We start from the raw sequence: 72,089 nt of genomic DNA, 5'->3' as shown, positions 1-72,089 counted from the left end.
AACAAATGCGAGATCACAAATAAACAAATCTTGTTTGAAGAGTAGTTAAGCAAATAAGAAACAGCACCAAATTTAATATTATAAATAAATCAAAAAGGTAAGAATTGGGGCTCAGAATGTGGCTCAGTGATAAGAGTGTTTGCCTAGTATGCATGAGGCCTTGGGTTCCATCTTTAGCACCACCTCCTAAAGAAAGGTAAGAATTAATAAACAACTCTTTGTAATAACATTGAATGTAAATGTTATCAAATCTCCAATTAAAAGATTTAGTCTGGCAGAATAGATGAAAAAACAGGACTCAACTACATGTTTTTTGCAAGAGAAACTACTTACAGGCAAAGAGTCACAGACTGAAAGTGAAAGGATGGAAATTAATATACAAAGTGAATGAAACTCAAAAACAAGCAGGAGTAGCTCCTCTCACATTTGACAATGCAGACCTCAGATCAAAATTAATCAGAAGAGACAAAGACTATCACTTTATACTGGTAAAAGGAACAATCCCAGAAGCAGACATAACAATAATAATTATTTATATCCCAAAAGTGTATGCAACTACTTACATAAAAAAGACACTACTCAAATTCAAATCTCAGATAGATCCCAGTACTATCAGTAATTCTGGATGATTTCAACACACCTCTGTCACTATTAGAGAGGTCATTCAGACATAATTTGGTAGAATCTTTGAAACTGAAAAAATAATATAAATGAAATGAACTTAATAAACATCTGTAGAATATTTCATCCAGCAACAGCTGGATACTCTTCTGAGCAACTCATAGAATCTTCTCCAAAATAGAGCATATTTTAGATCATAAAACAACTTATCAAATAGAAAAAAATTGATAAAACTTTTTGCATCTTATCAGATCGTAATGATATGAAATTAGAAATCAATATGATGAAACTCTACAGAAATTATATAAACACATGGAAGTTACAAAATCCACTTTTGAATTACAAATGGGTGATAGAAGAAATAAAGGGAGAATTTTTAAAAATTCTTAGACTCAAATGAGTCTAAGAACTTTTGGGACACTATGAAGGCAGTTCTAAGATTGAAGTTTATAGCTATGAGTGCCTACATAAGAAAATCAGAAAAATTCTAAATCAACAAACTAATGATGCATCTCAAAGTCCCTGAAAAACAATAAAAACATTGCAAAACTAGTAGAAGGAAGGAAATACATGAGATCAAAGATGAAATTGAGAATTAAAAAAAGTAAAAGATGTATAAAATAAAGAGTTGGTTCTTTGAAAAGCTAAACAAGATTGAGAAGCCCTTAGCCAAACTAGCTAAAAGAAAAAGAGAGAAAATTCATATTATAAAAATTAGAGATTGGAAAGGAGAAGTCACCACAGACATTATAGAAATCTAGTTGATCATTAAGGACTATTATAAAAATTTATATTCCAATAAATTGGGAAACCTAGAAGAAATGGATACTTTTCTACAAATAGGATCTGCCAAAACTGAATCAAGAGCACACAGAAAACTTAAATAGGCCAATAACTACCAATGAGAAGGAAGCAATAATCAAAAGCCTTCCAACAAAGAAAAGCCCAGTAGCAGTTGGATTCTCAGCTGAATCCTACCAATCCTTTAAAGAAGAACTAAGAGCAATAATCCACAAATTATTCCATGAAATAAAAAGGGATGGAACACTTCCAAACTCATTCTATGAAGCCAGTATCACACTCATACCAAAACCGGATAAGGACGCATCAAGGAAAGAAAACTACAGACCAATATCCTTGATGAACTTAGATACAAAAAAATACCTAATAAAATATTAGAAAATAATGCTTAACAACCTATTAAGAAGATTTTACACCATGACCAATTTTGTTTTATTCCAGAGATAAAGAATGTTAAGGATAGTTTGATATATACAAATCAATACATGTAATTCACCATGTTAATAGAATTAAGGGAAAAAAATCACATAATCATTTCAATAAATGCATAGAAGGCCTTCAACAAAATTCAGCACCAATTCATGATAAAAAAGAACACTGAAGAAAGTAAGGATAGAAGAAAATACCTCAACATCATAAAGTCCAAATATGCAAAACCCAAAGCCAACATCATAATAAGTGTGGAAAACTGAAAGCATTCCCTTTAAAATCTGGGGCAAGGATATCTTCTCACACCACTCCTACTTAGTATCATGCTAGAATTTCTAGCCAGAGCAATTAGGCAAGAGAAGGAAATAAAAAGTGCTGAAAGTAGTAAAGAAAGAAGTCAAAATATCACTGCTTAAAAATGATATGATTCTATACCTAAAAGATCCAAAAAACTCCACCAAAGACTTCAAGAGCTAATAAACAAATTTTGCATTTCTTTCCTCTTTCTCCCTTTCTTTTTTTTCTCTCTCTCAATCTTAGCTAGTGGTTTCTGAAAGACAATTTTTACATTTAAAGAATCACCTTTTGTTTTCACTCTTTTTCTAAAGTTTGTTCATTTTCTGTTTAATTGCCTGCTGACTGACCTATTTATTGTTCCTTTTCTTTGATTAAGTAAAGTTAGCAACTTCATTGAATTGTATGTTTGGAAAGAAAGGGCTTTAATTTGTACTTCTTTTTCTATATTCTTAAAAGATGAAAGCTTAAGTGATTGATTAGAGAAATTTGTTGCTTCCTATATAACCACTTGGATAAAAAACAAAAACAAAAACTAAAACCAACAACTATGGTTCCAGTCTTAAGCAAGCATGCCCCCTCTCTCCCCCTCTCTCTCTTTCACTCTCACTCAGACTACTTATGCTGGGTGGTGGGGTGGGTAAGGTGCTATGTGTGAGAATCTTATTATGAGGCCCAAATAATGTGAAAATCTGAATCCCTCTGTTTAAAAACTTTAATGAACTGGAGCCCTAATTCAATAGTCTCCAAGAACAGAGGCTGCCAAAAACTACATGGGACAGCTTAAGAGCAAAGCTTCCAGTTCAGTTGAATCTGGAGATGACTGCAACCCAGGTTACCTACTTGAATGAAAATTTCATCTGAGACCACAAGATAGGAGAACCACATTAAACTGCTTCTGGAATCTTTCTGCATAGTATTTATGCTATTGTAAAGGTCTGCACCTATTAGTTGTGAGTAATTTGTTAGTAGATATGGATAACTAATGCAATATCTTAGTCTTTATTCTCTTATATGGGATGTACACAATATTTATAATAATTGAAAATTTCTTTGGTATTGAAATGATCATGTGGTTGTTTTTCAGCTTTCCTCTTATTTATTTTCTACTTATTTTCTTTGCTTTCATTCCCCTTTCCTCTTTTTCCTGTCTATGAATTATTTTGTGACAGCAGTTTCTCAACTAACCAGCTATATATACAGTTGTTGTTTCATGGTTTATGAGTCTTTAGCTTTCACATGTAATATAGGAATCTTAAAACCCTTTACCTATATTTCCCCCATCTAATTCTTTGAGCCGATTGTCTCTCATACCTTCTGCAGTGCTACAAACCACATGACATGTTATTTAATTTTGCTTCAAGTAACCAATTAACAAATTTAAGAAAAGACTCTCTTTTCAAATTCACCAATTCCAGTTCAATTCATTTATCCGTGTGAATCCAAATTTCCTTTTTTGGTGGGGTGGTGATACCAGGGATTGAACTCAGGGATACTCGACTACTGAGTCACATCCCCAGCCCTATTTTGTATATTATTTAGAGATAGGGTCTCACTGTGTTGCTTAGTACCTCGCTTTTGAACTTGCTATCCTCCTGCCTCAGCCTCCTGAGTTGTTGGGATTACAGGCATGAACCACTGCACCCAGCCCAAATTTCTATCTTATGAATTTTTCCTGGACTAGTTTTGTTTAATATTTCTTTAAGAAATGATGATCAGAAATGTGTTTTTTCAGGTTTTTTGTTTGTTTGTTTGTTTGTTGGATATTTTGCTTGAGCATGTCTTTATTTCATACTTTTTTGACACTTTTTATTTCGATGCATATAATTATAGGCAGAATTTTCCAGAATTTAAAATCTGTTAATATACTGCTTTTTTGGCATGCGTAATTTCTGACATGAAATTTTCTTTTTTTATAAAATTATTGATGTATAACTCATTTATTAATTAATTTGTCTATTAAATGCATAAAATTCAATAGTAATTAGTATATTCATGGAGTTATATAGTCATGGACTTAAATAATTTTAAAGTATTTTTGTTAACCTTTTGAGAAGGAAGAATTGTTTATTTTTATCCATCACTAAGTTCATGGTTGAGTCCTGTATAACAATTGAAAGGTTACCAAGAAAAAAGCATAAACACATATTTTGTATAAATTGTGCATTAGAGAACATCAGAAATGAAGAGTTAAAGGAACAGGCAAATTTTTGCATTTTTATGCTTAGTTTTCATGAAGAGTGGCTAGTTGTTAAAGGGCATGATCGGACAGAGGGGCTCCTGTGTTAATAATCTTTGGTGATCTTAGTCACGTCTGTTTATTCAGATTCTTATTGGTGCCTAGATGCTTTCAGAAAGGATGTTTCTTTCATTTGGTGTATAGTGAGGGCACTTTCTTTTTTTGCTTATTTGTTTATTTTTGAAGTTAGACTCACTAAGCTGCTCTTAGTCCTGGGTTCAAATTATCCTCTTGCTTCAACCTGCCAAGTAGCTGGGGTTACAGTTGTGCACCACCACATGGACTCTATGAACTACTTTAGAAAAGTGTCATCTAATATTTGTAGGATGCTTCAGGGGAGATGAGACAAGGGGAAGATGAGATTGTACTTCCTTCTGCTTTTTTTCTCAGATGCTATTTGAGGATAGCACCTCATCAACCCCCAAAGAAACTATATTCTTTAACCATTACCTTTCAAATTTCCTTTACTCTCTTTGCCAACCAGGTTTGTGTTACTACAAGGCAGCTAACTTACAAAACAAAAAAGTTTATTTTTCTTATTCAGAGGTTTGAGGTCATGGCCCCTTCATCAACTCAGTTCTGGAGAACGCCCACCCAACTGCAGTCAAATTATGGCAGAGGTGTGTTTATGTGAGGAAGAGTTTACATCACCAAACGGGAGTCAGAGAGAGAGACTGAGTTCCTCCATCCCTTGGAAGGGCTTGCTCCCAATAATCTAAGGCCCTCCCTCCAGGTCCCACCTCCTAAAGGTTTGACCACGTCCCAGTGCTGTCATTCCATCCTGGAGACAAAACCTTCATCTCAATGGCCCTTTGAATGATGTAATGAAACAATTAAACTACATGCAAACCATGTCACCCATTAACACCTAGGAAAAGTGGTATTCTACTTTCTATCTCTATAATTTTCCCTATTCTGGATATTTCACGTAAATAGCATGTGACAATTTGTGAGTGGCTACTTTCGATTAGCATTTTTTTCAAGGTTTATCTATGTTGTAGCATAAACCAATACGCAATTCCATTTAGTGGTCAAATTATGTTCCATAGTACAGATAAATCCACATAATGTTTATTCACCCATAAATTTATATACTTGATTATTGCCAAACTTTGATTACCATGAATACTATTGTTATGAACATTTGTGTATACAAGTGTTTTTGATGATATATTTTTATTTCATTTGTATATGTGCTTAGGAATGAAACTATGGAATCAAATGGAAAACTCCAGGTTCAACTCTTCCAGGAATTTTCACATTGTTTTTCAACATTTTTTCCCGCCATCAGTGTTATGAGAGTTCCAATTCCTTCTCCATATCCTAGCCAACTTTTGGCATTACCTGTTGTTTTGATTATGACCCTCTTAGTGAGTGGGAAGAGACATCTCTTTGAAGTGTTGATATGCATTTCTTTGATGACTATCCAAGTTAAACATCTTTTCACATGATTGATAGACAATTTTATGTTTTCCTTAGAGAAATGTCTTCTCAAATCTTTTTCTCATTTTTAGTTGGGTTAGTTGTCCTTTTGCTATCAAGTTATAGTATCCCTTATATAGTCACAGTTAACATGATTTCAAGGCTGCTGGATTTCAAGGCTACCCTGGAACTGAAGAGAGAAGAATAGAAAGAAGGAGATTAAAATATCACAAACCTCACCTTGCTGTTCTTACTGGGTTTCAGCATTTTTTCTTGAATAAAGGTTCATTATTTGTTTTGAAAGTCTGGCTAATCTGAAAAGCTATTAGAAAGTTGGACTTAACAACTTTGTGCCAATATTTTTATGGCTTTTGTCAAAGAGCAGATTTTCAGAGTTCTTACTCTATCATTCCTGAGGTCTTACCAAGGATTCGTTTATTGTTACATTTTTTATTTTTTAACTTTTGCAGTCTGAAAGTTAGAATCTGTTCTGAAGAATATTTCTATGTATTAAGCTACTCTTATAGTTGATGACTTAAAAAGCATTTTACAATATTCATGAGTTATACTGGACAAAAATCCACACAGAATGTGGTAGGGATGGGGTTCTTGTCTTGTAATTGTGGGACCTCAAGTGAGAAGTTATAACCTGAGAGTGAATTATCATTGCTTAGCTTCTCCTTACTCTTCTTTAGATTTCCATTTTTTTTTTTTTTACATTAGTTAAATGTTATTCCTTGGGATTGCAGACATTTCCTTTTTCTTCTCAAACTTAACCTTTCTTTGGGTTATTTAATCTCACTGCTTCAGTTAATGGCTCCACAGATCTGTCCGAAATTCATTTTTCTTTCCTGTGTCTTACACGCATACGTAGCAGAACTGTCTACACTTAACATGTCACAAATGTTCCTTTCCAAATCTGTTCTTTTCACTGTATTTCCTAATGAATGATCAACTTGTTAGCAAATTGTCCAAGTAATAAAATTAAAAATTATATATACCTGCTAAACCTGAAATTCCTGAATTTCTTTGTTTTCTGTGTGTCGGAATTCTGTTCCAATTTTTTATACTATTCATACAAATGCTATAGGTCTAAATAAAGAATACTGTAAGCAGGTAATTTAAATTGTGCATGTCAAGTTTTACTGATGCTTTATAATTCATAAGGAAATTCTTGTTAAAATTAATTCAATATTATGACATAAATTAATGAGGAATGTGGAAACCTGGAAACACAATGAGTTCATTTATGACAAGGATAAAGACAGAAGCATTAAATATTGAATTCAAAGATTCAGAAAATCAGATGAAACCCACTTGAAAATAAATGGATAGAAAGTAAAAATTAATTTTATTAATAATATTGTTACAATTAGTACTGAGAACATATTAGAATCATAAGGTACCTTTGCATGAGTTGCTGCACTCATTATTCTAAGGCAGTCTGTATTCCCGAATTACACAGCAGGGTTCAGCTTCACAGTAATTAAAGATATATTCCCAGCTGTTGCATTCAGGCTTGCAAACACCCAGGACGAGGTCACATTTATTTTTTCTTTCTATATCATCTCTAATTTTTTGTTCTGGAACTAGGAAAAAGAAGCTATGATTACAAATTTGGGTTTGATGCTGATAGATAAACAGATAAATTTCTTTACTGCATACAGTTTAACCATTTTGTTTCTAAAATCATGGCCTAGACATCACTATTGAAGATCTTTTCCCATATACTTTGGTATAAGATAAATTCTTATTTATCTAACAGTATTTCTGTTGTTACTATTTCTGTTGTAACTAGAACATCCTTAAATATATAATTTGTGGATGAGCCCTCAAGAGTAAAGATTCTTAGGAGCCAGGTGCTGTGGTGCACACCTGTAATTCCAGCTAATGTAGGAGGCTGAGGCAGGAGCATAAGTTCAAAGCCAGCCTCAGCAACTTAGTGAGACCCTAAGCAACTTGGGGAGATCCTTTATCAAAAATATTAAATTAAATTAAATTAATAACGACTGAATATGTGCCTCAGTGTTTGAGTGCCCCTTCATTCAATCCCCGGTTCAAAAAACAATTAAATAAAAGAGTAGGAGAAGGGAAGGGGGCATGGAAGAAATAGTCTATTTATAGAAAAACAATTTTGTTAACAGCTACAATATCAGTTAATGAAATTACATTTTTAAAAAAAAAGGCTGTAGAAAGCAGTTAAAGAATCAGTTTCATCACCTAAATCAACAGAGGACATAGATCTAATGCTACATCTTGGGAAAACATTTTCCTAATACATTTCCTAATGTTTCCTAAACATTTTCCTCAATGATTAGTTTTCATTTCTTCCATGAAAAAAATAGAATGGATTTCCTTTGAAGAAGTTCATATGGAGTCCCCTAACAATTTATTTATTTGTATTTGAATTAGATTAAGGCATTTATAAAAACATTTTGTTCTTTACATCTTTTCCTTATTACAAATATTACCTGATTTTTTATGACCAAGCACAGTGAAGACAAAGACCAGAAAAATGAAAAATATCTTCATTGCTGATGCAGCTACTTGAGTGATGTGGGGCAGCTCAAAATGTCTTTGGTAAGACAGAGGGACTCTTGGTTTTATATCCTTCGAATGATCACAATATGATTAATGCTAGCTTGCCAAATTGAGCAAGTATTGTGAAATAGGAAGTGAGCAGAAGATTTGGTTCCATTAGGACTTCAATGGACCAAATGTGAACTCATGTTCAATTGAACAAGGGAATTACAGGTTCAAGTACTCTTGGTTACTAATTAACTGGAAACACATAATCCCAATCATTTACTTTTTCATTCAAATGCTTTTTGAGCATTTGTTACATGCTAGGCACTGTTCTATGAATTTCCTATGGATAAAAACTAGTTTAATCTTCATGACAATAATAGGAACTTTTCATTTTTCTAATTGAGGAACTGTGGTACAGAAAGTTTATTTAATTGCCTCCAAATTATAGATGTCATCATTGGTAGAGTTGAGGCTTAATCTGAATTAACACAGAGACAACAGCCATATTCTCAGTCTCTACCCTCTTCACCCTCACAACTAAGCAACAGGTTTCTAGAATGTGAATTTGTTCTCTGTAGACATGACCTAAGCCACATACTCATTCTACAAACAGAAAAACTTCATATAACACAGTTCTAATAATGTTACATTAAAAGTAGTCATTGTTATACTATAAGAAAAATCAGTATCGGGTCTGGGATTGTGGCTCAGTGGTAGAGTGCTTGCCTACCATGTGTGAGGTGCTGGGTTTGATTCTCAGGACCACACATAAATACATGAATAAAATAAAGGTCTAGCAACATCTAAGAAATATTTTTAAAAAAATCCTAACCCTATATATTTATAGTCAAACCATGGCAAATCCATTTTCTCAGTATCTCTCTCTATAAAATACCAAAAAGCAATTTTTAAATTGTTGTGGATTTAATAGGACTAACTGTATATAAGCACAGCATTATAGTAATCATGTAAAATACAAATAAAATTGGAAAAGTCTGGCATTTTCATAATGATGAAATGAATAAGATGACCTGGGAAAACCAGGACTATTTTCACTATGGTGTAGCTATATTCACTTCATCTAAGATAAGCTACTCTTATCAAGTGATAAAGTGGGTATATCAGCTAAATACTTACAAATTTTTAGTCCTTTCATTATATAATTAAAGGTAACTAGTAGCCTCTGTATTACACAGAACAAAGATAAGGATCTCTATTATCCAGGAAGAAATATAAGTAGAATCAAACTTGCTGCACAAATGATTTTGTTTATTTATTGCTTGTAATGGGTATACTAAGGCCTATTTTATGAGGATCTATAATTTATGTGTATGTATGTATATTTATAATAAATATATATTAGAGAAAGGACACATACATCTATATAATGTATATAATGTCAAATGTATATACATATTAGAGAATGAAAGTATGGAAAATGAGTTGAGAATAAGCCTGGTGGTCTTGATTAAGGAAATGAAGAGATGGTATAGAGAAAAAATTTTAAAATAGAGAATTCACTGAAGTACATGGACCAAATGTTAAGGTAGATGAGCCTTTATATTTCTATTTACTTTCATCATGATTTTGGAGCTTGTGATTAGAAACAGAATGCTGTAATGTTATTCTTACAAAATGATAAGATCATAGCAAATAATCGTATAGTTGGGAACTACAGGAAAAGATTCATACAGAGTCAAGCTCTCAGTAGAAAAGAGGGTGTTCGGCATAATGGTGGGTTTGAAGAGAAATGCCCACCAAGGGAGATTTCTAGGCCAAGACATGAACGTTTAGAACACCAATAAAGAACATGTGCCATTTACTTGTCACTTGCCCATCCATAGCCTGCCTTTCACCTACCTATCACCCTCCATCCAAGGTTCACCTCCCGATAGTCTGACAGCAGTCAGCAGACTGACCACAGATTGCCAGTGGAGCACCAGCTGCCTGCTGTTGCCTGGAAGTTCACTGTCACAGTACCTGCAGGTTTGGTTACATGTGGCTGCTGCCATTTTTAGACAACAGCCAGGACTTGGTCAGACTGACTGAGCCCCGTCTCCAGGATCCCTCAGCCTGACAGATCACTCCCTGGGGCACTCATATCGACTGATTGTTTCCCACCACCAGGACCCCAGACTGACTGTACTCTGCCTCCAGGATCCTGCAACCAGACCAACTGCACCACCCCCCCTCCAGGAACTCCAACCGACCACGCCCACATCCCGAGCTGCAGCTCCCCATTTGCCAACACATTTGGAAACCAGAGCAGCAGTCTTGGATAATCCTGGAAGCTGTATCTCCCATCTTTATGTGGGGCAAATCCCATCCTGAGATGCCTGCTGGAGACTGGAAGCTCATTGTCAGGTACCTCTCATACATCAGGCTACTGAAGACTGGGAGGTTTGAATACTATATGACTGTTATAGTGCAGATTTTCTTTGTTCTACTTATTGAAAAATTTTGTTTTTATTTCTTTACTTTCTTGCTCTTTTTTCCTTTTGTTTACCCGTTCCCTCAGAGTCTCTTTCTCCCTTTACCCATGCTAACAACAGACTTCTTTTGATTACACTCTCATACTTTCTATGATCTAGAACTTCTATTATTCTTTTCTTAGCCTATTAAAAGCTACATCTTACACCCCTCCACATCCTCTTTGTCCTCCGTTAGAAACTGTAGACCTTATTGTAAATATATTTGTTACACTGAAGATAATATTTGAACTCGTTCTGTTTATTATGACAATATTGTTAATGTCCTCATAGAGGCTGTTTGGTTTTGGGTTGCATACTGTCTGAACTGGGCACTGCTAATATTGATCTCCCCTTTAAAGAAAAGATTTTGGAAACCTGTAGGGTCACTATAAGCCTATAGGGGGGAAACTGCAATACCCCAGATCTGCACTGCTACAGGGGAAGATACATAAACAACATGAAAAAACAAGGGGAGAAAATGATCCAAACAAATCTGGATTCTAAATTAATATAACCAGAAAAGAACTTCAGATTATACATGATTAAAATGGTTCGTGAAGCAAAGGATGAGATAAGAGAGCAAATGCAGGCAATAAATGATCATACCAATAAGCAGTTGAAAGAGCAACTGCGTGAAGCTAAAGATCATTTCAACAAAGAGAGATTCTCAAAAACAACAACAACAACAACAACAAAAAAAAAAACGGAAATCCTTGAAATGAAGGAAACAATAAACCAAATAAAAAACTCAATGGAAAGCATCACCAACAGACTAAACCACTTGGAAGATAGAACCTCAGACAATGAAGACAAAATATTTAATCTTGAAATTAAAGTTGCCCAAACAGAAAAGATGGTAAGAAATCATGAACAGTCTCCAAGAACTATGGGACATCATGAAAAGATCAAATTTAAGAATTATTGGAATTGAGAAAGGCACAGAGATACAAACCAAAGGAATGAACAACTTATTCAATGAAATAATACCAGAAAATTTCCCAAACCTGAAGAATGAAATGGAAAATCACATACGAGAGGCTTACAGAATACCAAATGCACAAAATCACAACAGATCCACACCAAGGCACATTATAATGAACATACATAACATACAAAGTAAAGATAGGATTTTGAAGGTTTCAAGAGAAAAGCATCAGATTATGTATAGGGGGAAACCAATATGGATACCAGCAGATTTCTCAGCCCAGACTAAAAGCTAGAGGGCCTGGAACAACATATTTCAAGCTCTGAAAGAACATGGTTGCCAACCAAGAATTCTATACCCAGCAAAACTAACCTTCAGATTTGAAGATGAAATAAAATCCTTCCATGATAAACAAAAGTTAAAAGAATTTACAAACAGAAAGCCTGTGCTATAGAATATTCTCAGCAAAATATTCCATGAGGAGGAAATGAAAAACAACAATGAAGGTCAGCAAAGGGAGGAACTACCTTAAAGGGAAATTCATTCAAAGGAGAAACCAAGTCAAGTTAAAAACCAAAAATAAGCCCAAATGACTGGGAATATAAATCATATCTCAATAATAACCCTGAATGTTAATGTCCTAAATTCATCAATCAAAAGACAGACTGGCAGATTGGATTAAAAAGAAAGACCCAATGATAAGCTGCCTTCCAGAGACTCATCTCATAGAAAAAGACATTCACAGACTAAAGGTGAAAGGATGGGAAGAAACCTAACACACACAGAGACTCAGTAAAAAAGTGGGGTTTTCCATCCTTATTTCAGAAAAATGTAGACTTCAAGCCAAAGTTAGTCAGAAGGGATAAAGGAGGACATTTCACACTGCTTAAGGGAATCATAAATCAGGAAGACATAATGATTGTAAATATTTGTGCCCCAAACCATGGTGCATCCATGTACATCAAACAAATCCTTCTAAATTCCAGGAATCAAACAGACCACAACACAATAATTCTGGGTGACATTAACACACCACTGTCACCACTGGATAGATCTTCCAAACAAAAACTAAACAAAGAAATCATAAAACTCAATAACACAATCAATAACTTAGAATTAACAGACATATATAGAATATTCCATCCATCAACGAGTGAATTCACTTTCTTCTCAGCAGCAGATGGAAACTTCTCGAAAATAGACCGTATGTTATGCCACAAAGCAGCCCTTAGTAAATGCAAAAAAATAGAGATACTGCCTTGTGTTCTATCAGATCATAATGGAATAAAATTAGAAATCAATGACAAAATAAAAAACAGAAATTACTCCGACACATGGACATTAAATATTATGCAATTGAATGAAGCATGGATAACAGAATACATCAGGGAGGAGATAACAAAATTCTTAGAGGTAAATGAGAATGACAACACAACATATCAAAATCTCTGGGACACTATGAAAGCAGTACCTAGAGGAAAATTAATTGCATGGAGTGCATTCAAGAAAAGAATAAAAAGTCAACAAGTAAATGACCTAACATTACAGCTCAAAGTCCTAGAAAAAGAAAAACATAAGAACACCAAAAGAAGTAGAAGACAGGAAATAATTAAAATCAGAGCTGAAATCAATGAAATGGGAACAAAAGAAACAATTCAAGAATTGACAAAACAAAAAGTTGGTTCTATGAAAAAGTAAACAAAATTGATAAACCCTTAGTCACACTGACAAAGAGAAGGAGAGAGAAAACTCAAATTACAAGAATTCATGATAAAAAAAGAAAGATCATGACAGACACCATTGAAATACATAACATAATTAGAAACTACTTTGAAAATCTATATAGTCCAACAAAATAGAAAATATCAAAGACATTGACAAATTTCTAGAGACATATGATCCTCCCAAACTGAATCAGGAAGACACAAACAATTTACAAAGATCAATTTCAATCACTGAAATAGAAGAACCCATCAAAAGCCTACCACCCAAGAAACCCCAGAACTAGATGGATTCTCAGCTGAGTTCTACAAGACCTTTAAAGAAGAACTAAAACCAATATTCATCAAAGTATTCCAGGAAATAGAAAAGAAGGGAACTCTTCCAAACTCATTCTATGAAGCTAGTATCACTCTGATACCAAAACCAGACAAAGACACATCGAGGAAAGAAAATTTTAGACCAATATCATTGATGAATATAGACGCAAAGATCCTTAACAAAATATTGGCAAACCATATCCAAAAACATATTAAGAAGATAGTGCACCACAATCAAGTGGGGTTCTTCCTGGAAATGTAAGGTTCATTCAACATTCATAAATCAATAAATGTAATCCATCATGTCAATTGACTTAAGGATAAGAATAATCATATGGTTATTTCAATTGATGCAGAAAAAGTGTTTGACAAAATACAACATTCCTTCATGCTCAAAACACTAGAAAAAATAGGGATAGGTTATTTACTGTAAAGGCTATTTATGCTAAGCCCACGGCCAACATCATTCTTAATGGAGAAAAGCTGAAAGCATTTCCTTTAAAAATGGGAACAAGACAGGGATGCCCTCTTTCACCACTTCTATTCAACATCTTACTTGAAATACTAGCTAGAGCAATTAGACAGACAAATACATTAAAGGGATATGAATAGGAAAAGAAGAACTCAAGTTATCACTGTTTGCTGATGACATGATTCTCTATTTAGAGGATCCAAAAAACTCCTCCAGAAAACTTCTAGACCTCATAAATTTATTCAGCAAAATAGCAGGATATAAAATCAACACATAAATCTAAAGCATTTATATGCATAAGCAATGAAACATCTGAAACAGAAATGAGGAAAACAACTCCATTTGCAATAGCCTCAAATAAAATAAAATACTTGGGAATCAATGTAGCCAAAGAGGTGAAAGATCTCTACAATGAAAACTATGAAACATTGAAGAAAGAAATTGAAGAAGACCTTAGAATATGGAAAGATCTCCCATGTTCTTGGATAGGCAGAATTAATATTATCAAAATGGCCATACTACCAAAAGTGTTATACAGATTCAATGCAATTCCAATTAAAATCCCTATGACATTTCTCATAGAAACAGAAAAAGCAATCATGAAATTCATCTGGAAGAACAAAAGACCCAGAATCAAGCATCATTACTCTATGTAAATATATGAATATGCAAATGGTATGCTGTTACTCCATGTACAAACAGAAACAACATGTATCCCATTTGTTTAAAATAAAAATAAATTAAAAAAAAAAAAAAGACCCAGAATAGCCAAAGCAATCCTGGGCAGGAGGAGGGATGCAGGAGGTTATCACTATACCAGACCTTAAACTGCTACGGAGCAATAGCAACAAAAATGGCATGGTATTGGCACCAAAATAGGCAGGTAGATCAATGGTACAGGATAAAAAACACAGAGACATACTCACATAAGTACAGTAACCTCATACTAGACAAAGTTGTCAAAAACATACAATGGAGAAAAGATAGCCTGTTCAACAAATGGTCCTGGGCAAACTGGAAATCCATATGCAGTAAAATGAAATTAAACCACTATCTCTCACTCTATATAAAACTCAACTCGAAATGGATCAAGGATCTAGGAATTAGCCCTGAGACCCTTCACCAAATAGAAGAAAAAGTAGGCCCGAATCTCTATCATGTTGGCTTAGGATCAGACTTCCTTAACAAGAGCCCCATAGTGCAAGAAATAAAAGCAAGAATCAATAAATGGGATAGATTCTAACTAAAAGTTTTTCTCAGCACAGGAAACAATTAATAATGTGAAAAGAGAGTCTACAGAGTGGGAGAAAATCTTTTCCACACACACTTCAGACAGAGCACTAATCTCCAAAGTTTATAAAGAACTTAAAAAACTTTACATCCAAAATGCAAAGAACCCAATCAATAAATGAGCTAAGGAAATGGGCAGACACTTTACAGAAGAAGATATACAGGTGATAAACAAGTATATGAAAAACTGCTCATCATCCCTAGTAATTAGAGAAATGCAAATTAAAACCACCCTAAGATTTTACCTAACTCCAATTAGAATGGCTATTATAAAGAACACAAGCAATAGTAAGTGTTGGCGTGGATGTGGGGAAAAAGGCACACTCGTACATTGCTTGTGGAGTTGAAAATTGGTGCAGTCACTTTGGAAAGCAGTATGGAGATTCCTCAAAAAACTTGGAATGGATCACCATTTGACCTAGCTATCCCACTCCTCGGTTTATACCTGAAGGACTTAAAATCAGCATACTACAGTGATGCAGCCACATCAATGTTCATAGCAGCTCAATTCACAATAGCTGGATTGTGGAACCAACTGAGATGTCCTTCACTTGACGAATGGATAAAGAAATTATGATATGTATACACAATGGAATATTACTAGGCCATAAAGAAGAATAAAATTATGGCATTTGCTGGTAAATGGATGAAGTTGGAAAATATCATGCTAAGTGAAATAGGCCAAGCCCAAAAAACCAAAGGCTGAATGTTTCTCTGATAAATGCCTGACAATATAAATGAGGGGGTTGACGGGGATAAGAGAAGAATGAAGGAACTTTGGATGGTGTAGAGGAAAAAGGGTGGGAGGGAGTGGGGATGGAAAAATTGTAGAATGAAACAGATAGTATTACTTTATATGTATGTATGATTACATGAATGGTATGAATCGACATTGTGTACAACCATAGAAATGAAATGTTGTACCCATTTGTGTATAATGAATCAAAATGTGTCTGTAAAAATAAAAAAAAATATTTTAATAAAAAAAGAAAAAAGAGAACATCATGCTGTGAAGAGAAAGTGAAGGATGATATTGTAAATGCATTGTATGTCATTTGAGGGTTTAAAATTCATTCTAGCTTCTTAGTGGAGAACTCTTTGAAAGGCATGGCTAGAATTAAATTATTCTGGAAACTACTGCAGTATTCTATGAGGGAAAAGCATGACAGCTTGGGCAAGATATGTTTCTGAATCTACTCTCCATTTTCTTCCATTTTCTTTCTTTCTTTTTTTTTTTTTTTGCGGTGCTGGGGATCGAACCCAGGGCCTTGTGCTTTTCTCTCCATTTTCATGGGGTCTTTACATTCCCCATGGCTTCACTTGGCTCTTCATGTTTTGAACCTACCTAAGTCTCACATCTGAACACAGTCAAGGAGAGCCTGTCCCTTTTATTCTAATCCATGATCATCCCCTGGATCATTGACATGTATCTGACATCCTCTTTCACTTTCCAGTTAGCCTGAGCTGGGGTTCTCTGTGCCTTCTGATGGAACAGTTCTGTAATATGACATACTCATCCATGTGGGAGTTAGGAAGTGGGTTTTCCATAATACATGTACACTTTAAAGGACAACTATGCCCTAACTATGTTGAAATTTACCTCAGACAAACAAACATAAGAACAAAACACACAAGGGGAAGTTCAGATTTGGTGAGGGACGAGTAAACTCAAAACAGAAAAAAATAAAAATGGTGAGAATAAATGTGAGAGAAAGCAAAGATGGGAAAGAGAAAAGACAGGGAAAAAATGAAGGAAGAAAGAAGGAGTAAAGAAAAGTAATTGATTAGTGGATGACTGTATCTCTGAATGTCACCAAAACAGTATTTCCTGAACTTTGATATGCAGGTGAATCACCTGGTTCCTGTGAAGATGCAGACTCTAGTTCAGCAGATATGAGACAGGACAGAGATTCTTGATCTCATACAAGCTCCCTGTGGTATACATGATCCTGGTCTATGAAGTACAGTTTGAGTAGTCAGACCCTGGAGCTCATAGGCCATCTAAGCTCAAGTACTGATTCTATCACAGTTGAGCTACTGATCCTCTCATTAGTGTCACCATACACAGAGAACATCCCAATGGGGTGGTGATACAAACAAATTGGTGCTTTGTTACAATGACAATTATTCTTTTGTCAATCTTCAATATTTATTTTTGTGATAGTGAAAGTTGGAAAAAGGGGCAGAAATACAAACATGAATTTCAGTTTGAAGGAGAATGAGATTATGCAGCTAGATTCTCTTCTAGTCAGTGATGTAGTGATATTTCAGAGGGAAAAAAATATGGCTCCTTTTAAAGATATAGCATCTTTCCAACTTCCGTGGGTAGCTTTGGGAATATAATCAAAAAATGTGAGTGAAAGCTACTGAACAATTTGTTTCTGAAATTCTACTTTTCAACACCCAAGCTCACAGGTCTCTTCATCTCCATCAGGGTCCTGCTGTGACTCCTGTGTTCTGCTTGAAGTACAATATGTTCTCCTTTGAAGTAGCTACTCAGTCTTCACCATCTTGTGACTTAATTGCACCTTTGATGTTTGTTTATGGCTTTGAATTTCACTGCTGTTATTAGGGACTTGATGTGCCCACCTTCCCAGGATAAGGGTCATTCCTGTTCTAGGCTTCTATTGCTGCCCTTGATGTCTCAGCTAAAGTCTAGGTTCTCTCTTGACCTATTTAATGACTCATTTTGCAAAATTTCCAAATGGTATATCCATGTGCTCTTATTTTCTTACATTTCCATAGTATAGTGGTCATAATTTTATGTGTTATATTTTATGTTATTTATCCTAAATAACACCCTTCTGCTGCTGCTTCTTCTTCTTCTTCTTCTTCTTCTTCTTCTTCTTCTTCTTCTTCTTCTTCTTCTTCTTCTTCTTCCTCTCCTTCTCCTTCTCCTTCTCCTTCTCCTCCTCCTCCTCCACCTCCTCCTCCTTCTTCTTCTTCTTCCTCTCCTTCTCCTTCTCCTTCTCCTCCTTCTCCCTCTCTTTCTCCTTCTCCTCCTCCTCTTCCTCCTCCTCCTCCTCCTCCTCCTCCTCCTCCTCCTTCTTCTTCTTCTTCTTCTTTAATTTTGCAGTGCTGGAGATGTAACCCAGAGACTCACAAATGCTAGGCAGGTGCTCTACCAGTAGGCTTAATTTCCATTCCCTAAATGATGTTTTGTTTTTGTTGGGTTTTATTTTATTTTATTTTTTTAACTTTCCAATTCTCTGTTTTGAGTGGAACTATGTCCCTAATGTCCGGGGGTAAGACCTCAAGACTCTTGCTGGTTTTGGTTGTACTTTTCCTTTTGCCCACAATGTACTACTTCATTTCTAACCCTTATCACTATAATTTTTTATTTCTTCTTTCATTTGGTATGCAGACTCTCATTCTGGTGAACACAACTGTATAGTTAACTATTTTTAAGTTGTTTTATATCTAACACTTTTGGTAGTTCATTGCAGAAAAGGTAATTACTTATCTCTGTCATATTACCAGGACCAGAAGTTTCTGAGATTTTGTTTGACATGTGTTTTTGTCCAGTGATAAGAAGTCTCAAGCATGAACATAGGAAGGGAATTTATTTTAAAACGAGCATATACAAAATAGTTCTCAAAAAACAAAAGTGATGGTCTTAATTTTTTATTATCTAATATATCAAACAGAAGCCAAAGCAAAAATATCAATGTTATTTTCTGAGTTCTGGCTTATTTAATAACTAAATGTCACTATCCTTACAATTTGCAAAAAAATTTGAAATATTTTATGGTTTGGCTTTTGAAGTGGTGTCTTTTACCTCTGAGTATATAATTCATGTTATTGATTGGTCTTTCTGCTAAAGTGGCATTTATAAACAAGCAAGACAATGTTAATCAAAATATTTAGGTTTATAAGCTAACATACAGAAGCAAAGCTCTATAAGACAAAATTTAATTACTGTCAAATAACATTTGGGGAAAATCAGCCTCCTAATTATGTTTATTCATGTGAAATTTGGGCCAGCCATAGAATAAACTTACTTTGGATATGAAGGTATCAGGTCATAATTTTGATGCCATTTAGCATTTGAACTCTACCCCTAATTCCAACTATTCTTACTCTATATTCATTAGAAAAATTTCATATAACCTGGCAGCGTTGCAACTCTAAATGGCAGACTATATTCTCCAGTGTTGCAACAGACCCCAGCATCTTACTGCCAGCTCCATTCCAAGTTCTTGAATCGAAAATCTGAAGGATGAAATTCACAAGGGAACAGAAGGCAAGAGTGAAAGGGAATAGAATTTCTTCAAGTGTGAAAATACAACCAGAACTCTAGGCAGGGGCAAGAGGGAACTCCAATAGGGTTTGCTGCTTGAGTATGCTAGTCTATGGGTTTATATAACACTTGGATCAACACTATTGGTTCAAATTTATGCTCATCCATGTTAGGAGAAGTACTAACACTATTGGTTAGCCCTGCAATCCCTTATAGGTCTGCCCCACTTCCATTTATCTACCTTGGTGGGGAAGCAGGAGATTAAGTTCATTTCATCCCAGATGCTCAGGGTTCCAGGCTGTGGTGCTGTGTGGAGTGTCCATTAGCACCAGGCCCAGACCAGGTGCCACAGTGCTATAGGTCAGCCGACCTCAGCTCACCTTGGCCCTGACTTGCTGGGCCTAGGCCTGTGCTGACATGCATGCTCCCTGAGGTCACAGTTCTGCCTGCCTGGTCTATCGTTCTAGAGCTCAGGACAAGGACTTGGCTTTATTATGAGACTGATTTATGAGGATACTCTGATGTGATATGATATTTTGTTACAAGACAGAAATTCAGAGAGCTATGGAGCTGTGGTGAAACTGTACAAGGTAATGGTTGAAAATCTCCATGGAATCAACATGTAGGCCTTCCTGAGAATAGCTGTAGCTTGGCAGGCAGAGACAAACCATTACTAAGGTATTTGGCATGGGCCTAGCTAGGTATTGCCTTCTGTGGCAGTGGAGCATTCTGATCACTCACCTGTCAGGGGCGGGCTCTGAGAGCCCCAGAGCCGCACCCTGGCCTGATCTCTAAGATGGCACCTGGCAGCTTGCCAGACATAGCTGCACTCATAAACAAGTTTTAGGAAGTAACTCTGGTTGGCTGTTGTACATGTGGCGATCCTGGTATCTGCCTGGAGACTGTTCCTTGATAGGCTGACTTTCCTGGTAGTCTACTCTCTGATAGGCTTATGTTCTCGATATAAGTCTGAGATTTGCAGAATAAACTCCTTTTGGTTCCTGTGATCAAGAAGAGTGTACGCGTTGTGATTGTCCCCGCGGGCGGTGGGCGATCATAAGTGGTGCCGAAACCCGGGAACTCGAGTTACAAAGAAGGAACTGATCAGGTAAATACAGGTAAGTAAAGTACAGTCTGGCCAGGTTAAAGTTCGCGGATAGCGATGGAGATTGAGTGTTTGTAAGTGCTTTTGCCTTTGTTTTGCTAGTTAAAGTGCTTTGCATTCTGTTCGTTTAATAGAGAAATATGGGCACTGAAATGTCACGAATGCGCATGGAAGGTCCCTTAAAGGATTTGCTCCGGGCCAATGGAATTCCTCTTGAAACTAAAACAGTCTGAAACTTTTTACGCACAGTGGAAGATATTGTGCCATGGTTCTTGGACGAGGGATTACTAAACATCCCTCAATGGGAGCATTTAGGGGAAGACTTGAAAGCAGCAGAAAGAGTAAAACCATTGCCTCTGGAAACCATGGCTATATGGATGTTAGTCAGAGGGTGCTTGGACACTCCTAGGCCAAAATGCAGAGAAGCTATAAAACAAGGGGAAGAGGTTTCAGAAGAAATAAAAGAAGAGAGATCTAGAACATCAGAAAGAGCGTCTATGAAATCAGAGACAGACAAGGAAAATGAAACTGGGTGTGAGGATAGTTCAGATGAGGAGGAGGATTTACTATGTAGAACAAAAAATCTTGCTATTACAGGATCAACTAAATCAAATGTAGCAGTTAAAAGGAAAACTCACAGACTTACGCCATCTGCTCCCCCGCCATATAATTATGAGCATTTAGGGGGACAAAAATGTTGTTGTAGCCATCCTAATTCTAATTCAACAGGATGGGACTTCCTACAACAAGATGCAACAGCATTCCTGGTATTTGAGGATCAAAATAATCAGAGATATCATCAACCTTTAGATTTTAAGTTAGTAAAACAACTAAAGGAGGCTGTAATGACCTATGGCGTCCAAGCAGCCTTTACTTTATCACTTGTGGAATCTGTAGGGGGAATCAATCTTACCCCCGATGATTGGGGTAAGGTAGCACAAGCTACGCTATCAGGAGGGCAATACCTGGTTTGGAAAACAGCATGGCAGGAGCATTCCACTGATACTGCACACCATAATGCTGCAGCAGGAAACCCTCAGTGGAATATAGAGATGTTAATGGGAATGACAGCATACTCAGGACAACAAGCTCAAATTGGCTATAACCCTGCAGTATACATGCAGATTTCAGCAGCTGCTGTTAAAGTATGGAAAAGCATACAAGGAAGTGGGGACTTACAGGGTCAGCTCTCAAAAGTTCTACAAGGAACAAATGAGCCATATGCTGATTTTGTGTCGAGGCTAATACAGACAGCAGGTCACATTTTTGGAGATGTGGATCAAGCCATGCTCTTGGTAAAACAGTTAGCTTATGAACAGGCTAATAAATGGTGTAAAGACGCCATTTGTCCCTAGAAAAATAAGGATTTAAGTACACATATCAAAGTGTGTAGAGATATCAATGAGACTGTGATTCAAGGAGAAGTTATGGCAGCAGCCATTGCACAAGGATTACAAGGTCCTATAAAAAGAGGAGGGCCTCCAGGAACTTGTTTTTATTGTAAACAACCTGGACATTTCAAAAGGGACTGTCCACAATTAAGGGACCCTAATCGACCCCCTAGAAGAACCAAACCTCAGCTTTGTCCTATATGTAGAAAAGGTAATCACTGGGCATCTGAATGTAGATCTATGATAGATATAGATGGATCTCCTCTGCCCCCTCATGCACAGACAAAAAACAGGAGTTGGGGTCCAGCTCCCCGGGGGCCCTCAAAAGTGTACGGGGTGATTCAACAGGTACACAAGACTCACCAACCGTTGACAAGCCAAGGAGAGACACCACAGGGAGTGCAGGATTGGAACTCTGTGCCACCACCAGAGTGGTACTAACTCCAGAAATGGGAGTCCAACCTATCCCTACAGACCTAAAAGGTCCCTTACCTCCTGATACTGTTGGAATTTTATTAGATAGGAGCTCTAGTGCACTCAGGGGACTTATAGTTATCCCTGGAGTTATTGACTCTGATTTTACAGGAGAAATTAAGGTTCTTGCACATTCTCCTCAAGGAATTATCTCCATATCACCTGGGGACCGCATAGCTCAGCTTTTGATGATTCCCAGCCTTCATAATAATTTTCCATCAACCACAGCAACCAGGGGAACTGCAGGTTTGGGATCTTCTGGAGTTGATTTTGCCTGTCTTACCATGGACTTAAAAAATAGGCCAATGCTTAAAATAAAGATTAAAAATAGAGAATTTTCGGGACTCCTAGATACAGGAGCTGATACTAGCATTATTACCCTAAAAGATTGGCCAAAAGAATGGCCTCTACAAATAGCGTAACAAACCCTGAGGGGATTGGGTGTAGCTACTAGCCCACAAAGGAGTAGTTCAGTATTGACATGGAAAAATGATGATGGCCAACAGGGAACATTTCAACCTTATGTCTTAGACCATTTACCTGTTAATTTATGGGGCAGAGATATTCTCATGCAAATGGATTTAGTACTTACTACAGAAGGCCAATTCGACAAAAATACTCCAAACTTATTATCTATCATTATATGGATGATATATTATTATGCCACTCTGAGGAAGATATTTTAAAGGATATTTACTCTGAATTAATAGAACAACTCAAATTATGGGGACTCATTATAGTTCCTGAAAAGGTTCAAGTTGGTACTACACAAGAATTCTTAGGAGCCCAATTAAACAGGGCTGTAGTAAAGCCACTAAAAACTGTCATCAGGGTAGATCATCTAAAAACATTAAATGATTTTCAAAAGCTACTAGGGGATGTAAATTGGATTCTTCCGTATTTGAGGCTTTCCGCAGGAGAGCCTACTACTTCCTCTTTTTAATATCTTACAAGGGGATCCCCATCTCACATCTCCCAGAGAGCTCACTCCTGAAGCGCGTCTGGTTTTGAATATTATACAAAAAGGATTAGATGAGGCCCAGGTAGATCATATTGATCTCTCTCAGCCATTACAATTCATTGTTATTCCTAACAAGAAACTACCCACTGGAGTCTTTTGGCAAGAGGGTCCCTTGTTTTGGGTCCATCTAGCCTGTTCACCCAATAAAACTCTCTTATCCTACCCTGAAGCAGTGACTCAAGTAATCTTAAAGGCACTTAAATCATCTATCACAGTGTTTGGAATTCATCCAGCTACTATCATTATTCCCTATGATAAGCATCAACTTTCTTGGTTATGTAATTTCATGGATTCTTGGACTGTTGTTAGATGCTCCACTCAAGCTAACTTTGATATTCACTATCCTAAACATCCTTATATACAATTTTGTAGTAATAATTCTGTAATATTCCCAAGAGTTACCAGACAACAACCTATTCTCCTAAGGCTCCTGTGATTTTCACTGATGGATCCAAAACAGGGACTGGAGCTATTTGTTATCAAGATAAAGTCCAAACATTCCTTTTCCCTAACTCTTCTGCTCAACAAACAGAACTCTTAACAGTTCTTGAAGTTTTTAAAATGTTCCCTAATATTCCATTCAATGTTTACTCAGATAGTTTATACATAGTTCAAGCTCTCAGTAATTTAGAATGTGTAGGGCTTATTGCCTCAAACTCTACTATTTTTCATCCTTTACGGACTTTACAACAAATGATTTGGGATCGTTATAATCCTTTCTTTATTGGATATATCAGAGCTCATACCAATTTACCTGGACCTTTAGCTCTAGGGAATAATGTAGCAGACATAGCAACTAAGGATGCCCACATTTTTTCTGCGTTTGAGGCAGCAAAAAATTATCATCAACAATTCCATGTTAATTCTACAACATTAAAACTGAAGTTTCCCATTACTAAAGAAACTGCACGTGCTATTGTTAAATCTTGTGAACAGTGTACAGTCCTCCATCATCCACCTTCTATAGGAGTTAATCCTAAAGGACTGTTACCTAATCATCTATGGCAAATGGATGTTACTCACATTCCTGAATTTGGTAACCTTAAATATGTACATGTATCTGTAGACACATGTTCAGGTATCATCTTTGCATCGCTACACAGCAGAGAAAAAGTCAAAGATGTCATTTCCCACTGTCTCCAGGCTTTCGCAGCCTGGGGACTTCCTAAACAACTTAAAATGGACAATGGCCCTGCTTATACTTCAACCTCCTTTAACCAATTTCTCACTAAATTTGAAATAACTCTAACCACAGGTATACCTTATAACCCACAAGGATAAGGTATTGTTGAATGTGTACATCTCACCCTCAAAAATACTCTTTATAAACAAAAAGGGGAAATAGGGGAGACCTTCAGGTCCCCTAAAGATAAACTTTCTCTTTGCCTCTTTATTTTAAATTTTTTAACTCTGGATAATGAGGGTCACTCTGCCGCTGAGAGACATGGCAATCATAAACAACATGATAGAGTGACGGTAAAATGGAAGGATGTTCTTACTGGACAATGGAACGGCCCGGACCCGGTGCTTTACTGGAGCCGCGGCTCGGTTTGTGTGTTTCCACAGGATAAAACATCACCTATCTGGGTTCCTGAACGGCTGACTCAACCAGTGGCAACGCTACCAACAAACAATTCGGATCAACAAAATGAAGACGCCAAAGACACTCCTGACAATCATGCTGTTGACAGTCTTTCACCCCTTAGCCACACTTTCTTTTCGCCTGGGTGAAAATGGTTCTACATTTCAAGAATACATAAAAAACTTAACGGGAGATGCTGTTTTACTTTTAGGATGGGTACCTTGCAGACATAATGCTACAGGAACAACTTTCAAAACCCCTAGAATCTTCCCTCCTTGTAATCCTAAACACAGTACACCTCCTATATGGACAGGTTGTCAACATGCAGGACCAGCGACTCCTGTACAAAATGGATTTTTTTTTCTTTCTCACTCCCAATTTCACTTCTTTCACTGCTAATGATAACTTTACTAATAATAATGTTAAGTTAGGCATGAAACGCGTCAACCCTTTTGACATCTGGCTATTCTTCACTTCGACTTCAGAATATACTAACTTACAACCTTTTTTTTGCTCTCTTAAGAGGAGCATTTAGGCTATGTACTTGGAATTCCTCTGTATGGAAGAACAGCTCTGGCTTCTCTGGTGCTGCATCAAGCACCCACTGTACCAGAAATATTACGTTTCCACCTACGCCAGTTTGTGTGTTTCCCCCTTTTATGTTTCTGCTAACTAATGAAACAACTGCTTCTCTCAATTATACTTCATATTTGTGCTATCTCTCTCAATGTTGGAATGCTTCTAGGTTCCCGCTGGCAGTCTTAATGCGTGTTCCTACCTTCCTACCAGTCCCAGTCTCTGTTACAGATGCGGAATTTCCAGTGTTACTATCAAGAAACAGAAGAGATTTTGGCATCACAGCCGCCGTGGTCGCCACAGTAGCAGTCTCTGCAGCGGCAGCCGCAACCGCAGCAGCAGCATTGACGACGACCATACAGACAGCAACAACAGTCAATCACTTGGCCGAAAATACAGCTGCAGCCTTACAGACTCAAGAGACCCTAAACCAACATCTAAGAGCAGGCATACTCCTTGTAAATCAAAGAGTAGACTTACTACAAGAACAAGTGGATATCTTGCAAGAACTTTTGGGACTGGGATGTGTTTATCCTTTAAGAGCAGTGTTGTCACCCCTATTGCTTATAGTAACCTTAGCTCTGCGGCTATGTTATCTAAAAATCTCTCTGTCTACCTTACTGGCCATCTACGTTTGATAATTTAACCAGTCAGCTACGAGCTGAAATACTCAGAGTCAATGCCACCAGGGTTCAAGTTACATCGGTATCCGAGATGTTCTCTTTGTTATCTAAAACCCTGGGATTGACAAAACAGTGGGATGGAACAGTAGCTGTTCTGATTATTATCTCCTTAGGGATAGCCTATGTTATACGCAGCCAAATCAGAGCTCGCCAAGATGCCCGATGTCATCGATGGGCTATAGTACAGGCTTTGACAGCCATTGAGACAGGCACATCCCCCCAAGTATGACTAAGCATGCTGGACCAGTAGTCAAAGACAGGTAAGATCCGTGGAAATGCATTCCAACCTAAGACAGGGTTCCGACGCCTGGAGGTCAGAATTCCAATGATGGGTAAGGATGTAATTTGCCATGGACAACCTAAGAATAAGGGGGAGATGTCAGGGGCGGGCTCTGAGGGCCCCAGAGCCGCACCCTGGCCTGATCTCTAAGATAGCGCCTGGCAGCTTGCCAGACGTAGCTGCACTCATAAACAAGTTTTAGGAAGTAACTCTGGTTGGCTGTTGTACATGAGGCGATCCTGGTATCTGCCTGGGGACTGTTCCTTGATAGGCTGACTTTGCTGGTAGTCTACTCTCTGATAGGCTTATGTTCTTGGTATAAGTCTGAGATTTGTGGAATAAACTCCTTTTGGTTCCTGTGATCAAGAAGAGCGTACGCGTTGTGATTGTCCCCGCGGGCAGTGGGCGATCATACTCACCTCTCAAAGGATTATTAGGAAAAAGCAACAAGCAAAGAAAAAGGAAAAGTGGATTCACAGAGGAGTTTTGATCAATTTGGCCATTGAGGTATACCAAGGAAAAAAGATTTTAAAAAATTTGGTTTGTTTTTTTCTTTTTTTAAGCAATAGTGAGTATTTTTTGGTTATGTGTCTGCAGACTAGTGGCAGTTTGGTGGATAAGGCTGGGCTTAGCTTCCAGTCACAGGTTTGCTTGGGACTTCTCTTTGAATTAAAGTTGCTATATTTAGCAAACAAAAGCACAGGTTCTCCAATCAAACTTGAATTTCAGATAAACAATGAATAATTTTTATCATAATTATGTCCCAGGATAGATGGGGCACACTTACACTTAAAGAGTATTTGTTGTTTATGTGAAATTAAAATTTATTTATATTATTTTTAAATGCTTCTGTTGGTGAACTATAATTATATATAATATTTATATTCATTGTGGCATATTTGTATATGCATATAATTTTATCAATTTCCTTCCATACTATCACTTTTCCCCTTTTTAACTCCCTCCTCTCCACCTGCTTCCTCTACTCTATTGCTTTTCCTTCCATTTAAAAAAAAATGGAACATTATAATTAACATAAAAGTGGAATTCATTATGATATATTTGTACATGCAAACAGCATATTTGGTCTTAAAATACATTCTCAAAAATTCATATTCACCAAAATATGAACCTACACAGTCTTGTATATATATAGTTGGTGGTGTGTGGTGTGTGTGTGTGTTGACAGAGGAGTAGGAGTGTGCATATTCTGTCATTCTACACCTTTTTAATACATGGGGAATATCATTTTGCCCAAAACATTTGTGCATGTGTGTGGAGAGGTCCTATTGCAGCACCAAATTTACACGCTTTAACTCGCTACTTTTCTTAGATTGGTCCTGTTAAATTAAATTTGGTCTAAGTTTGTTTCTGTGTCGTGATTCCCGGTGTTGTGAACTGCAACCTAACTTTGTAGGTAAACACTTTGAAATCCACCTTAGGAGTATAAGAAACAACCCCGGTTCAGCCATAGAAGAAGCCAGGTTTCTGTCAATCACTGGGAGTCAACTGAACTATGACCAAAAAAAAAAAAAAAAAAAAGCCTCATCACACCATGCACGAATAAGGCAGATGCCTAGCTGTAGCCGTTCAGGTGATTTCTCTACTTTGCTCCTAAGTTCTCAGCGGAAGAGCTCACTGTAAAGTGAAGTACTCTCCCTGTAAAGTGAAGCTCTCTAAACCTCCGCTAATTCAAGGTGAATCCTGATTTTTGAATCATTCTTTTCTCGAATAAAATGTGCTAAATTTAATTTGTCTGTGGTTTTTCTTTTAACAAGCCCGAATACCTAAACTAGATAAGGTAGAAGATCATAGGTTTTTTTTGTCCCCTTACAGGCGACTTTTCAAATGGAGTTACAATTCTGGAGTGGTTAAACTAGCAACACAGTGAAGTAACAGCGATTGCTAGAGGGCACCAGGGAGTGAGTGATGAATAGGATAAGCTCAAGGAAATTTTAGGGCCGTGAGATTGTTCTATGAAATTATAATGGTGTGTATGTAGCATTATTTGCCAGTACTTAACAAAATATACAACACCAGTAATATTGCGCCCTAATATATACTCTGAACATGTGTTGGTAATGATGTATCAATATGGATACATTGTAATAAATATAACATTATAATGGGAGATGTCATTACAGTAGGCTATTCTTGGGTGGGGGAAGGTATATATGTGAATTCTGTACTTCCCAATTTTGCTGTAAACCTAAAACTGCTCTTAACAGTAAAATCTTTTTTTTTTTTAAAAAGAAAAAGCATGACAGATAAATATTAGTTAAATTATTTACAGTTCTGAATAAAAATATTTTATTGAGCTGGTGGTGTTGTAGCTCAGTGGTAGAGCACTTGCCTAGCATGTACTAGGCACTAGGTTCAATCCTCAGCATCACATATAAATAAAGAAATTAAATAAAGGTATTGTGTCCATCTACAACTGAAAAAAAATTAAAAATTATTTCATGGGCTGGGGATATAGCTCAGATGGTAGAGTGCTTTCCTCATAAGCACGAGACCCTGGGTTCAATCCCCAGCACCGCGAAAAAAGAAAAAAAATATTTCTGCTTTGCTATTTTAAAGATGAGGAGACTAAAGGCCTGAGAAGTTTAAAAAATTCCAAAGTCACCATTATTAAAATATTAATAGCATCTTCAAAAATGTTTTTAATTAGTATATATCTTCATGTGGCCCACCAATACCCTTCAAGTAAAATCTCTGATTTATATATTTATTTGAAAGTAGCTTAGGTGCAAATATGGAATTTAAAATCTCATATCAAACAAAACCAACAAAGAAGAAAATTAAAAAATGAACTTACATCCAGAGTGACTGCAGTGGGGCTTATGATCAACAATATTCTGTCCCACTAATTCTCCTACATTGTTCTTTGCACAGTGGCTTCATATTTTTCTTCTCTGAACTCATCAAAGAGTTTTGGTGAGTGAAGTAGGCTATGTAGTTGATGGAAACACCAAACCAACTTCGTAATGTCTTATTACACAGGATAGCAACCCCAGGGGAAAACTCGGAGAAAGGAGTGAAAGGTTTATACTTTATCATTATTACTGTCAGGGAACAAGAACTATAAGACAATGTCAAACCCTAGAAAACTCCTGAAGTTAGAATAATGAGAAAAATTCCCCAAAAGAAGAAGTAAGCATGGACAATTAAACTTGCATGTATGTTAAATAGGAAGTAATCATTGTCTTCATTTTAAACATAAGGGAACAAAGACAGAAATGATACTCATGTGCCTTTCCTTATATGAGACATTCTCCATGTCTTTGCATTACTTTACATAATTTCTGATGAGATTCTTCATTTTCATATTATTTGCTTGTGGGTGGAGTATGTAGATTGGGTCAAAAAAGAACTCCTTGATTGTTAGAGGTGCATGCAAAAGATAAAGAACAGTATTAGTTCTTAATAACATTTTTAAAAATTTCCTAACTTTGTCTTCTCTCAATTAAATGGGCATCTTAAATACATCCACGATATGAAAGTACAGAGAAATGACTTATGTCAGTGACTTTAGTCATGTTTCACAATTGAAGAGATCCTTAAAATTAGGCAATGTTTTTATTCAACTTTCTGTCTTTCAAAGGATCCAATACATCATTGTCAGTACCTTGGATTATAGGCCTGAAGGATGCCTTAATAAGGGCATCATAGAGTCAAAAATCTGAGGTCAAACATTATATATCTGTCATTGTCTTACTGAGCTCCCTTACCCAGTATGGGAGAATTTTTAATAAAAAAGAAAACTCTAAATTGAAAAATCTCCAAACCAGTGAATTCTGTCCTTCCATAGCATATGGGAAGTTTGGCAATTGAAATACAAAACAATGAGAATGTCATTCGGTCTCATTTCATAATTTTATGAACTAAGCTACTTAAGATTTTTAGAAGCCTTCCTAGCACTTCTGCAAGGGATAGGCCTTTCTTATTGCTTTTTATTGCTATCTGTAGGCCCAAGGCCGTCAGGTTGTCAGCTTTCATATTGCATGAGGCAACATGATGTGAGGAAGTATATTGCAGTTAGACCAGTGGCTCCCAGGCATCAGCATGCAGAGGAATCACCTGAAGGGCTTATTAAAACAGAGTGCAACTCCCTCACCTGAAGTTTCTCATTCCTTAGCTTTGAAACAGTGGGGTTGCTGGTCAAAGGCTAATATTTTGAGAACCACTGAGTCAATGTGTCCCTGTCCTAAGCAATGTTGAGGAATTTTTTTTTTTTCACATTAGAAAATTTCTTTACATTTTTTGAGCCTGAGGTTCCTCTGTTGTCGAATGTGGGTACGGAATGCCACTGGAATTTGTTTCAGACATTCACTAAATATATTGTTTTAGGTGTTTGCATAAATTCCTATACTTTCATTAGAGATAAGATAATGCTTTAGCTGATGACAAATTTTGTTGAAACGCAAAATCCTGATCAATTTGCTGTTGCCATAATTTAAAATTTGGAATTCCTTTATGAGATTAAATTTTTAAATCTACAATAATAATCTGTAGGAAATCAGTAAAATAGTATAATTTATGAAGAAAACCTACTTGAACTAGTAAACGAAAATTCCAGTTATAATGATTTCAATATACTACTATTATTATAGTACATTATCATATTTTATGCTAATACAATAAATATTTTAGTATGAATAATTAATAGAACTTTAGGCTAGTTTTATTTTAAAAACACTCAAAGAACTTGAACTAACTTAAATTTTTAACTCATTCCAAACAACAGGAGCAGAATGTACATTCTAAAGTGAACTGAAAACATTTGCCATGTTATGCTATGTTCTGAACCATGGAATGTATCTTTTAATAAAATAGCTTAATATGGATATTGAAATATAATTCACTTATTATATTGTCTATTTTTTTTACATTCACTTAATAGTATATTGTACAGGAATGAGAATGAGTCCGTTATAATTCCAAGCATCAATATGAATGAATCTTGCAAAAGAAACCAGGCACAACAGAGTACAAATGGATGATTTCATTAAAATGCAGCTCCTTATACACAAAACTCATGGAAATCTGTCCCGACCCGCGGGACATCAACACGGGACCGCAAACCTGAGAGAGAAGGAATGAAGGGACAAGAGACGCAGGGAGAGGCAGCAAGACAGGAATTCTGATCAAGCTGCAAATTTTTATTGTTCACACAGGGGTATTTATACTGAGGGAAGGAGGGGTGTGACAAGGTGCAGGCTGGTTGGCTGTGTTCTTCTGCTGGGTTCCTGATAGGGTGCAAATTCGCGCCGGCCGGGAGGTGAGGTTTGCGCCGCCGGGAAGGTGAAGTTTGCGCCGGCGGGAAGGGAGGGGCGCTGCTGCTTATTGTAAAGATCAGAATGTTCTCAGAATAAGAACTTCTTGGTCCCTGACATTTCCCCCTTTCTTATATAAAATTATTGACCATTTTTCGATAGCCATATTTTAAGGGGGTGATAGAGGCTATGCGCTGAGGCGGGGGCGCGGCTTGCCCGAACAGGTACAGAGCTGGAGTGACAATCCCTCGGGAACTGCGCCTGTCTTAGGTTGTCCGTGGCAGAGCAACATCCTTACCCGTCATTGGATAATGAGGCTCTAGCCCTCATTTCCTGTCTTAGGTTGGTATGAGCTCTCACGAATCTTACCCGTCATTGGCTGTCCAGTTCAGCTCACAGGGGTGATGGTCTTTTAAGATCATCATCACGATCCATCATCTCCAGTCGATGGTAATGAACCTGAATAGGTTTCGCCTGTATAGCCTCAATTTGAGCTTTAAGAAAAGCCATGATCTTGTTGAATATCAAAGGACCTATAGATACAATAAGCAGCAAGCAAAGGAGGGGACCTAAGAAGGGAAGAAGATAGGGAAGGAGTCCACTGAATCCAGTCCATAGTGGATTATCAGCCAGTGCTTGTCGGCGTTTTTCTGAGTCTTCCTGCAGCTGTTTGATCTTGTCCTTAACAATTCCTGACTTGTTGGCATAGAAACAGCATTTTTCCTGCAAAGACAGACAAATGCCTCCCTGTTCGGCAGTTAGAAGGTCTAAACCTCTCCTATTTTGTAGGACCACTTCTGCTAAGGAATCCACCTGATCTTGAAGATCTTGTATGGTGCTTGAGAGTATCTGTACATCAGAAATCAATTGTCTGGATAATTTTGTATATTGAGTAAGAGAGACCCCCAAACCAGCAGTACCTGAGGCCACTGCTGTAGAGGTTGTGCAAGAACAGGGTCTGTCATTCAGGGGATTTTTCGCATAGATTGTTAGCTGCATCTATAAGAGAGGAAGATTCATCCTCAGGGGGAAGGTTTCCGTCCCTGGGTTGTGGTAAATCATTGACCTGTTTGACCAGGCGTTCTGGTAACCATCTTGGGGCTGCTTGTTCTTGATCTAAAATACAAGCTGAGCCTCGTCCCCAAATGAGGACGGGATCTGGGCCTTTCCATTTATTTGTTAAAGGATCGCGCCACATAACAGATGGGCGAGCAGAACTAGAAGAGGGATGCCAATGTCTGTCTGCGGTCGAATGTCCTTCATTGTCTAGGGTAAGAAAGTTAAGAGCAAATAATGCATGATTAAGGCGATCCCTGGGAGTGGTAAATGCAAGGGAAGAGGCCTTAAGGCGGGTAAGCCAGGTTTTTAAGGTGAGGTGTGCACGTTCCACAATGCCTTGACCTTGAGGGTTATATGGAATTCCAGTAGTATGAGAGATTTGAAGAGTGGCACAAAACTGTTTGAACTTGGTACTGGTATATGCAGGGCCATTATCTGTCTTAATATGTGCTGGCTTTCCCATTATGGAAAAGGCTGAGACAAGATGAGAAATGACATCCTTGGTAGCTTCTCCGCAATGCGGTGATGCAAAAATAAAGCCACTAAAGGTATCTATGGAAACATGTATGTACTTTGTTTTCCCAAATTCAGGAAAGTGAGTAACATCCATCTGCCAAATCTGACTGGGCAGTAATCCTCGAGGGTTAACACCCAGATGTTGAATAGGAAGGGAGACAACGCAAGCAGGACACGCTTTTACAATTTCCCTTGCTTGTTGCCTGGTAATTTTACAAAGTAGCCGAAGGCTCTGAGAATTTAAGTGGTGAAGTTTGTGTAAATCTGTGGCCTCTCGGATGGATCCAATAAGAACTGGGAAAAGGGACCGAGTGGCTGCATCAGCCTGAGCATTACCCCGTGATAGGGGACCGGGAAGATCAGAATGTGCTCTAATGTGTCCTAAGAAAAATGGATGTTTTCTAGCCTGAATTAGTCGTTGAAGCTGGTTAAACAAAAAGGCTGCGTTGGAGGAAGCCTTAATGGCGGGTGAAATCTCCAATAGGGGCACAGAATGGGCAATGTAAGCACTGTCTGTATAAATATTAATAGGTTTATCAAAAAATGTCATAAAGACTTGTGTTATAGCAAACAATTCTACAAGCTGTGCTGATGGATAGGCAGTGTCAAAGGTGGTGGGCTGATTATCAACAACAAAGGCTGCACGGCCATTGCTGGAGCCATCTGTAAAAACAGTAAGGGCTTGTGGAATAGGAGCCTTCCGAGTAACCCGAGGAAAAATAAATGGATGTAACTGAGCAAAATGCAAAAGGGGGTCATTGGGAAGGTGGTTATCGATTATTCCCAAAAAGCCTGATAGAGCAATACCCCATTCATCCCTCGTCTGTAGCAAAAATTGGGTTTGATCCTTAGTGTATGGAATCAGAATGCTATCAGGGTCTTTGCCAAAATGTTGTCGAGAAAGCAAGCGACCTTTAATAATGATAGAAGCTACCTGAGCAGGATAGACAGCAATAACTTTAGAGGATGTGGCGGGCAAATGAACCCAAAGCAAGGGGCAACCTTTATTTTTAAAATGTGGATCCCGCTGCCAGAATAGTCCCGTGGGTGTATGAGGGGTGTGTAATATAACCAAAACCAAAGGAAGGTTATAAGATATTTGTGTAACAAATTGTTGAGCAATGGCTTCTGTGACTTGAATTAATGCTTGCTGTGCCTCGGGAGTAAGCTCTCGAGGAGAAGAAGGGTCAGAATCTCCCCTTAAAATATCATTAAGAGGCAAAAGCACATAGGTGGGCAGTTTTAAATATGGTCTTAGCCATTGGATATCCCCTAGTAGTTTTTGGAAATCGTTAAGAGTGTGGAGATGGTCCACACGCAATTGTATATTAGGGATTTGAATTTGATTAGTTTGAAGTTTGAGGCCCAAGTAGGTGTAGGGGTCCTGTGTTTGAACCTTATCAGGGGCTATCTGAAGCCCCAAGGCAGTAAGGGCTTTATAGAGATCCAAATAACAATTATTAAGATCATAGGTATTAGGTGCAGCAATTAACAAATCATCCATATAATGTAATATATAAACTTGTGGCCACCGCTCTCTCACAGGGTCTACTGCTTGAGCAACATATTTTTGGCAAAGACTAGGGCTGTTAGCCATACCCTGGGGAAGGACCTTCCATTGAAATCTTTGCATAGGGCCCTGAAAATTGATGCGGGGGAGGCTGAAAGCAAAATAGGGTCTGTCATCAGGATGTAAAGGAATAGTAAAAAAGCAATCTTTTAAGTCAATGACCATTTTATAATAGTCCCTAGGAATAGCTACCGGTGTAGGGATGCCTGGCTGTAGTGCCCCCATCGGGCGCATAACCTTATTGATAGCGCGCAAATCCTGTAAAAGGCGCCATTTGCCTGATTTCTTCTTAATAACAAAAATAGGAGTATTCCAGGGTGAGGTTGAGGGTTCCACATGGCCGGCTGTCAACTGTTCCTGTACTAACATAGAGGCAGCCTCTAATTTTTCTTGGGTAAGGGGCCACTGATCCACCCACACAGGAGTTTGAGTTTCCCAAATAATTTTGTCTGCATGGGGTACAGGAGGGTCAGGGACCGACACTAAAAATCCACATACCCAAGTCCAAATTTGTCTGTTTTTTGTATGGGCTGTACAGGCTCAACCTGTCCTTGTCCTAGCCTCCCAAGGCCTGTACCAGGGATAAAGCCCATACGAAGCATTTGATGAGTGACTAAAGAGTCGGGACTAGCAAGAATAACTTTCATTTGGCTTAGAATGTCTCGTCCCCAAAGGTTGACAGGGAGATCAGGAACAACAAAGGGGGTAACGGTTCCTTTATTCCCTGTGTCATCTTTTGTGTCAGTCCAATTAAGCACCCTGGAGCTAACTAAGGGGTTTCTTGATTGCCCTATTCCTTTAAGGTCAGTTAGTGATGAGGTGAGGGGCCATTCTGATGGCCAATATTTTTGAGAAATAACTGTGGCATCCGCACCAGTATCTAGGATCCCTCGGAATTTCTTTCCTTCAATAAATAAGGTAAGAGTGGGTCTTTTGTGGGAGATAGGTTGGACCCAATACACATCAGAGGAACCTAAGGAGGCTGTGTTTCCTGGTGAATTTCCTGAATTGAGGGGAAGGAGTATTAATTGTGCAATTTTTGTTCCTGCAGGGATGGCAGCTACTCCGTTAACAGCTGTGGCCAGTATTTTAATTTCTCCAGTGTAATCATCATCAATGATGCCAGGGAAGACCTGAACACCTTGTAAGGTGGTAGGAGCTCTCCCAAGAATAAGAGCACACATATGAGGTGGAGGGGGGCCTACAACCCCAGTGGGTATTATTTGAGGTCCTTGCATAGAGTCTAATATTGTATCGGTGGAGGCACAGAGGTCCAATCCTGCGCTGCCTGGGGTAGCACGTTGGAGGGAGGTGATTGTGGAGAAGGACAGGGAGCCTGGATTGGGTTGGGAGTCTGAGAGGGAACAAACCTTATTGCCCCTGGGTTTGCTCTGGGGGTGGTCGGGGCCAGGTTGTTTGCAAGTAAAGCAAGTACGTGGGCCAGGGTGGTGAAGGGCCTTGGTGAAGGCGGCACCAATGGCGAGACCCATGGCATGGGCTGTTCCTACCCCGGCACACAGCCTAATGAAGTCAGAAAGGTCCCCTTTATCTTTGTGGGGCCGAAGAACATCTTGACATATTGGGTTGGCATTTTCAAAGGCAAGATATTTTACAAAGGAGCTCTCGTTTTCACTTGGTCCAAGTAGGCGCTCCGCAGTTAGATTAAGCCGGGCAACAAAGTCACTATAAGGCTCGTCTGGACCCTGATGAATTTTTGCTAGGGAGGTGGTGGCCGAGCCCTTTTGAGGGAGCCGTCTCCAAGCATGCAAACCAGCAGTTTGAACCTGCGCTAGGAGCCCAGTAGGAAAGCGCGCCTGTTTAGGGTTGGTATCAAATGGCGCATTACCCACTAATTTAACATAGGTCCAGGATTTAGAGGAAGCCTTGGTTGAATTTTTTTGGGCAGTTTCCCGACAGTATTCCCTAAAGTCTGCGTTCCACAACAGGAAGTCACCTGCACTGAGGGTGGCTCGGGCCAAAAATTTCCAATCATTAGGGGTGAGCCACTGTGTACTATGGTTCTCTAGCAAGGCCAGTGTATAAGGTGCAGGGGGCCATACTGTGTACAAGCCTTTTTAAGTCTTTCAAGAAAGCGGAGGCTCAGCCTTTTATAAGAACCAAGGGCTCCACTCTGTCCAGAGGTGGGCTCCTCCTCATCCCCTGATTCCTGGTCCTCCTCTTGTTCCCTCTCTGGTTCTACCTCTTGTTCCTCCCCTGGTTCCTCTTCCTGACTTCCTTCTAAATTCTCTGCTTCAGTTTGGGGGGGCTGATCTGCTTGACTGCGAGTGACTGGAAAGGCAAGAACAGGCTGACCACGTGGCTTCACCTTACGAGTATTAAGGGGTTTTGGGCCAGTTTGTGTTAACTCCGTGCCCAAGGCCAGTGAGCGAAGCTCGGCATCAAGGGCTTTTAGTTCTTTTAAAAGTTGGATTTGTTCCCGCCTATGTTGGAGAGACTCGCGTAAAGGGGTTAGATTAGGCAAGGGAAGCGGGGAAAAAATGTCTGGGGGGGCAGTAGGTCCCTGAGGGACCGGAGCACAAAAGGCAGGGGGTGTATAAGTGGGAAGTGGATTTGTAAGAGGTGGCAGGTCTGGAAAATGGTGTTGAGCCACTGCCTCCTCCAGGGTGGCCTCATCCTCTGGGGTCAACTCATCATGGGGATTTAAAACCGGATAAATCTTAGGGGGATTTTTAGGGGACTCCTTTGGTAAGGTGGGGTCTGGGAGGTTCCCAGGGTCTGGGAGGGTCCCAGGGTCCTGAGAAGCCTGAGCAGGGGGCATTTGAATACTAACCGAAGGGCATGCCGATGGGGGGCGAGAGGTGGATTGCATTGCCTGCTCCCCAATCTTTACAAGTTTTAAAGTACCACTGTCAAAGGGTGAACTTTTAAGAATCTCATTAATTAAATTCCAATAAGAAAAGACAGTGACGGGCACCTTTTGAGGACCAAAAGTCTCATAATAATCTTTGAGGCAGTCTCCTACTCTGAGCCACCTTTTACCATCAATCGATCCCTCGAGGGGAAACCAAGGACACAAATCCTCTATGTATGAAAAGAATGATCTTAAATCCTTTTTCTTAACACACGCTCCCCGAGTCTTGAGGGCCTCCTCGAGACCCATCAGAAACAAATCATGTGACGAGACTGCTTGTCCCATGGTACGTCACTTACCTTGCGCTGACCTCACTCTCCTCCTGGATCTGACTCCCGGTTGCGTCTACCAGGGCGATCCCGAATCCTGCTTGGCCAAGTCTTCCCCGGAGGGCAGCGTTCCGCTTCTCAAAGTTTCCAATCGACCACGTTGGGCGCCAACTGTCCCGACCCGCGGGACATCAACACGGGACCGCAAACCTGAGAGAGAAGGAATGAAGGGACAAGAGACGCAGGGAGAGGCAGCAAGACAGGAATTCTGATCAAGCTGCAAATTTTTATTGTTCACACAGGGGTATTTATACTGAGGGAAGGAGGGGTGTGACAAGGTGCAGGCTGGTTGGCTGTGTTCTTCTGCTGGGTTCCTGATAGGGTGCAAATTCGCGCCGGCCGGGAGGTGAGGTTCGCGCCGCCGGGAAGGTGAAGTTTGCGCCGGCGGGAAGGGAGGGGCGCTGCTGCTTATTGTAAAGATCAGAATGTTCTCAGAATAAGAACTTCTTGGTCCCTGACAGAAATCCAGAAGGTGACTGGGAATGACAGGAAGGATGTATGACAAGGCATTCTATAGAGCTGGTAGTATTCCATTTTTGGACCTGATCTATTTGAAGTGTATAATTCAGGAGCTCTCAGTGTGAAAGCAGATTCGGGCAACCTCCACTTTGATCAACTTCAGAAAATCCTTATCTCATGAAAAAAGAAAAGAAAAGAAATTCCACAGCCATTAGTAGTCATTCACCCATTTAGCTCCTTCCCCTACATATCCTTCCCCACAACCTGGTCCCAAGTAATCCCTTATTTATGTATTTGACTATTTTGGACACTTTTAGGAATATATCTCCTATGTAAGTATAGTACTTTATCCAACATGTTCCCATCTCTCCTAACCACTTCTTTCTTCAATGATACCAACTTTTGTAGATTCCATATATGAGTGAGATCATGTAGTCATTCTGTGGTTCATTTATTTTGATCTGATGTTTTGCAAGTCCATCTATGTACTCAAAAATAATAGGATTTTATTCTTTTTTTATAGTCTGAGATTTCACTGTCTATCTATAGTATTTTTTAAAAATCCAATCATTTGTTAATAAACAGGTTCATTCTCAATATTGGCTATTGTGAATGGTATTGCAATAAATATGAGAGGTAGATATTTCTTGGATATGCTGATTTTATATTCTTTACATATATACCCAATAATATAATATGTACCTAATCTATATATCTAATAATATACAGAGATATACCACCCTCAAAATTTTCTGGAACCTAATGAGGATTGATTAGGTCAATGAATGTGTGCTCCTAGAAAAGATGTAACACAGTTCTTATAGGATCCCAGTTAGACACTGTGAGAAGGGGATGCTATAGAAAAGCAAGACTGTCCCCTCCCCACTCTGGTTTTCTGTCTAGTCATGAAATCTCTCCATCAGGCATGCTTATGCCATTGTGAGGCCACTTATCATCAGGCTTTCAATGGAGCCAGTGAAAATATGATGCCACAGTCTTTGGTCTTCAAAGCTGTAAGCTAAATTAACCTTTTTATTTTTACAAATTACACAGTCTCATGTATTATTTCATGGCAATGGAAACCAGAATAACATTGGTCTTTGCTTTTGAGGTAATATCCAAAAAAAATCATTGCTTAGACCATTGTTATAACACATTTCCTTATGTTTTTAGTACAGTTTTGGTCTACATTTAAACTTTTAATACATTTTGAGTTGATTTTTGCATATAGTGAGAGATAAGCATCTAATTTCATACTTATTCCTGTGGATATCCAGTTTTTCCACAATCATCTATGGATAGTACTTTATCCCCAATACACATTATTAGCACCTTTGTCAAAATAATTCCAAACATTCAGGTGTTTATTTCTGGGTTCTTTATTGTTCCCATTTGTCTGTTTTTGCACAGTACCATGTTGTTTTAATTATAGCTTTGTAGTGTATTTGGAAACCATATAGTGTGATGCCTTTTAGCTTTGTTCTTTTTGCTGAAGGATGTTTTGGCATGTGGAGATTTTAGTGCTTCCATATGAATTTTATGATAGTGATTATAAATAAGTGAAAATGAAATGAAATATTCTGTTGAATTTTGTCAAAAGCTTTTTCTGTACTTATTGAAGTGATCATTTGGCTTTTTCCTTATTTATGTTAATATAATTCATCATTATTATTTATTTTTGTATGCTAAAACATTCTTACATGGCTCTGATAAATCCTATTTGATTGTGGTGATTGAGCTTTTCAATGTTTTGTCAAGGTTAGTCACACTCAATATGTTCTATGACTATAATAAAATTAAATAGAAACCTATCAGAAAAATATCATAAATGTCCTAACATAGCAGGAAAATCTCAAATATTTAGAAGCCAAGTGACACATTTTTAAATTTATTCATGTGTCACTTAAATTGAAATGGAAATTAGAAAGTGATTATTTAATAAGAAAAAATGAAATAAATCAGAGACTCAGAATAGTCAAAGAAATACTTAGCAAGAAAAGTGAAACAGGAGGCATCACAATACTAGACCTCAAACTATACTAGAGAGCTATGGTAATAAAAACAGTATGGTATTGGCACCAAAACAGACCAACCAATGGTACAGAATAGAAGACACAGAGACAAACTCACATAAATATGGTTATTTCATACTAGACAAAGGTGCCAAAAATATATATTGGAGCAAAGACAGTCTATTTAACAAATGATGCTGGGAAAACTGGAAATCCATATGCAGCAAAATGAAATTCAATCTTTATCTCTCACCTTGCATGAAACTCAATTCACAGTGGATCAAAGCCTTAGGCACTAGAACAAAGACCCTGCTACTACTAGAAGAAAAAGTAGACCCAAATCTTCACCATGTTGGCCTAGGATCTAACTTCCTTAAGAAGACCCCTAAAGTGCAGGAAGTTAAAACAAGAATCAATAAATGGGATGGACTCAAACTAAAAAGCTTCTTTTCAGCAAAAGAAACAGTGATGTGAAGAGAGAACCTACAGATTGGGAGAAAATCTTTACCACATGCTTCTCAGATAAAGCATTAATCTCTAGGATATATGAAGAACTCAAAAAACTTAACGCCAAAAAAAAAAAAATAGAAACCAAATAACGCCATCAATAAATGGGCTAAGGAACTGAACAGACACTTTACAGAAGAAGATATACAATTGATCAACAAATACATGAAAAAATATTCAACATCTCTAGCAATTAGAGAAATGCAAATCAAAACTACTCTAAGATTTCATCTCACTCCATTCAGAATGGCAATTATCAGGAATACAAGCAACAGTAAATGTTGGCGAGGCTGTGGAGAAAAATGTACATTCATACATTGCTGGTGGGAATGCAAAATGGTGCAATCATTATGGAAAGCAATATGGAGGTTCTTCAGAAAACTTGGAATGGAATCACCATTTGACCTGAGCAGTTATCACAGTCCTTGGTTCATACCCAAAGGATTTAAAATCAACATACTACAGTGACACAGCTGCAAAAATATTTATAGTAACTCCATTCACCACAGCTGAAATACGGAACCAACCTAGATGCCCTTTAACAGCGGAATGGATAAAGAAAAATATGATATATATATATATATATATTATGGAATATCACTCAGCTTTAAAGAAAAATGAAGTTATGACATTTGCTGGTAAATGGTTGAGTTAGAGAATATCATGCTAAGAGAAATAGGCCAAACCCACAAAACCAAAGACTGAATGTTTTCTCTGATATGCAGATGCTAATTCACAATAAGGTGGGTGGTGGGGAGGATAGGGAAGAGTAGAGTGACTTTATATTAGGTAGAGGGAAGTGAACTGAGGGGAAGGGGTATGGGGGTAAGAATGATAGTAGAGTGAAACAGACATTATTACCTCATGTACATACATGACTGCATGACCTGTGTGATCTTACAATATGTACAATCAGAAAAATGAGAGATTATACTCCATTTATGTATGATCTATTAAAATGCATAAATGCATTCTACTGTCATGTACAACAAGTTTGAACAAATAAAATTTTTAAGTGAAATATATCAAATATTCCTGATACAACTAAACAGTATTATGAAGGAATTTTACAGCATTGGATGTCTAGATTAGAAAAGAAGAAATACCATAATTTACTGACATCAACTTCCATCCTCAGAAACCAGGGGGAGGGGGAAGCAAATTAAAACCACATTAAGGAGAAGAATGTACATCATTAATAACAGATTAAATTAGTAAAACTAGTAAAATTAGAAATCTGAAAAAAAAAACAATAAAAATTCAGAGTCTTTGGGAAGCTTAATAAATTTAACAAATCTCTGTCCAAAATATTCTGGTACAAAAGAGAAAAAATTCATATTCTCATATCAAGAATATTAAAGGCATCCTCTTTAATCAATGGTCCTGGGAAAACTGGATATCTACACATATAAGATTGAAACTGGATTCCCTGTACAAAAGTCAATTCGAAATGGATCAAAACCTAAGTACAAAGTCAGAAATGTTGCAACTGTTAGAAGAAAATTAAGAGCTCTTCAACCTATAAATATAGACAGACTTTCTGTATAGGACCCCTATAACTCAGGAAATAAAGATCAATAAATGGGATGACATCAAGTTAATAAACTTCTGCACAGCAAAGGAAACAAGAAGGTGAAAAGAGAGCCCACAAAACGGGAGGAAGTTGTTGTCAGTTACTCTTTTAACAGAAGATTAATACCTAGAATATATAAAGAACTAAGCAGGGCTTATTAGGAGTGCAGGTTGGTTTACCATTTGAAGAATTGTTGATGTTATTTAGTGTAATAACAGAATAAAAAGAAAAGTACATATAATCATCTTGATAGATGTAGAAAAACAAATTTTGACAGAATCTACAGCAATTCCTAGTAAAATATCTCAGGAAATTGTGAACAGAAAATATTTCCTAAATCTAATAATCAGTATCTGTGATAAAATGATGTTAATATCCTACTTGGTGATTTTTAAAGAAACATGAACTTTTTTTTTCCTCTAAATTGAGGAACTGGGAAAGGATGTCTGCTTTTGTCACTTATTCAAGATTACACTGGAGAATTTATTCTATGGAATAGGGCAAGAAAAAGATAAGCAACGATCCTGGTTGCAACAGAAGAATTGCAACTATCTTTATTTGAAGATTACATGATTAATTAGGAAATATTGTGATATTTATAAGAAAGTTATTAAAACAAGTTAACAACCTTCATTAACCAAGATTTCAGGATTCAAGATTGATGTGTGAAAAACAATTCTATTGCCCTATGCTAGAAATAATTAAAAATGGAAACTTATAAAGGAAACATGTACAGTAGCATCAAAAAATAAAATAGGAATATATATGCAAATATATATTTGCACTGAAATTATATAAAAATGCTCATAGAATTTTAAGAAGCAAAAAAGGAAAAGATATGCCAGATTCTTGGTTGCAATACTTAATATATTGAGGATGTAAGTTCTCCAAAAATTTATTTCCATTTTCAATAAAATTGAAATCGAAATCTCTATGATTTTTAGAGACATTAATTCATTTTGAGTTCATAGGGCCTGGAATAGTCAAACCAATTTTGAAAAAGAATAATGTTGAAAGATTTACAATATTTATTTTAGGCTTAATTATAAACCAGTTATTATCAATCCAGGGTATTAGTGTTTTCCAAATATATATATCTTCAATTGATTTCTTAAAGGGAAACTTAGGGGAAAGAGAAGAGCTTTAAAAAATGGTATTAAAATCATTAGAAATCCATATATGAATAAACTTGAACTAAATCTCATACTCTGCACAAAAATTAGCTAAAAATTCATAATAGTCATCAATGTAATACATACAACTATAAACTGTCTTTTAATTTTGACCAAATATTTCTTAGTTGCAATTGTATTTCAACATGAACACCTTCTTTTTCTGATGTACTATTGTACAGTAGAGTGACTATTGATAGCAATAACGTATTGTACATTTCAAAAGCTGGAAGAAAGAATTTAAAAAATTTTTACCATAAAGAAATCACAAATGTTGGAGGACATAGGTATGTTTAACCTGACTTAGCATTATATAGTGTATATGTACATCAAAACATTTTGTGACCCCATTAATAATGCAATTTTTATGTTTTCATGTATCAGTTAAAATAAAATGTCCTTTTAAATATTTAAAACTAAAATTATGAAGATCTTCTGGTCTCTCTTCACTACTAAGAGAATGAAAAACCAAAAAGAGAGAGAACAGAGACAGAAACTGAGAGAATAAAAATATTTGCAAATTGCATATCTTATAAGACATTTATATAGACTATGCAAAAATTTACAAAACAATAATTCAAACACTAATCCAATTTTACAATCTGCAAGATTTAAACAAACCCTTATTAAAAGACATGTTGTAGCAACTAAGCACATAAAAACTCTTAATATAACTACTTATTTGATGTTACTAAATTATATAAAAAAGTTATACAACTACACAGCTATTATAATGTTAAAATTAAATACAACCATACTGTGTTGTCAAGGATGTGGAGAAACTGTAACTCTATTATTTACTGAGGGAGATGTAAAAGCTTACACTTTGGAAAGCAGTTTGACAGTTTCTTTAAAAAGTTACACATACGTTTAGCGTACCTCAGCTATTTTACTCCTAGGTATTTACCCAAGAGGAATAAAATAAAACTTATGTTCACATAAAGTCTTCACAGTAATATTCAGAACACTTTTATTTGCAATAGCCAATATCTGAAAACAATCAGCTTGTCCTTCAAGAGGTGAATGAAAAATAAACAATGGTATGATCATAGAATGGATTACCATTAGCCAATAAAAAGGAATGAAATATGTACTAGAGTGATGGCATGGATAAACCTTAAAGCTATTCTGAGTGAAATAAATGAGAGTTTAAACCAGGCACAGTGACATGCACCTGTAACCCCAGCTACTCAGGAAGCTAAGGAAGTGGAATCACAAGTGCAAGACCAACCTGAGCAATTTAGTGAGATCCTGTCTCAAAATAAAAATAAAAAGGTAATGTAGTCCAGAGGTAGAGTACCCCTGGGTTCCATCCCTAGTTCTGCAAAAAGAAGAAGAAGGAGGGGTCTTCTTCTTCTCCTCCTTCTTTCTTTCTTTCTTTCTTTCTTTCTTTCTTTTCTTTCTTTCTTTCTTTCTTTCTTTCTTTCTCTCTTTATTTTTTTGCAGTAATTGGGAGGAGGAGGAAGGAGAGAGGGAGGAAGGGGAGAAGGTGGAAGAGGAGGAGAGGGAGCAAGATTTTAAAATGACACACTGTATACAAACCAATATATACATATATATATATATATATATATAGAGAGAGAGAGAGAGAGAGAGAGAGAGAGACCAAAAGCAAACAGAACTACCATTTCTTGGGAGATGGAAGACAAAAAAAAAAAAAAAAAGAGTGGGAGGGAAGGAAGGAAGGAATGTTGAGGGACGGAAGGAAACTTCTGGAGGTAATTAGTGTGCTCTGTACCTCGATCATGGGGAAGATTTTTAGTGCATACATAAGCCAAAAAGTCAAATTTTAAAATCCAACCATACGCATTTTATTAGAAAGGGAGTAAAGAAACTCAGATAAGTAATTCGAAGGTCTGGGTGGTAAAGAGGTGATATTGAGATTATAAACTTAGTCTGTTTCCTGTTTGATTAATGTCCACCTGTCTGAAATACAAAATCCCCAATGAATAGAGACTAAATTTTTTTGGTACATATATATATATATACACTTATACACACAAACACACACACACACACACACACACATATTTAGAATTTAAGGTGCATATTTCCATGAAAGTTTGCAGACATTTTCTTTTCACCTACTCTGAATTAAATAAGATATATTCCTCTTCCAGATTTGATGCTCAGTAGTACTTCTGTTTTCCAGAGTTTATATGCAGCACTGATTTCTCCATCTAATGCAGTATCCGTAATCGTACTCATCATGATCACAAAATGTTGTACATATTCCTTTCACTTTTTGGCATCTCTCCAATCTATATTTAGGTGGAAGTGCACTTCTTGCTGCAATAAAGAAAGATACCTAAAGTTATCAGTCTATTATTCATATGAGGATCATCTAACTAAGGGGATGAAAAATCTGTTCTAGTCATGAAGTCATGGGTGTGTTAATATAGAGAGAAAGAGACTTTAAGTTGTTCTGTATCACAGTTTGTCATGTGAGAAGTGATCACGGTATGAACATTCCACTTGAACAATAGGTTTAGGAACTTGTCTTGCAGCTCACAACAATAGTAGACTTCAGGGACTCCTGACACCTTTTTTTCCCCCTTTTCCTTAGTTCATTAAAACCAGATGTACTCTCTCGTGCTTTCATTAAAATAATGGCTATATTTTTAACAACATGTAATTCTCCCTTTTCTGTTTTATCAATTTTAATACTTTTATTGTATTTCCACAGTATCATTTGTGTAACGCTTTGTTCTCCATTCCATATCTTATTTTTAATTGAAACTTTCTTTCATTCTACTAGAGTAAGTATATCAACCTTTTTAGCCAGTCTACACTAACACTTAATGAACAGCATAACAGGATTGGGTACTTAGTTACACGCGTTTTCTAAAGCATTTGTTATGCTATTTATGTTATTGAAACCAAAATATAAATCTTTACATGATAATTGTGATTTATACTCAATTTTAACCTCTAAATCAGTGCAGTTCAACAATTGGAGTCTAGTGGTCATGCAAATACTTGATAGAGATACTGGGAAAACTAAAGTAATTTCCATATACATAGAGTAACAAAGTTTTGATGTACATTACATATGTAGTTTTAAAAGAAACCCCACATTAATTTTTTTAATCATATAAGACAATGAAAAGAAAGATGTTCTGAGATTCCAAAATCACTACTTGGATTCATACAGTAAAAGAAGAAAGATTAGGTTACTTTTGCATTTTATTATTCTTAAGGATTTAATCATAATGCAATTATGTCTTTAAATTACAAAAAGGTCAGTAGAGTGGGATACACTTTTATTTTCCAAATATATCAATATTCTTAATTATCTTGGGTCCATCATTCTACCTACCTGTTTTACATGACACACATAATTATCATATACATAACACATATATAATTATGTAACATAATTATATATATATAATTATCACAAATGTTTTAAATCTTACTATATTAAATATTAAATGTTATGCATCAGGAAAAATAATGCCATTAAAATTTGGAGAATAAATTAAATCAAAATTTAGACTTAAATTATCTACCGTCTACTCATAGAACCTAATTTTTTTCTACCTATAATTTAATTGAAATTTAGAAAGTTATTTCATTTCAACTCAGTATGACAGGCATTTGTTTTAGTACCTACTATAAATTTCTAATGAAACTAACATCTTTTAGTAGTGTTGTGAAAATTGTATAATGTGTATAAAAGCAATTTTTGAACTATACGTTGCTAAGTAAATGTCATCCATGAGTTATATGAGTATTTGAGATGATTCAATTATCTGATATATGGCACATAAAAATAAAAGGAGTGACCATATGGAGGAAGGACACATACCATTTTTTTTACCCACTTATATTTCTATATATTTTGTGCATTACTTTGGAAATGAGGCCTGGCCATTGATAACAACTTTTCATAAAAATAGAAAAACCTAATGCTAATATGAGACCTCTATCAAGGAAGTATATTCCAGAAAAAACTTCTGGGAATCTTTGGAAGTGTAAGGTACCCTCTTCAACAAACCCTGCATGCTTATGCATAAGCGTAATTCTATTAGGTAACCAAGTTTTAAAAGTTCAGTGGCTACCATATGTTAGGTTTCCCAAGTTCTTTGGATTGTTTGGGGCTTCCCAGGACAAATGTCTGACTTATGTATCTCCACCTCCTAGCGAATAACTTCTCTTCAGAAGACTTCCAATTCAACCTCATGATCCTCCCTGAAAATACAGAAGCTGAGTTGAGAACAAGAGGAGTATTTTTGGAAGCTGTCTTCTCTTGCTGGGTACACATTGAGATCAAGGCAGGAGTAAAGCCACAGTCAGTTGAAAGTTTGAAAGGAAATGATCTTTCAAAATCTAATAGTACTGCCTAGATATTCTATTTATTAGTTATGTTCCTTGGGAAAACTATTTAGCTCTTGGGATTTCATTTCCTTCATTAAATAGAAGTTTTTGTGAAATTTCAAAATGGATAATGAGGTATAATGAGTCAAGATATAACAAGACACAAAATCCACAAGCAAGGATGGGATAAAGGTGCAAGAAATAGGACAGTGGTAAAGAACACCAATGAGCCATTCAACCTTCTACTCTTTTTAATGAGTCTATTACATTTTTTTCTCTTTTCACATTTCAAAACATTGTTCCCCATCTTTACTCTTGGCTAATGATTTTGCTTTCTACCTTGATGATCTAGCAGAAGATGCTAAGGCATTTCCTGTAGACTTCTGCCACCCTATCTGCATACCTGTCAGCATCCACATGTGGGCATTCTCCCTTCTTTCATGTTAGTGAAAATAGAATCTCCACACTCCAATGAAGAACTTATTCTTTAATTTGTGCAGCAGCTGAAACCCATCTTGTCAATTCAAAAGTTACTATATACAACTAACCCAGATTACTGATTTTCTAACTATCTTTTCCACTTGTAAAATGTATCAAATATCTGATTCTTTGAATATCCAAACTTGAAAAAAATTCCAACGCCAGTTTGTTCCACCTATTATTCTCCCCATGTTAGTCAAAGTCAAACAGTTTTTCCTGATGCTCAGACAAGAAATCTTGGATTTATAATTGTCCCCTCTCTCTGTCTCACAAAGTTCCACTTCTCATGAACTCAGGCCAACTCTACCTTAGCACAATGATCCCTAATTATTCTTACTGTATCACTCTGCACTGAGCTATCACCATTTATTTCAATAACCTCTTAACTCATGAAAGTGCTTCAGAGAGGTCTTTTTAAAACAAAATTCAAATCATGTTTCTCCTTTAGCTAAATCCATGGATTGCTCTCAGAATAAAAAATAAGGTCCTTTCCAGTTTTCAAAACTCTGTGGTAAGCAGTAAATACACTTCCTCTGTCATCTCCTCTTTCAGGAAATCTACTCCAGCACTTCTTGCATCTCAGGCATAGCTCCCAAATTTCAGGTTAGCTCCTGTGATCACTTCTTTCAAACTTTTGTTCAAGTGCTACTTTCTCTTCTTTCCTTTTTTTTTTTTTTTTTGGAGGTGGTGAGGATTGAACCCAGGGCCTTGTGCAAGCCAAGCACTCTACCAATTGAGTCATATTACACAATAACAAGGTCCTTCTATTTGTAGAAATGCTATTTTTTTTCCTTCAGTGGTATTTTAATTTTAATTTTTAATTGGTCTCACATTTTTTGACAAACATATTAATATATTTTTTGTTGCTGTTATATATGAAATCTTTTCTTCCATAAAATCTTCCAAAAGACTGATTCCAAACTACTGATTTTTGTATATTGATTTTGTACTTGGTAATCTGCTTGTAGTAGTTGTTAATAAAATATCTTGACTCTAAAAATAAATAAATAAATAAATAAATAAATAAAATGCTACTTTCTCAATAGGTCTCTATAGAAATTTATATTTTAAACTCATTTCAGCCCACCAGAATTTTGGGTTCTCTTCACAATGTTTTGATTCCTTTTCTATAACATTCCTTTTCTATATCAGCTTTTAATGCACTACATTAGTTTGTTTATTTATTACACTGTTTATATTTGTCTCTACCCACTATAATTTGAGTTCCACAAATATGAGGAATATTGTTTGGTATGTGTATTGATGTGTACCAATCTTTGCTGTACCCTTGTTGACATACAATAAGTGTGCAATTAATATTTAATGAATGCATAAATAAATCAGGGAAGGTATATTGAAGTGTTTATGTGCTTGTGTGTGTATGTGTGTGTGTTATGAATTGACTTTGAACTTTTTGGAGAATACTCCATATCTTACTCAATTTTTATCTCAATTAAATTGAATACTACCTAAATTCAGTTTGTGATCAGTCAACAGTAGTTCCTTAGGTCAAAAATCCATTACATAATGCTTGGGAAGAAGCAAACTATTAATGAAATGTTGACTGAATAAATAACTTGCTAATTGGAAATAGATTTTATTCTTGCCCAAGGGTATTAAGGTGAAATAAATCCTGCAGTAGGTTGGGTTTGAATCCAAGGTGTCATGTTGTATTCTAATTCTTCTCCTAGTCTGTGCTGGAAATTGATGGTGATAAATCACCTTTAAATATGATGTTTTCAGTTGATTCATATACCAAATAATAGCACATATATCCAACAGGTGGTGATATCAGGGTCAATATCCAATTAAACATAGAAAATCTCACAAGTGAAGAAAAATACATAGAGTTACAGAGTTTGATATCTGGGACCAAAGAAGGAGAAAACTTTCAGGATTTAAGAACTTAAGTAGCTTAAGATTTTCTAGTGTATTTTTTTTTTTTTTTTGTAAATTCACACAATGAAAATTTCAGTGTTTTAGCAAGAAAGTTACCAAAAATTGTTCCATTTTGAAGCCTCTACCACATTTTTGTTTTTCTTTTTTAAAAAAATTATGAACATACTACAATTATCCATATATAAATCATATATCCATTTAAGAATAAGGGAGCAGAATAACTTAGTAATACCTCCATATCTTTAAAGAAGCAGGTTGCATACCTTTATAAAAGTGGCTTCAGGAGTTCTCAATCTTGATATGACACTTAAAATATTTCTTTAGGATAGGACATTAATTTTATGACTGATGTTTATAGGTTCACATTCTCCTTTAATTTCTAAAGTATTTTTCCTGGAGCTGAAGTCAGAAGATATTGGCTTGAGTATTCACTAGACTACAGAAGGAAACAACTCAATGGTTGAGGGGTTGGGTCTCTTTCTGGTAAGCACTGAAGAATGAGGGTATACAAGTAGTTTTAGCACTAACGTGGTATGTGCAGAAGTATCTCAGGTGTTTTCTAAAATGGTTCTCTTCGACTTCTTGGTAGACCCTAAAAAGCTCTTATTTTTCCTATATGAATAAAATATTAGGTCTCCCACTTCTTCTTGGAAGTCTTGGGGTAGAGATAGCTCAGTCTCTGCTTTGGTAAGATAAATAATAACCCAACTTCCATTTCAAACCGGTAATTGTAACTGATCTCCTTCTTGGCATAGGCTAATTCCTTCATATATCATCTCTAGCACAAGTATAATAATATACTAAGATTCTGAGTAGATAATTATTTTTATAACACATAGAAAATGTCAGATATCTGAAAATGTTACTGGTTATTTTATTGTTTCCATTTTTAATTTTAATTTCTGTGAGAACAAGAGCTTTGATTTATAAATCAGTGATCCTCAATCAGGTGTGAGTTTTGTCTCCCAAAGGAAATATTTAGCAAGATACACATTTTCCATTTTCACAATTAAGGGAAGTGGTGCTCCTGGCATCTAAGTGGGCGTAGGCTATGGATGCTGGAGATTATCTTGCTGCTAAACAGATAATGCACTGGATAGCTCTATAACAGAATTGTTTAGATTAAAATACCAGTACATCAAGGGTTGAGAAACCCTTTCATAAGTGAATATTATAAAAATACTTTTGAAAATATTTATATTGCAAGGGAACACATTAACTAATTAGACTATATTATGTAATTAGAATCTGTGAAATATAATATACATTTAGCTCTAATTAGTGTTTAGCAAAGAATTGTTTTGTAATGGAACTACTATATTCATTAAAATGAAACACTAAAAATCAATAAGTTCCTTGTGTGATGTGTTTGTATATATTTGTTTACCTCTATAGGGAAAACTTATTTCCACATGCAAATCACTTTATAGATAATGTTTACTATGAATATATTTAGATGCAATATCTGTATTTAGAGAATAGGATGAACTCACAGAGATGTAATAATAAAAATATGAAGAATTTTTAATTTATTATTTCTTTCTGAGCTCAACTTTACTCCCCTTGAATGTATTCAACAAATTTCCTCTTTAATTTGCCAAAATATTGTTCAATTTTATTTTGGGGGAAGGGATATATCTGTGGATTTTTTAATTGTTATGTTCTTGCATTGCCAGGCTTCTTAAGAATTTTTATTTAATACTGATGACTATATGTTAAGCTCAAAAAAGAGGTAATTAGCATATTTTTGGACAGCAACTAAATGACATTTGAGTCCAGCAAGAGACTACTGTCGGTGTTCAGGGGCAATAGGAAAGAAACTGAGGCAGAGTGGATTTTGAAAATGAAGGTTACTACTCTTTGCTTTGTTCTGTATCTCCTCAGACAGAATTATTTCTTAGGACTGAAGATCTGAATGAAATTATTAGCCAAAGTTTCTGACTTCCTAATCTAAACTATTCTTTATGCACAGTTTTTTTCTCCTTTCTGAAATTCTTCTTTTACCTTCCTCCTCCAATTTCTCTACTAAACAATAAATGAAAGTAGAAATTAAATCTTGTTTTGATCTTTTTCTGTTCTTTCATTCTTACATTCTGGTGATGTTCTCCCTTTAGCCCTGTGTCTCTCATGAGAAAGTGCTCACTCTCAATGTCTAGTTTCCAAATCCCAGTGGGTTTCTACTTTTTTCATGAGGTAATTTATAGAGTAGTGTATTAAAATAACAGCACATTTCTATTGGAAGCTTGCATCTCAACGATATACTTCGCCACTTCTTTGACCTTTGGCCTAGGGTTTCCTACAATTTTACTTAAGTTAACTATCAGAGGGCACATAGAACTTTGAGTAGTTATTGAGGGACATCCACAAAATAAATTCTGTTCACTTCTGGTACCAAGAAATCAAGAGAAAAAAATGCAGTGTGAAGGCACCAGGTACGTTTGTGTCATAGAGCCCTCTGAATGGTTCAATATTAAAATTTATTTAATTCTTTGGGTTTTATAGAGACACTCAGGACTTGAAAGATGTGCTGGGAAGACTTAGTAACACTGGTCTTCTTGGAGTTGTGTCTCTTTTCTTCTGTCATTTTGAATTCTGAATGCAGCAATGAGTTCCAGGTCTTATGCAGAAAGCAATTCTAACTTCAGTGTTAAGGCACTGATTTTTACATTGACCATTACTCCTTCTGCACTCTCTCCTCAAATCCAAACTACCATACTCAGGATATCTCTTTCTGGCTGTAAGAAGGAAAGAATTAGTGGAATTAGCAAGGGAGCTATGACATCTGTTTTTTTAAAGGAGACAGTCCCAAAAGAAAAAAAATCACAGAGTGAAAATTTTCACCTCCTGGGGGAAATTTAAGTAAGTAGACCCTCCCTTGGTGCAAGGAAAATCCTAGAAATCTAAAATTATCATGGCATTGTTTTCTTTTTCTTCCTTCACCAAATGTTTCTAAAATTGTAGTGATTTAAAAATAATTTCTCCCAGTCATGGTTTGTGTTGCTAAAATTCTTGATTGCAAATGAACTCACTATGGACAAGGGACCAAATCTGGCTTGCCTCATGTTCTGGTAAATGATTTGATCGATAATCCCTTATTAACATAGTGTTGTACAATCACTTTTGCATTACACTGATGCAGTTGAGATAAAACCTAAAATGTTTATTATGAACCTGATTTCTAGCAAAATATTTGCTAACCTCTGGTTCTCTCCTCATATTCTTCTCTTCATCAATCATGAAAAATGAGTGAGGAATTTGTGGGTGGAATACTGAGTACATTCTGACAATACTGGAAAAGTTGCCATATAGATTTGTCTTTCTCATATCAAGAGAAGCAAAAATATATCTAGTGTCTTATAAATATACTCTATGTACTTTCTTTCTATCTAGATAGTGTATACACATATAGAGTATATTTATATAATATATGTATATATATACACATATATGTATTGGGTATATATTTGTAAATACTGCAAGATTCTATTCTTGCAGTTGTACATAATGTGGATTTCCACTGGTCATGTATTCATATATGAACATAGGAAAGGTACGTCTTATTCATTCTACTGTCTTTCCTATTCCCATTTTCCTTCCCTTCCTTTCATTCCCTTTTATCTAATCCAATGATATACACACGATGTATGCCAGGCTCTAAGGCAGTGTTTCTCTCTCTAAGAAATATTGACCTTTTGGGTTGGCCAATTCTTTGTCCTGGGGGCTCTCCTGTAATTGCAGAGTGTTTAGCAGCATCCCTGTCCTCTACGCAGTAGTTGCCAGTAGTACCAATTGTGACAATCTGAAAGGCCTCCAGACGTTGCCTAATGTCTCCTTGAATGCAAAATCACCCCTCACTGAGAAACATTGATCTAGTGATACTGCGAAAATCCAAGTGAATAAATTCTGTCTTTGTCCACAAATACATGACTTAAATACCACATTTTCTCTAGTCCTACTGAGGACTTTAAGGAAAGTAATCTCACTCTCCATTTCTCATACAACTTCATAAGTATCATTCACAATTACATGATAATATTTTTATAACATTATATTGTGCCAGAGTTTATTTAAATATTATATGAAGAACCACTTAATATATAATCTGGAATGTGGTGAACTGTTTTAACCCGCAATTTCTTTTTATTTTCATTCACCTGCCTCCTCATTCTTTAGGCTAACATTAACCTCATTGGGATTGGGGGGAAACCATGTCTTCTCTTTTAGTGCAAAAAATATACTATCCCATATTCAGAGTGCATGACAGATTCAAAGAGAAGTGGGTATTGACAATAACTCATTTTTCAATTTTGCAGATAATGTGAAAGAAACATGACATTTGCACTACATTCCAATTCCAGACTTTCTGTGCATGAAGGAGATAAATTACTTGAATGGAAATTACATTGCCTAGAAAATTTAAGAACTTCTATCTAAGTATCTTTTCATCTGCAAAAATGCATTATGGGTTTATACTTGTCTGTTTGTTCTTGTACCTCTGTTGGATGGAAACTTTTGCCATCTAGAAGACTGAATGTGAAATGTAAAAATTGGTAGAGTTCATTCATAGATTTGTTTATATTCAATTTAGTTCAAATGTCACATGTTGGTGAGCTACAGGGTGAAAGGATCCTAATTGCTTTATTAAGGTTTTTAGTTTCCACATTCCATATCATCCCTTTTCTAATCTTGAGGAGAAAATATATACATGGACTTTTTTTTAACGTGGAGATTGTTTTTCATATAAAAGTTACCATTTTAATGCTATATGGTAAGTTAAGAATTTATTTATAGAGTAGTTAAAACAATATACAATGAAAAAAGTAAATCATGTGATAAGTAGTTGTAACAAAAATATCCTGTTAACTAATCTACAATTAAGTGGCAATTTTTTTCCTTTTAAGTGCAGCTCATATTTTAATATACTTACTTTTACTTATATAAAGTAATTCTTGTCATTGAAACACATTTTATTCTGAAAACTGAATTCTTCACTAAATATTACTTACAATTTTCCTAAATAAAGTATGAGAACCATAGCAAACTAAATTATTTTCACCACAGCTTGTAATTGGCATTTCAAAATAAAGTGAATATGTGTGTGTTGATATTATACTTGGAAACTTTTGTATTAGTAATAATAGGAATTATATAATAGTTGGGTCCATGTATAACCAAAAAGAATATTAACTTCATTTTCAAAATTAAAAAAATTACACTAAAGCATATTAATGATGGTGTTGAAATTTATGTCATTAAATCCCCCAAGTAGGTTATAATTATCTCAGACTACGGGGCATGTGATTGTTCTTGTTTATTAAATAAATGCATAAATAAGTTATTATTAAGAGTAGTTAAGGTATAAGGAAATTAAGGTAAAAATTAAAATGCTTTCTATAGTGATTTATTAATGTTAGCTATTTTAAAATCAGAAGAAAGTATATGTTACATGTTGAAAGCTATATTAATCTATCAAATGGATTTTTGTCCCTAAATAAAGTTAAAAAATCTAGACTAATAACTTGTATGTATTCTATATTTTGGTGACAATTTTCAAATAATTTTAAAAATAATTTCTCAAAGAAAGAGGAAGAAGTTATTCAATTCACTAAATTACCCAAATTTCATTAATGCTTGGTCTCTGTATAGAATTTTATCTACTCACGTTCTTTAAATACTAACTTGTCAGTTTTTAAATGTGTGAAATTTTATATTCTCATGATGTATTTTATGATAGAAGAGAATATATGTCACTTAGCCCTGTAATATGATTTCTGTTGGACCTGAAAATTTTAATTGATTTCTAAAAAGGGCTGTGCCCTAGAGTGAGTGAATGGATCTGAATGCATTGCCACTTTCACAAGCAGGCTAGAATTGAGAGGATCCTTCCACCTCAAGCTCTCTAAAAGGAAGTGAGTAGAAGCAATGATTTCTCCATCTTCAAGGCTTACTTTGTTTCTGTGCTATCAATGCTGTACATTAATTCAGGAGAAGACAGGATTGTTACTAATCTGGTGTGAAGGGATAATCCTTGAGGGAAATCCTCACCAAAAAATACATCTTGAGCACAAAGTATTACTCAACATTCTTGCGAGTTGTAGCGTAGGTTAAAAAGAAAGGAAAGATAAATAGATCACTAACTGAACTATTTCACCCCTTATCAGTTGATTACATTAAATAATAATAATATTTTCCCATTGAGGATTAACATCTATCAAGATTAAGTTATAACACAATATTTCAGGATGAAAGTGAGGGGACTGCTGTGATGATCATATATATTTTTAGTTTGAAATCATTTTACATTTGCAAGTGAGGTGCAAAGTCAGTATAGGCCAGCTCCCCCTTCTATCTCACATAACCATGCTAACATTCATCAAAACTAAGAAATTATTATTGATATGATACTATTCGCTAAACAACATTTTATTCACATTGCATTGGTTTTCCCATGACTGTATTTTTCTGTCTTAAAGTTACTCCCAAATACTGTATCAAATCTAGTGTAATAATTTTTTAATTCCTACATTATTATCATGCTTTTAATAAGAAACAGGGCCTCCTCAAATTCATTAGTCCAGTACCCCCACAAATGTTTGCATATTACCTGGTAAAATTGTGACCCAAAAGAGCAGAATAAAGAAAAAGAGATGAATCTTCATGGTAGAGAGTTTCTTAGGGGAAAAGTATCAACAGATCTTTTTACAAGTCAGCTGTTTTAAAATAAGGAAACAAAGTACCCTTTAATTTATAGAGTCTCCTGGGAAATGGTTTTAACTACTGAGGCTTATCAAAAGCAAGAACATTTGTATGCTTGGTTAAGCTGTACCATGTTCAAAGAATGTGGTCAAAAAAAGGTATTATTATATTTCCTCATAAAAGTAAAACCTGAATTACATTAAATAGACACAATATTTTAGGGACTTTTATGGAAATGTTACAGGAATCTGACCCTTAAATAGATGGCATATGTAGCAATAAATATTCTAATGTTCCTAAAGTTATTGAATGTCTGAATCATAGAATTTAAAACTGGAAGTTTTCATTAAGATCACTTTTGTTTCACTAATGAAAACCATGAGAATCAGGATGGTTAAGTGATTTATTTCAATTAATATAATATGCAATTTAAAAAGCCTATATGATTTGGAAATACTAGATTCACTAATGAATCTGGGAAATCTTCTGCACAGCAGATTTTTAATTATGACTTATGACTTTCTTATAATAAGTAGTCTGAACTCAAAATTCCAAGTCCAATATTTCTAATATTTTTAACCTTGTTTATGTAAGTGAAGGTGTTATCTCTTTCAATTTACACACCTGTAATGTTGATTATGTAACATACATTAACAAGGGTTGGAAACTTGTTCCATTATACAAAAACTGATGCTATAAAGAGAAAACAATCAATTCTCTCCTACTGCAAAGTCCAGGGAATTTCTAAGACAATAACTCTTAAACTACAACTGCATTATAATCCTCTGAAGGACTTGCTAAATCCAGATTGTAGGGCACCTCCCGCCCTGCATTTCTGGTTTAGTAGGTCTGGAACAGAGGTGAATAGTTTGAATTTCTAACAAGACCCTGGAATGCTAATACTACTGAAAAGGGTCTTATATTACACTAGGTAATATAACTCATTCATTCTATAAAACATAAGAAAAATGAATTGCAGATTTACAAAATCTGTGTCAAATATTAATAAAGAACTGGAGGCTGTTGAGAGATTTTAATCAGTCACTTGTGTTACAGATGAGGAAAGTAAAATCAAGAGAAATAAACTTACCTGACAATTGTTATCCTTTATAATGAATGCATATATTACAAAATACAAAAGGAAAAGTTTCAATTAAATCACACGTGTGGAAAGTTGATCTAACTGTTTTAACTATATGGGAAAGAAAAAAATTTGAAAATTCAGCATCAGTTGATAAGAGGAAGACCACTTCACCATATTGCCATGTAATGTTTATTCACACATATATTATAAAGCAGTAAAATTCAGAATTAAGTTCATGATTTCTAAGTCATTCCATTGTAGTCACAATCATGTAGAATCCTAAAAAAAAAAAAAAAATCAGATTTAAGTCTATTGGCAAAGTTCACAAAAAAAATGGTAAATAAATATCTAACACTGAATCAATTTATTCCTTACCAGTTGATTATGTTAAAAGAATGGATGAAGAAATCCCATTATCCACAAACATCCAAAAGAAATTGGAGGGAACCACAATAATACTAGACATAATAAACTTTAGAAAGAAATTCTTGCCAGATACAAAGGCATTATTTAATGATTAAACAACCAACCCAGCAGGAAGATACAGCAAAACATCTGTGTATCTAACATAACAACCTCAAAACACAAGAAGCAAAATATGACAGAACTGAAGTCAGAAATAGACAATAAGTATAATAATAGAGAACTTTATACTCCACTTTCAATAATGTATGCAACTAGGCAGATTAGTAGAGAAACAGAAACAATTAACAAAACTATAAACTAACTAGACCTGTAGACACCTTTGAAGCGTTCTATCCATCAAGTGCAAAATATTCATTCTTAAGTGAGTATGGAACTTTCTCTAAGATAGCCAGATATCAGGCAATAAAAAAGTCTAAAATATTTTTAAAACTAAAATTATGGAAAGTATTTCTCTGACTAAAATAGAATATATTAGATATCAATAATTGGAGGAAATTTGGAAAATTCACAGATGTGAAAAGAAAATAATGGTTCAAAAGTAAAACAAAAGGAAAATTAGAATATACTTTTGATGAATGATAACAAAATCACAATGGACCAAAACTTTTGAAGTATAGTTCATGTATGGAAGTAAAATAAGCCCAAAGTAGCCAAAATGGTTTTAAAAATGAATAACAAAGTTGGAAGTCTTGTTATTCCTAATTTCAAAATGTACTATCAAGACACAGAGATCCAGAGGTTCCTAGTGGCATAAGACAGACACAGAAAAGCAAAGGAATAGAATTTGTAGACCAGAAATAAACCTGTAAGTCCATGTAAATTGTTATAAGGATGCCAAGATATTTCTGTGATAGAAGACTAGTTCTGCAAGACTGACTGAGGAGATAAGTGAATAGCTCAATGAAGAAAAATGAATTTTGACTCTGACCTCAAACTATATACAAGAATTAGCTCAGTGGGAAAATTCATAATCTGAGTTAAAACTACCCAAATTGTTTTGAGAAAACTGTTGTGAATCTTCATTACCTTGGAATAAGTAATGACTTCCTGTATTTAAAACCAAAACATGGGTTATGACAAAAAAAATGATCAAATAAACTTCATCCCCATAAAATCTGTGTACCTCAAATGTTACTGTCAAAGTAGTTGAAAGAGCTGATAGGATAGAGAGTTTTATGCAAGTTATATGCCCAAAACTAATCTACTATTCCAAATATAAATGGAATACTTAAAACTCAACAATAAGAATCAAGTAACCTAATATAAAAATTAGCAAATTATTTCATTTGAAGATTCTCCAAAGACCATCTATAAATTGACAGTAAGTACATAAAATATGCTCAACTTTGTTAGACATTAGAGAAATGTAGATTAAAAACTATAGTGAGAAGTCACTATAAAAGGAAAAACAACAGAAAATAGGAATCCTCATACATTGCAGGTAGGATTGTACAATAGTGCAGTCACTGGGAAAAAATTTCTTGCACTTACTCAAAAGTTAAAGTTTAAAGAAATTCATTGATAGGCCTATGACCAAAAGACTTAAAGGTAATATTCACCCATAATTTTTAAGCTTAGTGTGTGTATCTCCTTTTGGAAAATTGGTACATTATAATTATACAAAATATTGGGACTCATTGTGATATATTTGCATATATACATCGCATAATTTGATAAATTTCAGTGCCCAGTACCTCCTTTCTCCCTCTTGCCAATACCCATCCTCTGCTCCACAGTCTCATTTCTCTTTTATTTCTTGAAAATTCCTTTTTAAAAATCTTTTTTCTATCTTTCAAATATTAGAGAAAATGTAATCGGACCCTTGACATTCTGAGTCAGGCTTATTTTGCTTAACATGATGCTCTCCAGTTCCATCCATTTTCTTGCAAATGAAATAATCATGTTCTTTTTTATGACTGCATACAACTCTACTTCACATGAAAAAATTTACAGAGAGATATTCATAGCAACATTATTTATAATTGGCAAAAAGTGAAAAACCCAAGTACCCATGTGTATATGTGTGTATGTGTGTGTATATATATTTATACCAGTAAATGGAAACCAGAGGTGGTTAACCACCAAGTCACATTTCCAGTAAATTTTATCTTAAGATAGCATCTTGCTAAGTTGCTTGGGGTCTGGCTTTGTTGCTGAGGCTCACCTTGGACTTGCAGTCCTCCTGCCTCAGTCTCCCAAGTCTCTGGGATACAGGCATGCACCACCACATGCAGTTCACACACAAGCAACTATTTTTCAGCAATACAAAGAAAGAAACTGGGCTGGGGCTGTAGCTCAGTGGCAGAGTTCTTGCCTAGCATTTGTGAGGTACTGGGTTTGATCCTCAGCACCACATATAAATAAACAAATAAAATAAAGGTATTCTGTCCATATACAATTACAAAAAACTTAAAAAAAAAGGAAAGAAGCTAAGACACAGGTGAGTTTTGAATGTATTATGCTAAATGATTTAAATCAGACACAAAAGGCCATACATTTCCTGAATTCATTTCTGTGAAGTCTCCTGAATACTAAAATCTAAAGAAATAAAAAAAATAAATTAGTAATTTCCAGGGAATTAGAGAAGGAGGGATGTGGTAGTGACTGCTAAAATGAGGTTTCTTTTTAGATTCATGGAAATCTTCTAGAATTAATCAATGTTAAGCAATGACCATGCCTACACAACACTGTGCATAACTGAAACGCACTAAATTGTATGCCTTAAAATGACTAAATTTATTTTTATGAATTATGTCAGAATTTTAAAAAGAATAAATATTATTGGCTAGGAATATAGCTCAGTTGGTAAAGTGCTTGCCTCGCATGCACAAGGCCCTGGGTTCAAATCTCAGAACCACAAAAATAAATAAATAAATAAATAAATAAATAAATAAATAAATATTAAAAACCAGAACCTATGTCTGTTTTATTTGCCCAAACCTTCCACCACCCTCTTTCATCACTGAGCTTAAACCAATTGCCCACCAGGCCTAGCATTGCTGCTCCTGTGTTTCTAATCAGTGCCAGTGTGTAGAAGCAGGTGATGGCTTCCATTGCACAAGAAACCAATGAGAAAACAGAAAAAAAAAAAAAAAAAAAAAAAAAAAAAAAAAAAAAAAAAAAAAAAAAAAAAAAGTCCAAAATTGAGAAAGCCCATCTTATGAAAACCTAAAGACTGAGGATTACAGAACACTAAAAGAAGAAAGAAATAAAGAAATACAGACTGAACTGCAGAAAATAATTCAGGTGTCTAATTCGATGAGATAAGCGAGGTTCTGTCTTCAGAGTGAGAGATGACCTTGTCACTGACTTACTGAATGAAGCAGAAGAGAATGAGCCATGTGCTAAAAGACACAACCACATACCAAGGGCTGCTGGATGAACTGGTCTTCTAGGGTTTGCACAGTTGTTGGAACCCCGAATATTGTTCATTGTAGGAAACCAGATTTCTGTCTTGTAAAAGCTGCATTACAGAAAAAGTATCCCTATGTACAGAATTGCTACCAGGAAAGATGTGAATATCAAAATTGATCAGGAGACCTACCCCAAAGAAACAGCTGGTGGAGTTCAGATTTATAATGGGAATATTAAAATAATGGTTTCCAATACCCTGGAAAGCCTGTTCAAGCTCATATCTCAGCAGATGATGTCTTATTTGGTGCAAATACCAATAGAAAATTTTTGGACTAAATCTTTGAGGGGTAGAATTCATCTACCATTCTACTTCTGAAGAAAGATTGTGTAGCTTCCTCTCTGCTGTTCTGACATTGCTCTGTATTTATCAATGTCTACCCTTCTGTAGTTAACACCATTGGCCTGATATTAACAATGATAGGTTCCTTTCAGTGTGATCAGAACCCACTTCTAGTTCACCTGAAATACCACAGATGTACAATTGGTTTTGCAGCATGAAGGGGAGGGGTTAGTTGGTACTCCATGGACTTTGATCTTCTACTCTTTTTGCTATTTTTGTTATTTAGTCTGAAGGGTGATTTCCATGGTTTTTCTTGCTCTTTAGGTATAAATCACATGTGGGCATGTACCTCCTCCAGTAGTAGTGCCTTCACTGTTACTTATCTGGGCCTAGAAAGTTTCCTCATCTATAAATAGGATTGAAATCTAAGTCATGATTATTCTTCATTTATTCTTCATTTTCACACAAAAGATTTGTGTGAAAAAATAATACAAATTATTTTAAAAACTGTCAATCTAGAAAGTAGATTCAAATTCATAAATCTTAGTTTTAGACCTTGCTCATCCACAGAATTTATATCAAGAGGAATGGGACTATATGGATGTATTTTAATAAATGTGTTTCATTACTTTTGTAATGCATGGCTTTAGTGAGACTCTTCCTCCAAGGACTGCTGCTTCAAAGAATGACTATTTTGGAAAATACAACTGTCAAACATGAGAGAAGAAATAGTGAAAAAAAATATTTTTACTATATAACTCTTGTAAATTTATGCAGGCCCAGTCTACACAGAATTTAGAAATTGCTCCCCAAATCAGTAAGACTTGCTGCACTATCAAGTGTTGAAGTTATTTGCTACTGCACGATTCCCCAGCCACCTTTTTAAAGAAATTGACATGAGTTTCAATGTTAGTTGATTATAAGTAATAATGATTATAATGTAATTATCCATTGGTCTGACTCTGAACCAGACTCTTTGGTAATTACATATGCTATTTTCTAAAACTTAAAACAAGCTCATTAAGTTATTCTTTTCTTCCCTTAAAAAAAGAAAGGAAGGAAGGAAGATAAAGAAATGGAAATAAAGCTTAAATAACTTTCCTAAGATCATAAAGTAGTAGAATGGAAATCACTAGACTTTGAAAGGTGAGGTTATTGTTCTAAATCAGTTATCTTAAAACTTTTAAAACTGTGGTGTTCTGGGATCCAACTCAGCAGTACCCTTGGGCACTATGGAGAAACACAGTGTAAAAATAACCTAATTAGAAATTCTCCAAGGGACCATGTTGCTCTTCCAAATCTCAAAATTCTCACCATTTTTCTGTAAAAGTCTGACCTTATACATCCACAATGATAAGACTTCATGGACAAATACAATATTATTTAGAAGCAAATTATGATTTAGGGGTCCCTTATAACTTCTTTCCAAGAAAAGAACTATAACTTCCAAGGAAGTTCATTGAGACCAAGATCACTTATTATTCTTCTCTCAATATATTAATCATTCAAATCAAATGAAAATAATCTCTTAATGTCAGAATTGTTTTTGCCCTATCAAAATAGTAACTCCATGGTGTCTTTCTGCCAAAAGGCTCTGGGGAATTTTATATATATATAAGATTTTATATATATAAAATATATATATATAATATATGTATAAAATTTTATATATTTATATATATTATATATAAAATATATATATAAAATTTTATATAGATAAAATATATATTTGAATGTGTGTATAAATTAAGTTCATTTTTTTCTGATGCTAATACAAAATAAATGAGGCTGGATAATGGATAAAGAAAATACATTATTTTAAATCTCTATCTTAGAGACTGAAAATCAGAGACTGGTCATGCTCACATGTTAGTTTTCTGTTGAGGGCCTCATAACAGATGATCTCACAATGGTGGGAGCACATGTGTGGGAGGTCACATGACTAGACAGAACGCTAGAACAATTCAGGAGCCTCACTTAATCACTCTTAAGTGCAATTCTTACTAGTTCCTGAAAAATTCTTATTCTTTCTACTTTAATATATACTTTAATATATATTTTCTCTGATCTCCCAGAGTTTTCTCTGTCAAATCATAGTTGTAATCAGTTGAGGTTGAATTCAAGTAGCCTTTTGCTTGGCCAGATATCCTCATAGTGAAACATATTGACCATTACTTGGTCTTCGGAAAATTTAACACATTGTGTTGTGCATTATTTATCAGTGATATTTGGTATCCCAGGGTAGATTATATATTTTGCTCACCCATCAGCTACTACAGGGTCTGGCATTTCCTAACCTAGACATAGAATTTAGAGATTCAGATTATCAAACTAGCAACGAGGCCTTTCAGATTTTTTTGGTTGGTTTGTTGAAATTCAGAAATTTTTTTGAAAGCATAAAAAAATGCTTATGCTAAACAGGAGAAAATCTTTGCACTTGCACCTCATATAGAACATTATTTTCCAGGATATATAAAGAACTCAAAAAACTTGGCACCAATAAAACAAATATCCTAATGAACAAATGGGCAAAGGAACTGAATAGATACTTCTCAGAAGAAGAAATATGAATGATCAACAAATATATGAAAAAATGTTCAACATCTTTAGCAATTAGAGAAATACAAATTAAAACTAAGATTTCATCTCATCCCAATCAGAATGGCAATTATCAATAATACAAGTAACAATAAACATTGATAAGGATATAGAGGAAAAGTACACTCATACATTGCTGGTGGGACTAAAATTGGTGCAACCACTCTGGAAGTATTATGGAGATTCCTCATAAAACTTGGAATGGAACCACCATTTGACCCAGTTATCCCACTCCTTGGCATATACTCAAAGAACTCAAACTCAGCACACTATAGTGATCCAACCACATCAATGTTTATAGCAGCACAATATACAATAGCTAAGCTATGGAACCAACCTAGTTGCTCTTCAACAGATGAATGGTTAAAGAAAATGTAATACATATATATATGCATATATATATGTATATGCATGATATATGTATATTTCACATATATATGTTCAAGTCAAAGGTTGAATGTTTTCTCTGATATATGGAAGCTGACCCCCAATAAGTGGTGAGTGAGGGGAAGATATTCAGTAGATTAAACATTGAGAAATGAAGGAAAAGGAGTGGGGATAGGAAAAGGAAAGAGAGTGGAATGAATATATAATAATTTTCTGTCTACTTATATGAATACACCACAGTGAATTCCACCATTGTGTACATCCATAAAAATGGAGTACTAACCAGAATAAGATATATTCCATGTCTGTATAATTATATCAAAATGGATTCGACTATCATGTATAACTAAAAATCAATAAAAATTAAATTAATAAATAGGCTGGAGGAAGCAGAGAAGCAGAGCTAAGGTTTGGGAGAAGATGCTGCCTCTGTTCTGGGAAACTATAGAAAGAGCATTTGCTCTTCTAAGTAAAATCTTCAAAATTATGTAAAGGGGATGCCTAGGGAAATCGGGTTCCTCTAATACTTGTTCAGGTGATGGGGCTCCAGGAAAGCCTGTCTGAAATCCTGAGGCACAGTGTGAGGGATAGTGGTGGACATCTGCCTACCATGGCTTCTAAGGGGTTTGCCAGGTCAGTTTTCAAGTCAGAGTCAAGCAGGCTTAGATCCATTCAGATGTCTTGCTCATGGGCCTCACTTTCATTCAGGCACCACCTCAGCTGATGAGTTTTACCATCCAGATGAAGGGGTGACAGTGCAGGTGCTAGGAGTAACAGAACTCTAGGCTCTTGGTCTGGAGGACAATTCCCAGACAATGGGCCATTGGTGCTGGGTTTTAATTTGGTTAATCACTTTTGGATATGAAGGATTATGGCATGTTAGACTCTCTTTGTATCTTGTCCCAAGAACCAGAAAAGTTAGTGTCTCTCTTTGTCTTTCTCACTTTCAGTTTCATTAGGTGTGAAACTTAATCTTGTTTAGCTTAACAATAATGATACTAACAGTGATACCCATTTGCCATTGAAAGTAACGACTGTTGACTGACCACAAAGCATTGGTTATGCATACCTTCTCTCATTATTTATTCATGAATAAATGATTACAAATATTTATTCAGTGTGGTTTACAGGTATTTTTTATTATTGTTAGGGAATGAGAAAATTAAGACAAAATCTAATATGGCCCTTAAAGTACACAACTGGACATGAGATAACCAGAATATGAATTTATTTTTTCTGTTACAAAAGCTCAGCCTTTCAAATACTTTTCTGTACATTCACCAAATAAAGTTCTTTGTGTAGTATGAGTATGTGACTGGGACAAAGATCATCACCACTATGATGACTTTATTCATACATAGAATTTATCATACTGATTGCATTTGTTAATTTTTAATAGATTTTAATTTTTAACATTTTTTAGTTGTAGGTGAACACAATACCTTTATTTTATTTATTTATTTTCATGTGGTTCTGAGAATCAAACCCAGTGCCTCACACAAGCTAGACAAGTGCTCTACCACTGAACCACAACCCCAGCCCTAGACTTTATTTTTAGAGGACATTTTAATCCCCAGTCAAATTGAGGGAAAAGTACAGATAGTTCTTATATTTTGCCAGCCAACCACACATGCATGATTTCCCCCATCAATTTCCTGCACAAGAATGGTATCTTTGTTATGGTCAATTGAACTATAATGCCACATATTTATCACACAGACTTTACAGTACACTTAAGAGCTGTGTTAGTGTTGTATATTCCATGGATTTCACAAATGTGTAATAATATGTACTCATCATTATGGTATCATTCAAAATATCGTTGTCCTAAAAAATCTCCTGTGCTCTGCTTATTCACCCATTCCTCCTCTCTGACCCTTTGTGACCATTGATCCTTTCATGATCTCCATAATTAGTCTTTCCCAGAATGTTGTTTAATTGGAATTACATAGCATGTAGCCTTTTTAGATTTTTTCTTTCACTAATGTACAGCTCAGTTTCATCCATGTCTTTCTGTGGATTAATAGCTCCTTTTGTGTGTTGAATGATAATGATGAATGGAATGAATACAACACTGCTTATTAATCCATTCATGTACACAGGATATCTCGGTTGCTTCCAAGTTTTGGAAATTATAAATAAAGCAGTTATGAACTTCTTAGGTAGTCTTCTGTGGAGACATGTTTTCAGCACATTTGAGTAAATACCATAGGCATGATTGCTAGATTGTATGGAAGTGTGTGTTTAGTTTTGAATGAAAGTACCTTGCTTTCCAAACAGACTGATTTTGCATTACTAACAGCAATGAATGAGACTACTGTTTCGACCCATTATTGCCAGTTTTTGATTTAACCAGTGTTTTCGATTTTGGCCATTGAAATAGGTATACAGTGTTAATTCTTTGTTTTATTTTCCAATTCCTTATTAAGGTATTGCTTGTGATGTTTAAATTTATGTGAAATCTTGCCTCAGTTAAGGAATGCCCAAATAATTGGTGAAGATTATTTTTGGATGTGTCTGTGAAGGTGTTTCTGCAAGAGATTGGCATTTGAATTAGTAGATTGACTAGAAAAGACCTACCCTGACCAGTGTGAGTAGGTTTGTCTGATTCATTGAAGGCTCAGCACAGAAAGGCAGAGGAAAGACAAATTTCTATCCCTCTTCTGAAGCCAAGACACCATTTTCTTCTGTTCTTGGACATCATAGTTACTAATTCTCAGGCCTTTGGAATCTGGAACTTGTACAGGTAACCTCCTGCTTCTCAGATCTTCATGATTGAACTAGGTTACTCCTCAAGTTTTCCTGATTCTCCAGTATGCAGAAGGTATATTATGGTTTTCTCAGTCCCTAACTGTGTGAGCCTTTTCTAACAATAAATTCACTGACATCCCATTTTTTCTGTTCTTTTCCTGGAGACTTTTGACTTACACAATGTTGAGTATCTTTTCACATGATTATTTTCTATCTGTAAATCTGCTTTAATGATATTTATTGCCCATTTTTTTAACTGGGTTGCTCATTTTCTTTTCGTTGAGGTTTTCATGGGGTTTTTCTTTTTGTCCTTGTTGTTATTGTGATTGTTTTGCCATTCTGGTTGGTGAACCACAGACCTCGAACATGCTAGCTGAGTGCTTTACCACTGAGCTACATCCCGAATCCCTTTGTTGTACAGTTTTAAGTGATCTTTGTTTATTTTGGTAGCATTATTTTTATCAGATATGGCTTTTGCAAACCTTTTTCCCATTCTGTGGCTTGACTGCTCATCCTCTGAGTGTCTTTCACAGAGCAGAAGTTTTAATTTTAATGAAATCCAGCTTATTAATTATTTCTTTCATATATCATACCTTTGATGTTGTATCTAAAAAGTCACTGCCAAACTCAAGGTCATCTAGATTTCTCTTCTGTTACCATCTAGGAATCTTTACATTTAGGTCTGATCTAGTTTGAATTAATTTAGATAAAGAGTATAAGATCTGTGTGCAGTTTTTTTTTTAATGATAGCACTTTATTTTAAAACTTTACAGAATGAATTTAAAAACAAATTAGTTAAAATAGAAGAAATTCTAATATGATAAAATACATTTTTATTTGGCTTAATTTTAATTTTTAGGTAATATGTTGGCACATAGGATTTGATCAGATAATTTCAATGATCCCAGCCATTCTTTGTAATTTTATCTTTCTATGCCATTTTTTAAAGAAACAATCATGTTTTAGCTTACTATCAAGAAATCAGACCATAAAAACAATTCCTATTATATTTATTATTCTGGTCCTAGATAGATAGGTTAACCTTTTATAAAAAAAAAAAAATTAAAACCAAAAGAATTATTTTTAGATATCTAATTTTCTGAAAGGCTGTTTTAGTAAATTAGGCCATAAGTTTTGATACAAATTCAGGAAGACTGACTTTTTTTTCCAGTTTCAAAATCCTATCATGTTGAAATTATGATTTGTACTACATATACATTGAGATATATTAGCATATAAAATTTCTCCTTATTTTACAGTATTGCAAAACTACTTTTAAGGCATTTGCTTAAACCAATGTTAAAATGGATGTTGGCCATGTGTTCAAGAAATAAGACAGAATTAATGTGCTTGAATTTTCTAAGGGGAAATGCCTGTGGGGCAGGGGAGGAAAGAATTTAGAAAAAATTAGGAAAAGCCACTGAGTGGAGACTCCTTTATCCTTCTCATTTCACCTAAAAGAGGTGGTTTGGAAAAGCTGAGAGGTACATATGAAACTCACAGCCCGTGACCTCAGACCCACTAAAAGACTGAATTGTAGAATGCTTCCCTTCCCACAGCACTTAACCACCCATAGCAACAGGACTTCTGTGTCATATTGGAGATTGTAATTTAAAAATTGCAAGGCTTAAATTCTGTTTAAGAAGAAATCTCTAGGTAAGCCCAAGAAACAACAGAGGAAAATAAATCAAGGCACTAGAACAAACTTCAGCCTCCAACATTTGTTGAAGAAAACAGAGGAGTGTAACTCCTAGTTGGATAAACATCAAACTTCATTATAGAGCCCTATGTATCTTTATTTAACCAAATAGGTCATGTCCAGATATTACCAAAAAAGGTGAAGGTGTGGTTGAAAGCAACAAGCAAACAAAATAAAAGGAAGCCAGGAAATAAATAAAAAACCACAACTTTGAAAAGACAAAGTAACCATCAGAACTAAACTCAGAAAAACCGTAGTGTGCAGAGAGTTTTAATAAAGGATAACAACCCATAGAGTTTATAAAGATTTAATATGAATTGGTAGTTATTATAGCTACCTTTTATATTTGTTTCTTTAGAAGCAATATTTTACGCACAGCATGAGAGTCTCCTTATTTCATCAAGTTGTAATAATCCTTAAGACACATTGCTCTATGCAGGTTACCCAAAGTAAAATGTCAGACATTCTCGAAAGGACCAACCTTTTTTCCACAAGAAGTCTCAAGCAATTTATAATCTTCTCACTATTGTCCTCACAAGCACTGTGGGATCAGGTACTATGGATCAAGGACTTTCTTAATCTATCCACTTCCCAGACAGATCAAGTGCCAATACAAGTCTATTCTGCCTTATCAACTATTTCTTACCCAGAATTATAAAAGGTAACAGTCCTGTGTTGATGGGTAGAGGAAAGACATTACAAAATATTATTTTCCGTATTTATTCCAATTAGACTCATGGGTATTAGAAAATCAGCTCCTACAGTTCATTTCCTATCATTGGTGTTTTATATTATTTAATTCATTTAACTCAAGTAGTTAATAGTTTACCACTATTCAACCACAGTGAAGATAACATGTGTTTGTGATTGTAAGTCCATCCTAGTGCTACAGGTTATAGTAGTACTATAGCACTACCACCACCACTGCAAATGATAATAATAATAATAATAACTAATGATTTTAATAAAGATATGCTATACTTTTTATTTAATTTTTATGAGGTATGAGCTATAATTGTCTTCATTTTGTGGATAATTAAGCCAAAGGCTTAAAATTTAACTACATTTCTTACAATCATCTAAATGATAAGAGACATTTGAAATATGGAAATCTGAGGTATAGTCATTTTCCTCACCGATATATCCCACTGTCCACTCCTAAAAATTAGGCCACCTAAATACAGTCTTCCAGTGCTATATGAGCAAGTGAAATTCATTTTAATGTTAAATCCAAGTAGAAAATTCTGGAAGTATGATTATGAGAGTTGGGGAAACATTGCTATAAAGATTGTAGAATCATTAAACCAGGTATAATGCCATCCATTCTTGATCCCCAACATGATAATCCACACTATATTGAAATACAAAGATGACCTAAACTGAGATTTGGAGGATGAGTATTCATGAAAGGAACATTCTATATTGAAAATTCTTGGTCCACTAAATTGCATGTTTTCCAGTTATGGCTATTGTGTCCTTATATTGCAAAGATCTTTCAAGTTTAGTATATTTGATTTTAAGGACTCAGCAACATTTAATGGAGGATTATATATATATATATATATATATAATTTTTTTATATATATATATATTTTTTTTTTTACACTCACACTTCAAGTTTCAGTATAGATTGCTTTGTCTCTTAGGACTTGATGAATCTTAGGACTTGATGTTCTTATACACCAGGAGGCAATAGGTTGTTTATCACAGCATATTAGTGTATGAATCAGAATTTCCTGGACTTCTTTGTGACTCTGCCTTTTTAGCTTCTCTGTCCCCTAGACAGTTGGTTTGTGCAAGAAATATGCTGGGCAAGACTATTGCTA

General features: G+C 35.6%; 3 protein-coding genes, 1 long non-coding RNA gene and 1 pseudogene across 4 annotated transcripts; 1 reads left to right on the top strand and 4 right to left on the bottom strand.

Annotated features, from left to right (window-relative positions):
• Nucleotides 1–7,240: 7,240 nt before the first annotated feature.
• Defb113 (defensin beta 113) lies at nucleotides 7,241–21,528 on the bottom strand. The gene is made up of 2 exons (XM_047559201.1): nucleotides 21,524–21,528; nucleotides 7,241–7,409 (listed from the first exon to the last, which is right to left on the bottom strand). The coding sequence occupies exons 1-2, from the start codon at nucleotides 21,526–21,528 to the stop codon at nucleotides 7,241–7,243; spliced, it is 174 nt and encodes a 57-aa protein (XP_047415157.1).
• A 24,404-nt stretch (nucleotides 21,529–45,932) lies between these two features.
• Nucleotides 45,933–48,968, bottom strand: LOC124989286 (beta-defensin 110-like). The gene is made up of 2 exons (XM_047559200.1): nucleotides 48,953–48,968; nucleotides 45,933–46,518 (listed from the first exon to the last, which is right to left on the bottom strand). Exons 1-2 carry the CDS (start codon nucleotides 48,966–48,968, stop codon nucleotides 46,385–46,387), a joined length of 150 nt encoding a protein of 49 aa, XP_047415156.1. The 3' UTR covers nucleotides 45,933–46,384.
• Nucleotides 48,969–53,396: 4,428 nt separating this feature from the next.
• On the bottom strand, nucleotides 53,397–57,634 carry LOC124988781 (beta-defensin 110-like). The gene is made up of 2 exons (XM_047558530.1): nucleotides 57,533–57,634; nucleotides 53,397–53,663 (listed from the first exon to the last, which is right to left on the bottom strand). The coding sequence occupies exons 1-2, from the start codon at nucleotides 57,585–57,587 to the stop codon at nucleotides 53,509–53,511; spliced, it is 210 nt and encodes a 69-aa protein (XP_047414486.1). The 5' UTR covers nucleotides 57,588–57,634; the 3' UTR covers nucleotides 53,397–53,508.
• A 1,249-nt stretch (nucleotides 57,635–58,883) lies between these two features.
• LOC124988783 (uncharacterized) lies at nucleotides 58,884–59,205 on the bottom strand. Its single transcript, XR_007109490.1, has 2 exons — nucleotides 59,084–59,205; nucleotides 58,884–58,987 (listed from the first exon to the last, which is right to left on the bottom strand). It is a non-coding gene; the product is annotated as an uncharacterized LOC124988783 (long non-coding RNA).
• Nucleotides 59,206–62,267: 3,062 nt separating this feature from the next.
• On the top strand, nucleotides 62,268–62,824 carry LOC124988782 (V-type proton ATPase subunit E 1-like; annotated as a pseudogene).
• Nucleotides 62,825–72,089: the final 9,265 nt, after the last annotated feature.

This window comes from Sciurus carolinensis, chromosome 7 (assembly GCF_902686445.1).
Source record: "Sciurus carolinensis chromosome 7, mSciCar1.2, whole genome shotgun sequence".
NCBI lineage: Eukaryota > Metazoa > Chordata > Mammalia > Rodentia > Sciuridae > Sciurus > Sciurus carolinensis.
This window is presented reverse-complemented; position numbering and strand designations above follow the sequence as displayed.

Excerpts from the sequence above, each read along its gene's own strand:
- LOC124988781 (XM_047558530.1), bottom strand. The coding sequence starts at position 57,587 with ATGAAGATTCATCTCTTTTTCTTTATTCTGCTCTTTTGGGTCACAATT. Across the intron at positions 53,664-57,532 it reads TTGGGTCACAATTTTACCAG|CCAGAAAGAGATATCCTGAG; the intron begins GTAATATGCAAA and ends TCCTTCTTACAG.